Source organism: Hevea brasiliensis, chromosome 14 (genome assembly GCF_030052815.1).
Source record: "Hevea brasiliensis isolate MT/VB/25A 57/8 chromosome 14, ASM3005281v1, whole genome shotgun sequence".
Taxonomy (NCBI): domain Eukaryota; kingdom Viridiplantae; phylum Streptophyta; class Magnoliopsida; order Malpighiales; family Euphorbiaceae; genus Hevea; species Hevea brasiliensis.
In genome coordinates, this window is record NC_079506.1 from 32,028,070 (window position 1) to 32,100,158 (window position 72,089).

General features: G+C 39.5%; 1 protein-coding gene and 1 pseudogene across 1 annotated transcript; both read right to left on the reverse strand.

The window, feature by feature from the left end:
* Positions 1-13,129: 13,129 nt before the first annotated feature.
* On the reverse strand, positions 13,130-14,702 carry LOC110658936 (uncharacterized). Its single transcript, XM_021816726.2, has 2 exons — positions 13,902-14,702; positions 13,130-13,507 (listed from the first exon to the last, which is right to left on the reverse strand). The coding sequence occupies exons 1-2, from the start codon at positions 14,626-14,628 to the stop codon at positions 13,503-13,505; spliced, it is 732 nt and encodes a 243-aa protein (XP_021672418.2). The 5' UTR covers positions 14,629-14,702; the 3' UTR covers positions 13,130-13,502.
* Positions 14,703-42,444: 27,742 nt separating this feature from the next.
* Positions 42,445-55,693, reverse strand: LOC131172939 (uncharacterized; annotated as a pseudogene).
* Between the last annotated feature and the right edge of the window lie 16,396 nt (positions 55,694-72,089).

Consider the following 72,089-nt stretch of genomic DNA (forward strand, 5'->3'; position numbering starts at 1 on the left):
GTTAGACAATACAAAAGTTTTTGTAGGGGTATTAGACCCTCGTCTTCTAGGCTGATCAGTGCCTCCCTTGCCCTCTAAGATAAGGGATGGTTACATATCCTTCCTAGACAATGGGTTGCCCTCCTTATTTATAAGTAAAGCTATGGATAGTTTTGTGTGGTTTTGGTTTGTAAGATGAGTGGTTTTGGAGAGGGTTTCTTGTGGTCTTGCAGTGCGGAACTGTGGTGTAGGGAGCCATGTTTTCATGGTTCTATTTCTTCTTCATGTTGTTGGTTTCAATGTTGATTGAAAAGGCAGGAGATCAATTTGGGAGGTCTAAGGAAGGCGACATGAGGGTTAGAGCCAGCGCTTGAAATTGCTTTGTTGGTTTTCCCATGGCCAGAATGTCATGGCTTTTACTATCTTCTTCTCCTAGGTTGATAGGTTAGAGGTGACAGAGGTTTCTTGATCTTAAGTGTCGAAGGAAGCAATTTTTCTGTGTTGCCTTTGTTTGTTTCTCCCTGCATTGCTACACCAGCTTCGTCCAACAAGGCTTTGTGGTGGTTATGGTAGTTTTTGTTCTTGTGGGCAGAGTAGTTAGGATTGTATTGTTAGGTTTGTTTGAGTTATGAGTTTGGGTTTGGATTGTTGTATGGGGTTGGTTTTGGGCCTTTTTGCCCTCTTTGTAATTAAATGTTGATATTTTTGCCCAATAGGTCTTGTTTAATGCAATGAATGGCATTTAAAAAACAAATGATTAGCAAAAGAAAGGTTCTTTGATTGGCATTTTGTTGGACAATACAAAAGGCAATTGCGTATCAAATTGAGAACACTTTTAATGTGTGCATTTTCTTGGAGAATCATTATAATTAATACAGCACTTTGATTGTGATTTAATGGCATAATTCCTTCTTTAAATGTGATTATGTTTAGGCTAATGAGACAAGCCATGGAACTTGGGTAGTGCATGAAATTGTCACGACCCAACCTATGGGCCGGACCGGCACTAGGACCTGGGCTAGCCTAAAGCCCCCGAGGCCCGTAGTAAGCCTAACTGTTTATTAACCCAACTCTAAGGCCCATTTGGGCTCAATATCAAGAAAACAAACGGACAGAGTCCGGCCATAAAATGGACTTTCCAACGGGGAGTTTTGACTCACCCGACCTATAAACACAATAATACTCAATTGGGGAGCTCAGCTCACCCTCCACATACTCATAGCATCATAAAAGAAATGGGAGCTCAGCTCCCTCATCCAATCCATCAAACAGACATAGAATATTAAGTTTACAGGTCCAACATGATAATAATATTACAGACCAAATTCAAATAATTACTGCTAACACATGTGGAAATTCTAGGAGTAAATAAAATTACACAAATATTGATAAACAACCTGCGAAGGAGAAAAGTAGGTTAACCAAAATAAAATCCTCCTGTAGCCTGAAAAAAATATTGAACAGGAGTGAGCGTTCGACTCAGAGAGTAAAATATCAATTTTAACCATAATCTCTATAACTATCTAGAACTAATGCACCCTGTAGAGTGAAATGCAACATCAACAACATTTTCACATCATAACATCAAAAAGGTAATTTGGAGCACTCACGCACCCTGTAACATCAATCATAATATATGGGAGCTGATCCCCTATACAGCTCTCTTAAATCCAACCTGGTGCCAGCGAAGAACTTAGCTCGGACTTCCACTTAATAACCAAATCGAGGGTCCCAGCGAAGAACTCAAGCCGTGACTACCCCTCGAAGGATCGGGTCCCAGCGAAGAACTCAAGCCGTGACTACCCGTCCTATCCATAGTCCACACCACATCACACGCACGCCAACGCACGCACACTGCTCCAAATTACCGCAACAACATTCATGGCACTTTAACAGTTATCAATGCAACATAAATCATGCCTAGAGTTTAACTACATAAATATATGCATATAAGTGATGCATGGGCATGCTGAACATATAATAATATCGAAATTACAATTAAAATTAATATTTTACTCACTGAGTCGAACGCTCACTCCTGTTCAATATTTTTTTCAGGCTACAGGAGGATTTTATTTTGGTTAACCTGCTTTTCTCCTTCGCAGGTTGTTTATCAATATTTGTGTAATTTTATTTACTCCTAGAATTTCCGCATGTGTTAGTAGTAATTATTTGAATTTGGTCTGTAATATTATTATCATGTTGGACCTGTAAACTTAATATTCTATGTCTGTTTGATGGATTGGATGAGGGAGCTGAGCTCCCATTTCTTTTATGATGCTATGAGTATGTGGAGGGTGAGCTGAGCTCCCCAATTGAGTATTATTGTGTTTACAGGTCGGGTGAGTCAAAACTCCCCGTTGGAAAGTCCATTTTATGGCCGGACTCTGTCTGTTTGTTTTCTTGATATTGGGCCCAAATGGGCCTTAGAGTTGGGTTAATAAACAGTTAGGCTTACTACGGGCCTCGGGGGCTTTAGGTCGCCTGTGTCCTAGTGCCGGTCCGGCCCATAGGTTGGGTCGTGACAAATGTGGTATCAGAGCTTAGGCTCCAGATTCATAGGGAACAATTGTCTAAAGTGTTGGGAAGAGTCTACTAGGAGTCACATGCGGAAAAATAGGGTCTACATTCGTCTTGCATTGTCGTCTTTGCTTCTAGTTTCTGCTTCATATATTGTGTGTAAATATGAGTCTATAGAGCTGTGTAATGTGCAGTTTTGAATTTTGTGGGCTAATGCTGCTGAATTTCAGGAAAATGCGTAGAAGCAGGAGAGCTGCCACTGCACCAGAACCAGATGTGCCTGACGAGGTGTCGGCACAGGATGAGGCGCCTGCCCCGAGGAGGCGGGGTAGGAGGCCTAGAGCTGCTCAAGTAGAAGAGCGGTGCCACGTCGAGCAGTCTTTCATGGCACAGGTCCCATGGACCCCATGGCGGCTACTCTGGGTTGCAGAGAACCATTGACATGATGGCGCAAGATATGGTCCACCCTCCACAGCAGCGATCCACCGCACCAAGAGGGGAACCTTACAAGCAGATCATAAATTTCAAGAAGTTGGTGCACGGTACTTATGATGTGTCGACGATGCATATCGATTTTTGGATTCTATGACGGCGAGAGCAGTGCGATTGGCTGATAGAAGACTAATAGAGTGTATACAGCATGTCATGGGGCCTATGCCTAGACAATGGATGAATGACTACGTGTTACCCCGGATGGAGGGTTTGACATGGGCTCAGTTTGTGGAACTTTTTATCAATTGGTTAGTGCCAGAAAGCTTCAGAGATCAGAAGCAGTGGGCCTTTGAGGCCTTAAGACAGAATGGCAGGTCTGTAGACGAATATGCTACAGAATTTCTGGAATTGAGTAGATATGCCCCTGCAGCAGTAGCTACAGAAACTATGAAGGTGAAGAGATTCCTAAAGGGGCTTGACAGGAGGTATGCAAACCTGGCCATGATGTCTAATCAGTCTTTTGACGTGGTAGTTGATCGAGCCAGACAGACAGAGATTAGCTATGCTGTGGATGACAGCGGAAGAGCAAAGAAAAACAGAGCAGAGGGTTCTACCGGTGTTCCCCAAATGGGTACTCCGGATAGTGGTGGCCAGAGTAATTACAGAGGAAAGAGTAGGAACAAGAGAAGTGGTTTTAGACACAAACCACGAGGATTGAACCAGTGCGGATCCGATAGTAGTCACGATTCGTACAGTGCAGCCTGGTGCAGTTCAGATCCTCTTTGGCACCGTGTGCACAGTGTGGAAGAGGACATTCAGGACCTTGTTTGATGGGGTCAGGAGTATGCTTCAGGTGTGGCCAACCAGGTCACTTTGCTAGGGAATGCCCCATGTTCAGCGAGCCACAGATGGGGTCACAGGGTTCTGTTGCAAATGTTCCTCGCCAGTTGTATCCGGGTACTTCCAACATGGCAGGCGATCGATTCGATGTGCAGGGCCGAGGACAAGGGGGACGTGGATTTGGAGGCAGATCAGGAGGTAGAAGTCAGTATCAAGGTTCTGCCACTCAAGGTAGGGGTCAAGCTCAGGTTTTCACCCTGACCCACCAGGATGCTCAGGCTTCCAATGCAGTTGTGGCAGGTATTCTTCTGGTCTATTCTTATGAGGCTCGTGTTTTGATAGATCCGGGTGCTACGCACTCATTTGTCTCCCCTGTGTTTGCCATGAGGTTGGGTAGAAACCCTACAACTTTAGAGTGCCCTTTGTCAGTAGCTACCCCACTTAGTGACAACATAGATGTAGATATGGTTTTTCCGGGTAGCCCAGTGGTAGTGGATGGAAAGATCCTCCCAGCAGACTTGGTTCCTCTACCAGTAATGGATTTTGATGTAATCCTGGGGATGGATTGGTTGTCAACTCACTATGCCACTTTAGACTGCAGGAACAAAAAGGTGTATTTCCACATACCTGGTGTGGAAGAGTTTAGCTTTGATGGTGACAAGAGCGTGGCTCCATATAATTTGGTATCAGCAATTAGTGCTAGAAAAATGTTGAGGCATGGATGCCAAGGGTATTTGGCATTGGTGAGAGATACATCTGTAGAAGGTGTCAGCATGGAAAATGTTCCTGTAGTCAGAGAATTTATGGATGTCTTCCCAGAGGAGCTTCCAGGGTTGCCACCAGGAAGGGAAATAGAGTTTTGCATTGATGTTGTGCCGGGTACAAACCCCATATCGATGCCACCTTACAGGATGGCACCAGCAGAATTGAAAGAGCTGAAGGAGCAACTACAGGAGCTTTTGGACAAGGGTTTTATACGTCCGAGCACTTCACCCTGGGGCGCTCCTGTGCTATTTGTAAGAAAGAAAGATGGGTCATTGAGGTTGTGTATCGACTACAGACAGCTGAACAAGGTGACTGTGAAGAATAAGTATCCACTTCCTCGGATCGATGATCTGTTTAATCAGCTCCAAGGAGCTAGATTCTTTTCCAAGATAGACCTGCGATCAGGCTACCATCAGTTGAGAATCAGGAATGAGGACGTGTCCAGAACGGCATTCAGGACAAGATATGGTCATTATGAGTTCATGGTGATGTCTTTTGGACTCACTAATGCACCAGCAGCTTTCATGGACTTGATGAACAGGGTGTTCAAGCTATTTTTGGACCGTTTTGTCATCGTATTCATAGATGACATTCTGGTATACTCTCGGACCGAGGGAGAACACGTGTGGCACTTGAGGATGGTGTTGCAGACGTTGAGGGAGCACCAGCTATATGCCAAATTTTCAAAATGTGAATTTTGGCTAGAAAGCATCTCATTCTTGGGACACGTGGTTTCTAGTGACGGCATTCAAGTGGATCCCAAGAAAATTGAAGCTGTAACTGATTGGCTTAGGCCTACAACAGTCACTGAGGTGCGAAGTTTTCTGGGTTTAGCTGGCTACTATAGGCGTTTTGTGCAAGATTTCTCCAGGATAGCGGCTCCCCTAACTAAGTTAACCAGGAAGAATGTTCCATTCATTTGGACAGATGACTGTGAGAAGAGTTTCCAGAAGCTTAAGGAGTGTCTAACTACTGCCCCTGTGTTGACACTACCTGTGAGTGGTGAAGGATACACCGTGTATTGTGACGCCTCCAGAGTTGGCCTAGGGTGTGTTTTGATGCAGAATGGAAAGGTAGTGGCTTATGCTTCAAGGCAGCTGAAGAGGCATGAGCAGAACTACCCCACCCATGATTTGGAAATGGCGGCTGTAATCTTTGCACTAATCTGGAGACACTATCTGTATGGTGAAGTGTGCAAGATATACACTGACCACAAGAGCTTGAAGTACATCTTCCAACAGAGGGATTTAAACTTGAGACAGAGGAGATGGATGGAGCTTCTGAAAGACTATGATTGCACCATCCAGTACCACCCTGGAAAGGCCAATGTTGTGGCAGATGCCTTGAGCAGAAAATCTTCTGGCAGTTTGGCGCACATTTCAGTAGAGAAGAGACCATTGATTCAGGAGGTACATGAGTTGATGGATCAAGGTTTAATCCTAGATCTTTCAGAAGAGGGGGTATTGTTGGCGCACTTTTCAGTGAGGCCAGACTTGAGGGACAGAGTTAGAGTTTCCCAGCACAGAGACCAACAACTTATGAAGATTATAGAAAGAGTACAGCAAGGTGAAGGTGGTGAGTTTGGATTTGCCAATGATGGCGCCCTAGTGCATGGTTCGAGGATATGTGTGCCCGATGTAGACAATCTCAGAAATGAAATCATGCAAGAGGCACACTATACACTGTACAGTGTCCACCCAGGTTCCACCAAGATGTACCATGATGTGAAAGATAGCTACTGGTGGAATGGCATGAAGAGAGACATAGCAGACTTTGTGTCCAAGTGCTTGACTTGTCAGAAGGTGAAGTTTGAACACCAGAGACCGTCAGGGAAGCTGCAAGAGCTCCCTATCCCAGAATGGAAGTGGGAAATGATCACTATGGATTTTGTGACTGGGTTGCCTCGTACCACGCGAGGATATGATTCGATATGGGTAATTATAGACCGCTTGACCAAATCAGCTCACTTCTTACCTATAAAGACTACATATTCTGTGGCACAGTACGCCCGACTCTATATTCGAGAAATAGTCAGATTGCATGGAGTTCCGGCTTCCATAATATCTGACAGAGGGCCCCAGTTTACTTCTCGATTTTGGAGAAAGTTACAGGAGGCACTTGGCACACAGTTGAACTTTAGTACGGCTTTTCACCTCGCATGCATTTGACAAATTGAAGGACAATCCAAACACTGGAAGACATGCTTCGCATGAGTGTTTTAGATTTTGGAGGTCAATGGGATGAGCAGCTAGCTTTGGTGGAGTTTGCCTACAACAACAGTTACCACTCCAGCATAAGGATGGCACCCTATGAGGCATTATATGGAAGAAAGTGTAGGTCTCCTCTGTGTTGGACAGAAATGGAGGAAGCGAAGCTGCATGATTTAGACCTAGTGCAGTACACTTCAGAGGTAGTTCCTTTAATCAGGGAACGACTGAAAACAGCTTTCAGTAGGCAGAAGAGTTATGCAGACCCCAGACGGAGGGATGTGGAGTTTGCTGTGGGCGACTATGTATTCCTGAAGGTTTCTCCAATGAAGGGAGTCATGAGATTTGGAAAGAAGGGCAAGTTGGCACCTCGGTATATTGGACCTTTTGAGGTTACTGATAGAATTGGAGCGATTGCCTCACGGTTGGAGCTACCACCCAACCTTTCTCACGTTCATCCGTGTTTCACATCTCCATGCTCAGAAATACATTCCAGATCCTTCTCATGTACTACATTGGATGTGATAGGGCTAAAAGAGAACTTGACATTTGAGGAGCAAAGTAGCCATAGTGGACTACCAAGTGAGGAAGGTGAGATCCAAACAGTTCCCTATGGTTAAGGTTTTGTGGAGGAGTCAGTCAGTGGAAGAGTGCACCTGGGAGTCATTATGGGATATGCGTAGCAAGTATCCTTATTTGTTCAATGTATAATCGTGCTTTACTGCTTGTGTAAAATTCGAGGACGAATTTTCTCAGAGGGGGAAGAATGTAACACCCCAAAAATTTTAAATTTATGAGCATTTTTGGTATTTTAATTTTATTTAAATTTTAGGAATTTTTTGAGATTTTTCGGATTTTAAAATCGGGTTCGATTTTCCAAAATATAAACAGTGATGATTTTTAAAAATTAATTTAAAGACCACGTGGCAAAACTAAAAATATATTTGGAGTCTACGTATTTTTCTCGAGTTTTCAAATTTTTTCGAATTTTGGACCTCGCTTTTTGGTCCCGAGGCGAGTAAAATTCAAAATTTTGTATTTCGAATCGAACCGCAAAATCGAACTGTTGGATCGGATCGACCGAATCGGACCGGCTCCCTTTCCTTTTTTCTTCCCCGCGCGCGTCGTTCCCTCTCCCCTTCTCTCTCTCTTTTCTCTCTCCTCCCTCCCCTGCCGTCGGCCAGCCACCTCCCCCTGCCACCCCAGCCGACCGGCGCCGCCACCCAGCCACCCCAGCCAGTCGGCAGCCTCCCAGAACGGCCGGAAATCGCGCGCAAATCCCCTCCCTCGCGCGCGCGGCGTTTCGGCTTCTCCGGCCAAAATCCGGCCGATCCGGCCACCAATTGGACCGGGTCTTATGTCTAAAATCATCTACTCGGCGAGAGCTTTCCATAGACACCAAGAACGCCGAAATCCATCGAGCGATTTGTCCGATTTTTGCTCGGGAATATTTTAGCCCATTTCGACTTTTGGGCTAGATTTCTCGAAAACCGTGAATCCCACGAGAAAATCGAGGGTACCATCACGCTCCACTCGTCGAGAGCTTCGCGGCGACATAAATTTCAAATTTTTCTGACACCGTTTTTCGGTGGGTCCCACGGAACTTCGCAGTGTTTTTCCGAGCATTTAATGAGCTTAGAAAATTCTGAAAAATTTATGTACTAACCCCCGTGTTATGGGCTTCGTGTAAGTATCCTCGATTCGTGGAAATTCGACAGTTGACCGGTTCGCGAAATTAGGCATGCACTGATTCTGGAAAAGTCTCCGAATTGGACCGAGGTTTTGGCTAGCCCCCCATTGTCAGACGTCCCGAGCGCGTTCCCAAAGTCGGAATTGGCAAAGGTAAACCCGAACCTTGCTTTTTCGTAATTTTCTAGTGCTTAAATAGGATTAAAAATCCATAAAATATTCGTGGTAGCTTAGAAAATTATGATTCTTTTTGCAATAGCTTAGTAATATTGCTAAGGACCGCGGGGCAAAGTTTTAGAATTTTTAGAGCTTATTTGGGCAGTTTTTTAAAAATGGTCAATTATAAGGACTAAATTGAAATATTACATACTGTGATGGATGATTGATTTGATGGGCCCAGGAGGGGCTGTGTGATATGATTGAGTTGTGGATATATGGATTGTGAGTATAGAAGTGTGTTTTGAACCCTTTTGCAGGTTGGGTAGGTCCTAGGTATAGGGGAGACTCTGCCGGATTTTCGGCACGACCTAGGACGTATTGGTCTTTTTCTTTGTTTGTATTGAGTCAGATTGTATTAAATAATTGTAATATAATTGTCGTGAGCGGATGCCTTCTTCCTCCGCCCAGCCGCCACAGTGATTGTCGTCAAGTCTGTGAGTAAAATATTAATTTTAATTGTAATTTCGATATTATTATATGTTCAGCATGCCCATGCATCACTTATATGCATATATTTATGTAGTTAAACTCTAGGCACGATTTATGTTGCATTGATAACTGTTAAAGTGCCATGAATGTTGTTGCGGTAATTTGGAGCAGTGTGCGTGCGTTGGCGTGCGTGTGATGTGATGTGGACTATGGATAGGACGGGTAGTCACGGCTTGAGTTCTTCGCTGGGACCTGATCCTTTGAGGGGTAGTCACGGCTTGAGTTTTTCGCTGGGACCCTCGATTTGGTTATTAAGTGGAAGTCCAAGCTGAGTTCTTCGCTGGCACCAGGTTGGATTTAAGAGAGCTGTATAGGGGATCAGCTCCCATATAATATGATTGATGTTACAGGGTGCGTGAGTGCTCCAAATTACCTTTTTGATGTTATGATGTGAAAATGTTGTTGATGTTGCATTTCACTCTACAGGGTGCATTAGTTCTAGATAGTTATAGAGATTATGGTTAAAATTGATATTTTATTCTCTGAGTCGAACGCTCACTCCTGTTCAATATTTTTTTCAGGCTACAGGAGGATTTTATTTTGGTTAACCTGCTTTTCTCCTTCGCAAGTTGTTTATCAATATTTGTGTAATTTTATTTACTCCTAGAATTTCCGCATGTGTTAGCAGTAATTATTTAAATTTGGTCTGTAATATTATTATCATGTTGGACCTGTAAACTTAATATTCTATGTCTGTTTGATGGATTGGATGAGGGAGCTGAGCTCCCATTTCTTTTATGATGCTATGAGTATGTGGAGGGTGAGCTGAGCTCCCCAATTGAGTATTATTGTGTTTACAGGTCGGGTGAGTCAAAACTCCCCGTTGGAAAGTCCATTTTATGGCCGGACTCTGTCCGTTTGTTTTCTTGATATTGGGCCCAAATGGGCCTTAGAGTTGGGTTAATGAACAGTTAGGCTTACTACGGGCCTCGGAGGCTTTTGGCTGGCCCAGGTCCTAGTGCCGGTCCGGCCCATAGGTTGGGTCGTGACAGAAATGAACATTGATTGATGGATTTGAATTTTCTTGCAATGATAAAATATTCAATTCAGTCCTTCAATAAAATTTTTATTCAATCAAACTGCATATCTTTTATTTTTAGTTAATCAAATTATTTAACTTTTTTTTTTGTCAAAATTGAATGGTATTGACAAAAAAAACGGTGTGACAAGTTAAAAATAAAATAATATTATATTTGACATACTAAATAATTAAAATATTATTCTTAAAAAATTAAAATAAAAAATCTTCAAAAAGAAACACGAAAAATTCCAAAATTCATATTAACTCATTAAATAAAAGATTTTTTTTTTTTTGCTAATTTTTACATGAAATAATGTCATTTTGTACACGCAATTACTTAGTCATAAGTGATATAAAAAATAGAAAATGTTCTTATTTTAAATTTTTAAAAAATCCAAATGCAACAACAGTGTGCCTCCAAATTATGATGGATGGAGCAAATTTATTACCATTGCCTTTGAATGGTCAATTTAAAAAAAATAATTGCTTACTTAAAATTAAATAATATTAGTTAAAGTTTAAGAATAAACTAAATAAACAGTATATTTATGATATATAAGCAAATATACTATATTTAATTTATAAAATATTATATTTATTAAATTAATATATTAATATCAATATAAAATAAATTATTAATTATATAATATACATTAATATTAAATAATATTTAGGATAAATAGTAAATTGATCTAATCTGCAAACTTTGTTTAAAACATAAAATTTAAAAAAAAAATTAGGTTTTACTAATTGAAATTAGGTTTTTCTAATAGGTTTAGTTTTTTTTTTCCTAAGAAATACTGATCTAATAAAGATTATAGTTCTGTTTATTTTGTGAAAAAAGAAATTAATACATGAAAAATATTTTTTTATAAAAAATATTTTTTAAAATAATATTTTAACATAAATATTTTTCGATATGTATTTATATTATGTGTATATAAGTTTGTTTACATTTTAGGTTTTATTTGTTTCACAAAAAATATTTTCTAAAAAATATTTCTGTATTTTTTTAATGTTTGAAACACTTAAAAAAATAAGTCCGCAAAAAATATTTTTCTAATAAAAAAATTAAGTCATTTAAAAAAAATGATTTCCTCATTTTTAAAGAGGAAGTCAGTTTTCATTTTTAAAATTTTGATAAATTTATTTAAATATAAAAATACTTATACATATATGATATAAATATATTTTATTAGTTTAATATTATAATCAAACAAAAAAAAATATTTTTATAGAAAATATTTTCTATATACAAGTTATTTTTCATGAAACAAATAAAATCTTAATAAAATTATCAAAGTTTAGAAAATTAAAAATGACATTTTAAAGAGAAAATCATTTTTATTAAAAATAACCTAATTTCCTTTTTGAAAAATATTTTTCATTTGCTTATTTTTTTAAGAATTTCAAACATTAGAAAAATATAAAAAATATTTTCTAAAAAATATATTTTTTTTAAGCAGAACACCAATATATATATATCTGCTTATTCAAAAAGAAATTTGTCAAATTTAAGCTACTAATTATAAATAATTTAATATATATATATATATATATATATATATATATATATATATATATATATATATATATATATATATATATATATAAAGAATAAAATTGAATATATACACACACAACCATGTAGAGATCCTAAACTCACGTTATAGTGGTGATCAAATTTACAAATCATAGCTCATAGGTACGATTTACTGTTTAATTTAATTTTATGATAAAATTTATTTTATTTATAAATAAATTTCATAATAGATTTATTTATGAATAATTTTTTTAATATATTTTATTTTAAATATAAAATTTATTTTATAAAATTCATTTTAAATAAAATAAATTTTATATTTAAAGAAAATTAAAAAATAATATATAACAAAAAAATAATTTTATTACTTAAAATACACATAATTTTAACTTTAAAATTCATTTATAAATTGATATTCATTTAAATTAAACACTAAAATTTTATATTTATAAATAAATTCTACGAAATTTTATATAATTTATTTATACCAAACACTATCTGATAGTACATTGTAAATTTTGTTTTTGCAAATACAAATTCAGCTTCACTACAGCATGAAATCAAACAATTTATCCCCCTAAAAAAATAAAAAATCTCATTAGAACCTCATTAGGTCCGGCCAGTCCCCTGGCTCTGGAACCAGAATATGTATATCTCAAAACATTGGCACCAAAAGGCCAAATAAATATAATTATGTATCATAACTAGGAGTCTCAAAAATGCCAAATATAATTATTTGTGATTATCAGCATTTATGAACAAACCTGACCCCCCACCTTCCCCTAATAAAAAACCATTCACATCAACACCAATATATGCAGAGTATAAGTCCAAATAAAGCAGTAATAGATTGCATACTTGGAAAGAAAGAACCTGCAACAGTGATTTGTAGTGGTGAGGAATTGCGAGATTAGTGGTGGTTTCGAAAAGGAGGTAAGCAGTGAATGGTTGCCGTTCGTGATGATGCGGTAGAGTTAAAAGTCAAGCAATATCCAGTAGCATTTTTAAGTTTTTTTTCTTTTTTTTTTTTTCATGCATCTGGTTTCAAATTGGCATTGCAGAGCAAAATCATAACAGGCCCACCTCATCATCTTTGGAAATAACCTCAAAACTGACCTCTAAAACTCCTGATTCAAGAAAGTTGGATGAGTTTCAGTTAATAACCTCAAAACTGACCTCTAAAACTCCTGATTCAAGAAAGTTGGATGAGTTTCAGTTGAGTTGATTGGGCCTACCCAATTTTTGAACAGCCATAAAAGCAAATTGCTTAAATTCATTTGGAAGTGCTTAAAGAGAAAAAATTGAAATGGGAAGCAAATCACATGTAAAAACTACAACCGAAAGCCGTCAACAATTCGTCACTGTTCTTTCACTCCTCAGAATCCATGGGCAGCTTGCAAAAAGAACTTAAAAATTTCCCAGGTATATCACATCAGTCTAAGCTTGTCAACTTCATTCACGGGAAATAGTCAGACAAGAACTACAAATTGAGACCCAGAGTGACTTGCTATAAGCCCAGTATCTAGCAGACAAAATATGCCATGATCAAACACCCTACTAACAGTTTTGCAGGGTTATATACATCTTCAACACAAAACCACGTTAGCAGTGTTACATGCATCTAGGTTATGTAGCAGATTAGGGGTTGCGTACATCTTCAGCCAAAAAAGACACAAGACAGCAGACCCTGATTGGTGTTTCTCCATCTGATTATATAAGGTTATATATCCCTTCATCAAAATTAACAAAATAGGTTTATGCAGGTTGCTATCTTGTCATATTTCTCCACTCCTTCAAATCAACCTGAAAAATATTGTTAACAAGTTGTTATGAAATGTATTTTGATTTCATCTTGCTACTCAATAATAGCAAAGCTGGAATCATGAGGTATAACAAATTTAAAAAATCTCTCAAAAACACTTTCATTTTTTATTGAGATCATCTATTAGGCCTAAATTATATATATTCATCCCAATAAAATTAAACCAAGCAACAGGCTTCAATGAGTGCCAGCATAATCTCTATACAAAATATAAAGCAAATGAATAAAACAAGCAGGTACATCTGATAAATACTTATTTTCTAAAACAGATAATTAAGAGTTTGAACCCATCTTTTTCTCAGAAGAAGAATATGACTCTAAGAAAAAAAAATTGATAACTTCAGGCAAGAATGAAACTGAAGCACAGTTCTTTACCTTTCCTTGCAGACCCATCTGCAACACCTACTTCTGGTTCACTGCTTGCTTTCACCCCAACTTTATCAGCATCCTTTTCCTTCTCTTCCATTTGCTTCTCCTCCCTTTCCCTCTCAGTTCTGGCAAGCAATTCAAGAAATGGAGGACCCATTTCATCCAAAGCCTCCTTTAAATAATCCATAACCAGCCTTAAAGTTTCATTTCGCGTAGCCTTCTCCAACAACCTTCCACACGCATTCGAATCCAACAAAGCTGCCTCCATCTCCTCCTTAAACTCCCTCAACTCATCAGTAACCAACTCGCTCTTCTTCAAAAACTCCAACTTGTCAACTCTTTCCCTCCAAATCGTCCTCACTGCCCCGGAAAACATCTCAGGGTCGTGCTTGCGTTTGCTTTCGACAACCCACAAGTGCTTCATCGTGCAGTCCACAGCCACCGCGCAGTACGCGAGCTTCATGGAGTCTGGGATCTTGATTCTCTCCTTCTGATCCAATTGTTCAATGATTTCTAGGGAATCAAGAATGGTTTCAGAGGAAACGGAGCCATGGGCAATTTCGTCATGGATTGAGCGAAGAGCAAGTGTCTTCTTCAAGCGTGGAGTTGGTAAAATTGGGATATGGGTATTTGAGAGAATGCTGTTGAGAACAAGTGTAGAAACCGAGTCCTGCCGTGTGAGGAACTCGATGATCCATAGCACGATGGCTGGGACCATTTCTTCTGAGCCCATTGTCCAGGAAGAGCACAGTGTTTTCCGATTTAGGGTTTCCCTCGTTTGGAGAAAAAGCAAAAGGTAATGACAGGAAGCAATCTAGCAAATACTTGAGAAGAGGAAATTATCAAATACTCCAAAGCACAGAAATAATTACTTTTTAAACGGAAAATAGATTTTATGAACATATATTTTTGGATTACTAAATAATCTCTTTTCACAATTTTATGGCTAAATTTTTGTCTATTTAGCTCCGATAGAAAAAAAAATATATATATATATATATATATAGAAAATATTTTTTATAAAAATATTTTTTATTATTTAATTATAATATTAAATTAATTATATATATTTATATAATATTTTTATATTTTAATAAAATTATTAAAATTTAAAAAATACTTATATTTCCTTTAATTCATATTCTTAAATATATTAAATATTAAAAAATTAAAAAATATTTTTAAAAAATTAATTTTTTATAAAATAAACGAAACCTTAAAAATAAAAATCAGTCAAACCGTTTAAAAGTTACTTAAGATTCCACTCATTAAATCTCAACTTGACAAATTTATAGCATCAAAAGACATTGTTTGTTTCTAACTTTTCCACTTGCAAGTTTGTTGATGTTCAACACGCAGAAGGATGGCAATATATTTGATTTTTGATAATTTAAGGGGTGACTGTAGATTTCTCCTATCTATGGTATATACTAAATGAGATAAGGCGATTTCTGATAAGCAGGATGTGGTGACACATTCTCGTACGCATCCATGGCATCGGCCCCCATTGGCTTATATAGTAGTGGTGGTTCATGATTATGTGGGAGAGGTTATAATGTTTGCAGGGAAGACGGTGGATAGTGTTTATGTTGTTCTTATAGTTGAGAGCTCAGTTGTGCTCTTCTGCCTATCTTTGGCTATGGATAATGGAGGTTGAGCTAAAGTCTAATTCTCAACTTCTCATTAATGATATTTATTCTCTACTTTCAAGTTTACAGCCGATAAGATTATTGGTTGATGATATCTTATAGTTACAGTTCTAATTTTATTTCTTTTAATTATGTTCATCGTGGATAAATTCCTACTCATAATTTGACACAGTAAATTTTGCGAAATTTTTGCTTTAAATCAGATCAATCGCTGTTCAAGTATCTCCAAGTGCTCTTATGACATGGTAAACTGTGTGCACTCTGGTTAAACAAAGTCAATCCAAAAGGTGATTTTATTAGTTGCAGTAGTTTTACCAGTCAGAGCCAAAAAAAAAAAAAAGAGTTAATGGATTAAAAAAATTTATTTAATTTAATTTAAAAAAACAAAATATTATATATAATAATAAATTATTTAATAAAAAAATATCAATTCATGTAAAATTTTAGAATTGAGTAAAAATATAATTTTATAATATAATATTCTTTGTATAATTTAAAATTTACAATTTTTATGGAAGAGTTTTTTATTTTTTTAGAAAGCACTTTTTTATCAATGCTATCAAACACAATTTTTAATGTATATAATCAAATAACAATTCAACAAGGGATCTCTAATTCGATTTAAAAATTGAGTCTCCACAATTTTTATTATAGAAAATACAATTTCAACTTTTGCAATTACAATATGTAATATCAACGTCAATGCTAATTTTGCAAGTAAACAAGCTAATGAATACAATAATTTTTTTATATATTATATGTTGATTGCCAAACAATAAATACAATGATTATTAATTTAAATGCGTATAATATTTGTCAAAATAATAAGTCTAAAATTATTAGAGGTAAACTACAATTTGGTTTCTAAGGTTTAATAAAATCTTTAATTAAGTCTATATATTTTTAAAACCTAGCAATTCAGTCCCTAAAGATTTGATAAAACTTACAATTTAATCTTTACTGATAGAATTTTAATTAAATTAACGTTAATTTTAGTAAAAATAATCAAAATGCATTTAACTCTATTTTCAATATAAAAATAATTTAGTCTATGAGATTTTATTTTATTGATAATTTAGTCCTTGAGATTTGATTAAACTTATAAATTAATCCTTATTATTTAAAACTAAGCAATTTAATTCCTAAGATTTGGTTAAACTTATAAAGTTATAAAGGCTTATTTATAAATAATTATAATATTTAAGGATCAATTTGTAAAATATATCTGATTTTGTAATTAACCAAAAATTTTAATAATCTTAAAGTAATTAATTCATATTTTAATAATTTAACTACAAATTTTTTTAATTTAATAGAATTCACATTTTAAAAATATAGGACTAAATTGTTAATAAAATAAAACTTTAGAGACTAAATTATTAAGAAAATAAATCTTAAAGATAAGGGCATTTTTTTTCACTTTTACTAAAATTAACAATAATTTAATGGAATTGTAACAGCAGAGACTAAGTTATAGATTTTGTCAAATCTTAAGAACTAAGTTACTTGATTTTGAAAATATTAATACTAAATTATAGATCTTATCAAATCTTAAGAATTAAATTATAGTTTTCTAATTATTGATATAATAGTATTTTAAAAACTTTAAGAAAATAAAAAATTATTTTAATAAAATTATATAAGTAATTAATAAATCATATATGTGTGTGTTATTTTATTTTATTTTTAAATTGAGTGGATGAATTGACTCCACTCAAGACAAGGCAACTCCATCCTTGGTTTTATCAGTATAGTGAAAGATCATAATATAGTCAGGAAAATAATTCCAAATTATTTTTGACATATAATTATATTAATTTATATTTTATTATTATAATTTTTTAATTAAATAAAAAATCTAATACTTTTGTAAATTTAATTCAAATACTTTAATTTAAGTTATTTAACTAAATTTCTGAAATGATTGCAATTTTATCTGACTGATGAAATTAGTTAAAATTTATATTACACTATAATATTTTTATTCATTAAAAATAAAATTTTCATTTCTTTATCTTTTATTTTTTTCTCTTTCTTTTCTCTATTTTGTCATTTGTTACATGGTCGGTCACCTATGAAAAAAAAAGCTGAAATTGGTTTTATCCATTCATTATTACATATCGATTGTAAATCCATAGGAATCACGTTAAAATATTGCAAGTCAATAATCATCAATATATAGAAAGGTCTTTCGGGATTTCACATCAGTTGTGTAGTGTGTGTGCATGGTGTTTACATGGGATGAGGGATCTTAGTAAAATTGTCATGGTTTTACCAAGATGTCAAGTCCTGTTCCTGAGCATTATGTGCGTATGTTCTATCTAAAGACAAAAGAAAGCAAACTTCGAGAGGGGCGAGCAATTTGAAGTGACCGGTGTGTGACGCCATGGTTGAGATCCGCGTTCGTGTGAACGTGCCTAGAGGCTGATCTTTTGGGATTCCACATCGATTGTGGAGTGTGTATGCGTGGTACTTATATGGGATGAGAGGTCTTGATAAAATTGCCATGGTTTTACCAAGATACTGAGTTCAATTCCTGAGCATTGTGTGCGTGCATTCTACCTAAAGACAAAAAAAAAATCTATAGAAAAATTCATTTAAATTTGACGAGATTGTTTTTTGGTTAGAAGTTTTATGTCAAAAAAGATGAGCCACATTGTGGATTAGACGATTCAGACTTAAAATTGTTATAAAAAAAAAAAAATCATGGTCTCCCTCTCCTGAAAGTCAAGAATTCTATCTTATTCATATTATCCTCTATTAAGGCATGAGTATGCTCTATACTTGCTATTCTTAGTGGATCCTATGCATAAAAAAATGCTAGTTCATTGATCCATTGCTACGGTCCTCTGAATCTGGTTCTGTATAATAATACAAAAGGGCAAAGCCTTTAGATTTGTTTGGCCATGGTGGCTTGTGGTATCTCAGCACCGCATGAGTATTATTAAGCTTAATCCAGGTTTAGGGGCTCTCGGCCAGTAATGGTATCAGAGCGTAGACTTCTGTCTAAGAGAGGGATATGAATAAGGTTTAATTTGAGATAAGTAAGGAGAATCAATTAACCATGAGTTGCACAATAACTATACCATCTTCTAACATCATTATTGAGCCAGCTTCATCTTCTTCATCCTCTTCCTCTGATCTAGTTAATCTCACCTTTTCTCTATCCCTGTCACCTTCAAGTAGACGAACTTTAGCCTTTAAAATAGACAACCTGGTTGAAATTTCACACATCCCTAATGGTGCATAGGTTGAAGAATCTCTTCTTCCTCTGATAAGTCCATATAATATTTACAGGCACTTTGGATCTTTTACTAGAATTATTAGAACTCTTATTTCGTCGAGAAGAACGGCTACTAAGGGTATGTTCAGACTTCACGTCTGGATCAATGTGCTCTTAAATCCATAACTACAGAACAGTACGTGAATCTTGAAATCCCCTCAGCCCTTATCCCTTTATGGAGAAGACAGGGATATTCTCATCTCCATTATGGATCCATTCACCTTGTGCTCACCCTCCATGGCAGATGAGGCCTCCTAGTAACAACCAGATTGTCCTTATTGGATACCAGGTTCCTTAATTATGAACATGCTGTGATTGGCACCTACATAACTACTCTCCACACTAGAAGTGTGGTTCTTACTTTCTTTTCTAATTACAACATGTCTCTTTTAAATCCTAATCTTCCCACAGCACTGAAAGTCCAAGTCTACCTTATTGGGCCAGAACATACTGTCTCTTCTATGGTAGCTACCTTATACCACCAGATAATCTATAGGCTTCAAGATCATGCCATAGATTTATCTCAGCCAGGAGTGTCCTCTGATGCTTTATTCATCCTTGAAGACACAGAAACCACACCCACTATTATTTAGATTTGTCACGACCCAACCTATGGGCCGGACCGGCACTAGGACCTGGGCCAGCCTAAAGCCCCCGAGGCCCGTAGTAAGCCTAACTATTCCTCAACCCAACTCTAAGGCCCAACTCTAAGGCCCATTTGGGCCCAATTTTAAGAATTCAACCGGACAGAGTCCAGCTATAAAATGGACCTTTCAACGGGGAGTTTTTGACTCACCCGACCTGTAAACACAATATATAATCAATTGGGGAGCTCAGCTCACCCTCCACATACTCAAATGTCATGAAAATAAATGGGAGCTCAGCTCCCTCATCCAGTCCAACATACATGTATATAATAAGTTTACAGGTCCAACATGGTAATTATATTACAAACCCAAATCAAATAAATGTTTCTAACACATGCAAAAATTCTAGGAGTTAATAGAATTATACAAATGTTAATGAACGACATGCGAAGAAGAAAAGCAGGTTAAACACAACAAATATCCTCCTGTAGCCTGGAAAAATAATGAACAAGAGTAAGCGTTTAACTCAGAGAGTAAAATATCAATTTTAACCATAATCTCTATAACTATCTAAAACTAATACAACCTGCAGAGTGAAATGCAACATCGGCAATATTTTCACATTATAACAGCAAAAAGGTAATTTGGAGCACTCACACACCCGATAATGTCAAACAATACATATATGGGAGCTGATCCCCTATACAGCCCTCTTAATCCAAACTGTGCCAGCAAAGAACTCAAGCTCAGACTTTCGATTAATAAACCAAATCAGGGTCCCAGTGAAGAACTCAAGCTGTGTCTAACCCGAAGGACCGGGTCCCAGCGAAGATCTTAAGCCGTGTCTACCGGTCCTATCCATAGCCAACACCACACCACACGCACGCCAACTCACGCACACTGCTCCAAATTATCGCAACAATATCCATGGCACTTTAACAATTATGAATGCAACATAAAACGTGTCTAATGTTTAACTACATAGATACATATTTATAAGTGATGCATGGGCATGCTTGAACATATAATAATATCGAAATTACAATTAAAATTAATATTTTACTCACAGACTCAATCGAAGTCACTGTGGCGGCTGGGCGGAGGAGAAAGGCTGTCCCGGCTCACCTGATAATTTTATTACAATTATTTAATACAATTGACTCAATAAAAATCAAGAAAAGACCAAATACGTCCTAAGTCGTGCCGAAAATCCGGCAGAATCTCCTCTATACTTAGGACCTACCCTACCTGCAAAAAGGACTTAAAACACACTTCTATATCCGCAAATCATATATCCACAACTCAATCACATCACACAACTCCTCCTGGGCCCATCCAAACAGTCATCAATCACAGCATGTAAAATTACAGTTTAGTCCTCATAATTTAACCTTCTTGCAAAAACTACTCAAATGAGTTCTAAAAATTCTAAAACTTTGCCCCGCGGTCCTTAGCAACATTACTAAGCTAATGCAAAAAGAATCATAATTTTCTGAGCTACCATGAATATTTTATGGATTTTTAATCCCATTCAAGCACTAAAAAATCACGAAAAAGCAAGGTTCAGGTTTACCTATGCCGATTCCGACTCCGGAAACGCGCTCGAAACGTCTGCCAATGGTGGGGTAGCCAAAATCTTGATCCAATTCCAAGACTTTTGATGGCGGTCTATCGGCGAATTTCACAGAACCCAGCAGCGTAATTTCGCGAATTGAAGGTACAACACAAAGCCCACAACACGGGGGTGAGTATATAATTTTTATGGAATTTTCTAAGCTCATTTAATGCTCGAAAAAATACTACGAAGTTTCGTGGGACCCACAAAAAAATGGTGTCAGAAAATTTCAAAATTTATATTGCTGCGAAGCTCTTGATGAGTGGAGCGCTCTGGTACTCTCAGTTTTCTCGTGGGGTTCACGGTTTGCGAGAAATCTAGCCCAAAATTCGAAATGGGCTAAAACTTCCTGGACAAAAATTGGGCAAACCGCTTGATGAATTTTGGTGTTCTTGGTGTCTATGGAAAGCTCTTGAGGTGTAGATGGTGTTTGACACAAGACCCGGCCCAATCGGTGGCCGGATCGGCCAGTGGTAGGAAGCCAAAGCAGGCCGCTGTGCGCACCTCTTCGCGTCATTTCGGCCTCCTGGAAGGTGGCGGTGGGAAGGTCAGGCGGCGCGTCGGTGAGGTGGGGAGGGCTGGGTGACGGCGGCGCGGCCTGGGGAGGAGGGAGGAGAGAGGAGAGAGAAAACGTGAGAGAGAGGAAGAGAGGTCGGGACGCGTGGGGAAGGGAAGAAGAAGAAAAGAAAAGGTCGGTCCGATTCGATCGGTCTGGTTCGATTGAGCCGGTCCGATTCAGAATACAAAATTTTGAATTTTTAATCTGTCTTGGAACCAAAAACGAGGCCCAAAAATTTTGAAAAAATTCTAGAAAACTCAAAAAAAATTGTAGAATCCAAATATATTTTTAGTTTTTCCACGTGGTCTTTAAATTAATTTTTAAAAAAAAGTTTTATATTTTCGAGAAATCAAACCCGATTTCGAAAATCCGAAAAATTTCAAATAATTTCCTAAAATTTAAATAAAATAAAATATTAATATTACTCACAAAATAATAAATTTAAAAATTTGGGGTGTTACATTCTTCTCCCCTTACAGAAAATTCGTCCTCGAATTTTACACAAGGCAGAATAAAGTACAGAATTATACATTGAATAGATAAGGGTACTTGCTACGCATGTCCCGCTTTGACTCCCAGGTGCACTCTTCCACTGACTGACTCCTCCACAAAACCTTAACCATAGGGATCTGTTTTGATCTTAGCTGCCTCACTTGGTAGTCCACTATGGCTACAGGTTGCTCCTCAAACGTCAAGTTTTCTTTCAGCTCTATTACATCCGGCTGTAGCACATGAGAAGGATCAAGAATGTATTTCCTGAGCATGGAGATGTGAAATATAGGATGAACATGAGAAAGGTTGGGTGGTAACTCCAACCGGTAGGCAATTGCTCCAACTCTATCAGTAACCTCAAAAGGTCTAATATACTGAGGTGCCAACTTGCCCTTCTTTCCAAATCTCATGACTCCCTTCATCGGAGAAATCTTCAGGAATACGTAGTCGCCTACTGCAAACTCAGCATCCCTCCGTCTGGGATCTGCATAACTCTTCTGCCTGCTGAAAGCTATTTTCAATCGTTCCCTGATTAAAGGAACTATCTCTGAAGTGTACTGCACTAGGTCTACATCATGCACCTTCGCTTCTCCTATTTCCGTCCAACACAGAGGAGACCTACACTTTTTGCCATATAGTGCCTCATAGGGTGCCATCCCTATGCTGGAATGATAACTGTTGTTGTAAGCAAACTCCACCAAAGGTAGCTGATCATCCCATTGACCTCCAAAATCCAAAACACTCATGCGAAGCATGTCTTCCAATGTCTAGATTGTTCTTTCGGACTGCCCGTCTATCTGAGGGTGAAAAGAGGTACTAAAGTTCAACTGTGTGCCAAGTGCCTCCTGCAACTTTCTCCAAAATTGAGAAGTGAACTGGGGCCCTCTGTCAGATATTATGGAAGCCGGAACTCCATGCAATCTGACTATTTCTCGAATATAGAGTCGGGCGTACTATGCAATAGAATATGTGATCTTCACAGGCAAGAAATGAGCTGATTTAGTTAGACGGTCTACAATTACCAGTATCGAATCATATCCCCGTGTGGTATGAGGCAATGCAGTCACAAAATCTATAGTAATCATCTCCCACTTCCATTCTGGGATAGGGAGCTCTTGCAGCTTCCCTGATGCCTCTGGTGTTCAAACTTCACCTTCTAACAAGTCAAGCATTTGGACACAAAGTCTGCTATGTCTCTCTTCATGCCATTCTACCAATAACTATCTTTCACATCATGGTACATTTTGGTAGAGCTTGGGTGGATATTGTACAGTGTATAATGTGCCTCTTACATGATCTCATTTCTGAGATTGTCCACATCGGGCACACATATCCTGGAACCTTGCATAAGGGCGCCATCATTGGCAAATCCAAACTCACCACCTTCACCCTGCTGTGCTCTTTCTATGATCTTCATCAATTGCTAGTCTCTGTGCTGGGAAACTCTAACCCTATCTCGCAGGTCTGGTCTCAGTGAAAAATGAGCCAACAATACCCCCTCATCTGAAAGATCTAGGATTAGACCTTGATCCATCAACTCATGTACTTTCTGAATCAATGGTATCTTCTCGGCTGATATGTGTGCCAAGCTGTCAGAAGATTTTCTGCTCAAAGCATCTGCTACTACATTGGCCTTCCCAGGGTGGTACTGGAAAGTGCAATCATAGTCTTTCAGAAGCTCCATCCATCTCTTCTGTCTCAAGTTTAAATCCCTTTGTTGGAAGATGTACTTCAAACTTTTGTGGTCGGTGTATATCTCGCACACTTCACCATACAGGTAGTGTCTCCAGATCTTTAGTGCAAAGACTACAGCCGCCATTTCCAAATCATGGGTGGGGTAGTTCTGCTCATGCCTCTTCAGCTGCCTTGAAGCATAAGCCACTACTTTTCCATTCTGCATCAAAACACACCCTAAGCCAACTCTGGAGGCGTCACAGTACACGGTATATCCTTCACCACTCATCGGTAGTGTCAACACAAGGGCGGTGGTTAGACACTCCTTAAGCTTCTGGAAACTCTCCTCACAATCATCTGTCCAAATGAATGGAACATTCTTCCGAGTTAACTTAGTTAGGGGAGCTGCTATCCTGGAAAAATCCTGCACAAAACGCCTACAGTAGCTAGCTAGCCCCAGAAAACTTCGCACCTCTATGACTGTTGTAGGCCTAAGCCAATCAGTTACAGCCTCAATTTTCTTGGGATCCACTTGAATGCCTTCACTAGAAACCATGTGTCCCAAGAATGAGATGCTTCCTAGCCAAAATTCACATTTTAAAAATTTAGCATATAGCTGGTGCTCCCTCAAGGTCTGCAACACCATTCTCAAGTGCCACACGTGTTCTTCCTCAGTCCAAGAGTATACCAAAATGTCATCTATGAATACGATGACAAAACGGTCCAGGAATGGCCTAAACACCCTGTTCATCAGGTCCATGAAGGCTGCTGGTGCATTAGTGAGTCCAAAAGACATCACCAAGAACTCATAATGACCATATCTTGTCCTGAATGCTGTTTTGGACACATCCTCATTCTTGATTCTCAACTGATGGTAGCCTAATCGCAAGTCTATCTTGGAAAAGAATCTAGCTCCTTGGAGCTGATCAAACAGATCATCGATCCGAGGAAGTGGATACTTATTCTTCATAGTCACCCTATTCAGCTGTTTATAATCAATACACAACCTCAATGACCCATCTTTCTTTCTCACGAATAGAACAGGAGCGTCCCAGGGTGAAGTGCTCGAACGTATGAAACTTTTGTCCAAAAGCTCCTGTAGTTGCTCCTTCAGCTCTTTCAATTCTACTGGTGCCATCCTGTAGGGAGGCATTGATATGGGGTTTGTACCCGGCACAACATCAATACAAAACTCTATTTCCCTTCCTGGTGGCAACCATGGAAGCTCCTCAGGGAAGACATCCATGAATTCTCTGATAACAGGAACATTTTCCATATTGACACCTTCTATAGATGTATCTCTCACCAATGCCAAATACCCTTGGCATCCACGCCTCAACATTTTTCTAGCACTAATTGCTGACACCAAATTATATGGAGCCACGCTCCTGTCACCATCAAAGCTAAACTCTTCCACACCAGGTATGTGGAAATACACCTTTTTGTTCCTACAGTCTAAAGTGGCATAATGAGTTGCCAACCAATCCATTCCCAAAATTACATCGAAATCCATTACTGGTAGAGGAACCAAGTCTGCTGGGAGGATGTTTCCATCCACTATTACTGGACTACCTGGAAAAACCATATCTACATCTATGTTGTCACTAAGCAGGGTAGCTACAGACAAAGGGCATTCTAAAGTTATAGGGTTCTTACCCAATCTCATAGCAAATACTGGGGAGACAAATGAGTGCGTAGCACTCGGATCTATTAAAACACGAGCCTCATAGGAACAGACCAAAAGAATACCTGCCACAACTGCATTGGAAGCCTGAGCATCCTGGTGGGTCAGGGTGAAAACCTGAGCTTGACCCCTACCCTGGGTTGTAGAACCCTAATACTGACTCCTACCTCCTGATCTGCCTCTAAATCCATGTCCCCCTTGTCCTCGGCCCTGTGCCCGAATCGACTACCCGCCATGCCGAAGCACCATTATACAACTACGAGGAACATTTGCATGTAACCCTGTGACCAGATCTGTGGCTCGCTGAACACGGGGCATTCCCTAGCAAAGTGACCTGGTTGGCCACACCTGAAACATACTCCTGAACCCATCAGACAAGGTCCTGAATGTCCTCTTCCACACTGTGCGCAAGGTGCCAAGGAGGATCCTGAACCAGACCCAGAATTGCTATATCCCGAACTGTGACCACTGCTGGATCCGTACCCTAGTCTGAATCCTCGAGATCTGTGTCTAAAGCCACTCCTCTTATTCCTACTTCTTCCTCTGTAATTTGTTTGGCCTCCTTTATCCGTAGTACACATGTGGGGAACACCTGAAGAACCCTCTGCTCTATTTTTCTTTGCTCTTCCACTATCATCTCCAGTATAGCTAATCTTAATCTGTTGGGCTCGATCAACTACTACATCAAAAGACTGATCAGACATCATGGCCAGGTTTGTATACCTCCTATCTAGCCCCTTTAGGAACCTTTTCACCTTCATACTCTCAGTAGCCACTGCTGTAGGGGCATATCTACTCAATTCCAAAAATTCTGTAGCATATTCATCTACAGACCTGCCATTCTGTCTTAAGGCCTCAAAGGCCCACTGCTTTTGATCTTTGAAACTTTCTGGTATAAACAGTTTGATAAACAATTCCACAAACTGGGTCCATGACAAACCTTCCATCCGAGGTAATATGTAGTCATTCATCCATTGTCTAGGCATAGGCCCCATGACATGCTGCACACACTCTATGAGCCTCCTATCAGTCAACTGCAACTCCATCCCTGCCTGTTTGCAGGAATCCAAAAATCGATAGGCATCGTCTGACACATCATAAGTACCAGGCACCAATTTCTTGAAATTGATTATCTGTTTGTACGGTTCCCCTCTTGGTGCAGTGGATTGCTGCTGTTAGGGAGGGTGGACCATATACTGTGCCATCACATCGATGGTTCTCTTTAAACCAGCTAGAGTAGCTGCCATTGGGTCCATGGGACCCGGGGCCACAAAGGATTGTTCCTGTACTGGTGGTGGCTGCTCCTCTACTTGAACAGCTCTAGGCCTCCTACCCCGCCTCCTTGGGGCAGGCGCTTCATCCTGTGCAGACACCTCGTCAGGCACATCTGGTTCTGGTGCAGTGGCAGCTCTCTTGCTTCTACGCATTTTCCTGAAATTCAACAATATTAGCCCACAAAATTTCAAAACTGCATATTAGACAGCTTTATAGACTCATATTTACACACAATATATGAAGCAGAAGCTAGAAGCAAAGATGACAATGCAAGATGAATGTAGACCCTATTTTCTGCATGTGATTCCTATTAGACTCTTCCCAACACTTTAGACAATTATTCCCTATGAATTTGGAGCCTAAACTCTGATACCACATTTGTCACGACCTAACCTATGGGCCGGACCAGCACTAGGACCTAGGCCAGCCTAATGCCCCCGAGGCTCGTAGTAAGCCTAACTGTTCCTCAACCCAACTCTAAGGCCCATTTGGGCCCAATTTCAAGAATTCAATCGGACAAAGTCCGGCCATAAAATGGACCTTTCAACAGGGAGTTTTTGACTCATTCGACTTGTAAACACAATATATAATCAATTGGGGAGCTCAGCTCACCCTCCACACTCTCAAATGTCATAAAAATAAATGGGAGCTCAGCTCCCTCATCCAGTCCAACATCCAGTCCTTAGCAACATTACTAAGCTAATGCAAAAAGAATTATAATTTTTTGAGCTACCACGAATATTTTATGGATTTTTAATCCCATTCAAGCACTAGAAAATTACGAAAAAGCAAGGTTCGGGTTTACCTATGCCAATTCTAACTCTGGAAACATGCTCGGAACGTCTGACAATGGTGGGGTAGCCAAAATCTCGATCCAATTCCAAGACTTTTTCGGTAGCCGGTCTGTCTGGCCAGAATTTCACAGACCCGGGCAACCGTCGAATTTCCGCGAATTGAAGGTACCTACACAAAGCCCACAACACGGGGGTTAGTATATAATTTTTATGAAATTTTCTAAGCTCATTTAATGCTCAAAAAAACACTACGAAGTTTTGTGGGACCCACTGAAAAACGGTATAGAAAAATTTCGAAAGTTATATTGCTACGAAGCTTTTGACGAGGGGAGCGCTCTGGTACTTTCGATTTTCTCGTGGGGTTCACGGTTTGCAAAAAATCTAGCCCAAAGGTCAAAATGAGCTAAAACTGCCCGGACAAAAATTGGATAAAACGCTCGATGGATTTTGGTGTTCTTAGTGTCTATAGAAAGCTCTCAAGGTGTAGATTTTGTTTGACACAAGACCCGGCCCAATCGGTGGCCGGGTCTGCCGAATTTCGGCTGGGAAGCCGAAACAGGGCGTTGCGCGTCTGTAACACTCCTATTTGTATAGCACAGTATATTTCAGCATTAGGTGACCGGTGTGGTCCCGGACAATTAAGATTAGAACCACACTTAAGACAACTAGAGAAGCCATAAACACAAATAATTAGTAATGTCCAATTAGTTAAGTATTAACAAAAAAGCGAACATAAAGTTAAGCGGCGAGAGTCACGATGGGTGACCTTCTAGAGAGCATTGCGAAGTCGATTTAAACTCAAATTTCGAATCGCAAAATGTGGCGCGGTCGCCAGGACCATTATAAACCTGATGGAAAAGAAAATCATGAAAAAGAAGCGTTAAGCCAATCAAATAATTAGGTCGAGGAGTAGGAAGAAATATTGGATTATTTGCAAGCGGGTTGAGCAGGCGAGAGCAATTTGGTCAATTGACTCCTAGAGCTAACTCGACCTAAGCTTGTCAAATAAAATCGGAGAAAAGAAAATTTGAATCGAGAATTAAATTAAAGAACTAATAGAAAAAAAAGAAAATGAAAAGTGAAGGATGATGACATCATGCATGACATCATGCTTGATGCTATAAATCCATAATTAATAATTTGATTAAATTGATTTTTGGTCTTATCTGATAATCATGAGAACAACTGGTTTGACTTAGAACCAAGTCACTCAGTTCTTTTCTATGTCACAAGAAGGAGTTGCATCTTCATGGTATCATGGGCTAAAAGCCACTGTGAGAAGAGATTGGGATGAGCTAGTTAGGAGATTTGTGCAACAGTACTCCTATAATACAACTTTAGATGTTACCCTGAGAGACTTAGAGACCACTAGGCAAAAACCAAATGAAACCTTTTCTAAGTATCTATTGAGATGGAGGAAAAAGGCCATGAAGATGACCAATAGGCCTACTGAAAAGGATCAGGTGTTCTTGGTAATGAAAAGTCTGTAGCCTAGTTATTATGAGAAACTTTGTTATTATCCCTTAGCTACCTTTGAGCAGCTATATGATGTTAGGGTATTAGTGGAGGATGTATTGAACAATGAAAGGAAGAGTTATCAGCCCAAGAGGGGAGGATACCAGTCAGCTGGCAACATTACTGGGAAAAACAAAGTCATTGAGGTTCAGACCATGTCTCGCACCCCTAGAAAGTTCTCTCAGTTCAATCAACCCCTATCTAAAGTCTTCGAGCGACTCAAAACTTGGGGTGGGGTCTCCTCCACCCTTTGGCACTTAGACCTCCACCAAACCCACTGCCACCCAATTACAATGCTAACCTATACTGCTAATTCCATTAAACTCACGGCCATGACACTGATAGATGTTTTCAGCTAAAACACGAAGTTCAGGACCTGATCGATGCCAAGAAAATAGCTGACCTAGAAAACCGACCCAACACACACACTAACCTGATGCCTAACCATAATGTTCCACCCCCACTAGGACTTTACATGATTTCTCCCAGCCCAATTGACCCTAACCAAATTCTCCACCTTATCCAACCTATCCAAAAGCTTGATGAACCTCGATCTGTGATGAAAATTGATATCTGGGATAGTTCCAATGATGAGGAAGGTTTGTTAGATGTTTAGGTTGACTCTGATGGAAAGGAAAAGAGTAGGGTGAGCCACATGACTAGGAGTGGTAGACATTATCTTGATCCACCCATGGAGAAGGATGATGTGAGAGGGAGAGCCAAGATTTTAGCCAAAGAGGACACAGATGAAGAGGATGACCAGGTCCTTAGGCAATTGAAAAGAACTCAGGCTAGTGTGATGGTCTAGGAATTGCAATTGGCATCAGAAAAACACAGAACTATGCTGACTAAGGCCTTGAGTGTACTTAAAGTCTTCACAGAGATAACTCCAAAAGAGATTGCTAAAATTGTGCTTATAGAAGATGGGGGTGCTATTACATTTTCTGATCATAATCTCCCAGTTGAGGGGAGAAACCACAGTAGGGCTCTATTTGTGACCGCCGAGGTTAAAGGATGGAAAGTGCCTTGTGTGATGATAGATGATGGGTCAACTATTAACGTATGCCCTCTGAAGATTCTGCCAAAATTAGAAATTTCTATGTCTGAGCTAATTGGTTCTAATCTGGTTATCAGGGCCTATGATGATTCAAAGAGAAATGTGATAGGGGTGTTCAAGACTATAGTTAAGGTAAGGCTTATAGAAATCAAAGTTGAGTACACTATGCTAGACATCCCCATGATATTCTTTTTACTGTTGGGTAGAATTTGGTTCCATCCCTTAGGTGGAGTCCCCTCTACACTCCACCAAAAGATCAAGATCCCGCACTAAAATGGTATAATCACCATCAATACTGAAAGAGATGGGGAAGTAGCTATGCTGCAAGTGGATGATTCAATACTACTATTGTTTGGTTTCCAAGTTGCTGGGATCTATGAAGACTGGATGGACCCTAGGGTGGCCACTATGATGAAAGGGATGAAGTTTTTTTTCTAACATAGATATGGGAAAACAAGCTAATGGCCCAATGACTTTTCTAGAAATAAAGGAGTAGATTATTAGATATGGGCTGGGCTATTAGCCATCTGAAGATGAAGAGGGACTCAAGCCCACCAAGTTCATTAGGGAGGGGGCAATTGCATGGACTGATGACCAGGAGCTGCATCATGTTGAGGAGTTAGAATAGGAGGTCAGTGCCATCAAGTTAAAGTCTGCATGGAAGCCAAGCACTTGGACCTATGCCGCTAAGTTTGAGTCTATCTTTTGTAATGCTCACAGTAGTGATACTGATATTTTTATTTCTAATGTACTTGATGATGATTTTGAGGCAAAAATTAATAATATGACTAGTCCTTTTGCTTACTTGTTTGATGTTCATCCTAATGGCCATACGCATAGCATTCATAATCATTTAGAATCTGTTTCTGTTAATGCATTAAAATCAATCTCTATTAATTTGGGTACACCAGATGATCCTAAAGACATTAAGTTAGCTGAAGATTTAACCCAAAAAGAAAGAGATAAATTTATAGCCTTATTAATAAAGTACCAAGAAACATTTTCTTGGTCTTATAAAGATATGCCAGGAATTGATCGATACATAGTACAGCACAAGATCCCCACAGACCCTAACATGAGGCCAGTAAAATAAAAGAAGTGTCGACTTAGGCCAGAATGGGAAGAAAAGATAGCTCAAGAGGTGAAAAAGCTCATTGAGGTTGATTTCATTGAAGTAATTGAGTATCCCGAGTGGTTAGCCAACATTCTGCTAGTCTCCAAGAAGGATGGACGAGTTTGGATGTGTGTAGATTATAGGGACCTGAATAAGGCTACTCCCAAGGATGATTTCCCATTGCCTCACATCGACGTGCTTGTTGACAGTGCTGCTTGCATGGCCATGTACTCCTTCATGGATGGTTTTTCGAGATATAATCAGATCCTCATGGATTTGATAGATAAAGCAAAGATAACTTTTATCACTGAATGGGGGACTTATTGTTATAAGGTCATGCCTTTTGGGCTAAAAAATGTTGGTGCGACTTATCAGAGAATGGCTCCTATGTTGTTTCATGACATGATGAACAAAGAAGTTGAAGTATATGTGGATGACATGGTAGTAAAATCCCCAATTAGGGAGGGACATTTTGAGGCATTAGAGAAGTTCTTTCAGAGGGTCATCAAGTATAAATTGAGACTAAACCCTAGCAAGTGTGTGTTTGGGGTCACTTCAGGCAAACTGTTAGGGCATATGATCAGCAGGAAAGGGATTGAAGTTGATCCAGATAAGGTGAAGGCAATCTAGGAGATGCCAACTCGAGAATAGAAAAAGAGGTTAGAGGTTTCTTAGGAAAATTACAGTACATCAATAGGTTCATAGATAGGTTTACAACTACCTGTGAACTAATTTTTAAGCTAATAAGAAAGAATCAACCAGTGGTGTGGAATGAGCAATGTCAAGAGGCATTTAAAAAGATAAAGTAGTACCTAACTAATCCACCAGTTTTATCACCACCCATCCCTGGCATCTCTCTAATCCTCTACCTATCAGTGGAAAACATGGTCCTGGGGCAATGCTGGCACAAGAAATAGAGAATCTGGAGAGAGTCATTTATTACATCAGTAAGAAACTCCTTGCGTATGAGGAAAATTATTCACTAATAGAAAGAACCTGTCTGGCTGTAGTATGGGCAACTAAGAAGTTAAGGCACTACTTTTAGACCCATCGAGTTATTGTAGTATCCCGGATGGATCCTTTAAAGTACCTATTGAAACACTGGTGCTAGTTGGAAAATTGGCTAAATGGTTGATCCTACTGTCTGAATTTGATATTGTGTATGAGACTCAAAAAACCATCAAAGGGCGTGTAGTGGCCGAATTTCTTTTTAAAAATCCAGTTAATGAGGAGGAAGAAGTTGAAACAGCCTTCCCAAATGAGAGTCTCAAGCTAGTAGAGGTCTAGCCATGGAAAATGTACTTTGATGGGGCCATGAATAAGAGCGGAGCCGGTATAGGGGTAGTTTTGGAAACACTAAATGGAGAACAACTGTTAATGTCAAAAAGGCTATGTTTCCTAGCCACTAATAATGTTGCAGAATATGAGGCTTGCATTTGTGGCCTGGAGGTATTAATAGTTGTTGGAGCTAAAAAAGTAGAGGTGTTCGAAGATTCAATGCTAGTGGTTTCCCATGTTAAAGGTGAATGGGAATTGAAAGAAGAAAAGTTGAGGCCATACTTGGAGTATGCTAAGAAACTATTATTTACCGTTGAGGAAGTGACTATAAAGCACATGCCCAGAACTCAGAACCAGATGGCTGATTCTCTAGCCACGCTGGTATCCTTATGGGAGAAGGGCGATCAAAAGTTAACCCAGCCAGTTATCCTAATGAGGAGTAAAATCCCATGCTATGAAGGGTTAATAATAGCACATTTGGATCTAGAAGATGAGGGGAAATGATATGAGGACATAAGAAGATACTTAGAGGTAAGAGAATACCCATAGTCAGCCATTAGTAGGGATAGAGTTACAATCCATAGATTAGCCACTCAGTTCACTTTAACTGGGTGAAAACTCTACCAAAGGTTCTTTGAAGGACTATTGCTCTTGTGTGTGAAAAAAAAATAGTTTGAGCAGATAATGGAGGAAGTACATGCAGGAATGTGTGGTCCTCACATGAACGGAAGGGTGTTAGCGGGCAAAATTTTAAGATTAAGCTATTACTAGTCTACCTTGGATACTAGCTGCGTTAAATTCATGAAGAGATGCCATGAGTGCCAAATCCATGGGAATTTGAATCACTTACTGCCCAGTGAACTCTATAGTATGACTTCACTGTGGCCATTCTTAATATGGGGCATAGACATTATTGGGAAGATTTTTCCCACGACTTCTAATGGCCATAGATTTATCATTGTGGCAATTGACTATTTTACCAAGTGGGTTGAAGCTAAATCTTATAAAGTAGTAGGGGACAAGTAGATAAGTTAGTTTGTGCGAAAGAACTTGATTTGCAGGTTTGGGGTACCCCATGAGACAGTATCAGATAATGACACCCAGTTCAAATGTAATTTCTTTGAATTAATTGCCGAATTTAAGATTAAGCATCACAAGTCCTTACCATACAGGCCACAGACTACTGAAGCAGTAGAAGCAGCAAATAAGAATGTGAAAACCATTTTGAGAAAAATGGTTGAAATCTATAAGGATTGGCTTAAGAAACTCCCTTATGCTCTTTGGGGTTATCGCACTACTACAAGAATATCCACGAGGGCAACCCTATTCTCTTTAGTGTATGGGACTAAAGTAGTGCTACCCATTGAACTAGAGGTCAAATCTTTGAGAGTGATACTAGAAGCTAAGATCCTGAAAAATGAGTGGGCCCAAAAAAGATATGGAGAACCAGCTTTGATTGATGAGAAGAGGATGCAAGCCTTGTATCATATGCAGGCTTATCAGAGAAAGATAGTCAGGGCTGTCGCAAGGTATTTTGCGGTCGCCTGAACGAACCCTCACCGAAGTGGGAAAGAGTGAGGAGTCGCCACTTTAGTTTTGAGGGAAACTAAAGAAAACCATTTGTGAAGATAAATTGAGATGAAACCACTTCAAGACAGAGATTCTAGGTTCGGGATCCGTAAACGGGTGGGGAAGGTGTTAGGCACCCCACCTCGTCCCTTAATAAGGGTAAGTAGATTTAACTTTGCATTCTTTATAAATTAGTTAGGAGGGCTTGAAAGGAAATGTTAATCCTTTTAACAAAAGGAATATTTGATTTTTCACTAAATTCGGATTATCCAGATACATAAGTAAATGAGACAACCTTAGTGAGTTATTGTTGTATGTTATTTTTGTTTGAAGGGGCTATTTAGTTAAAATTCAATTTGAGAATCGCATAAGAACTCTCCTCCGATCTCTTTTAGATTAAAATTAGAATTTTGGATCGAATAAGAACTCTTCTCCGATCACTTTTTAAAATTTGGATTGAGAATCGGATAAGAACTCTCCTCCGATCTCTTTTAAAATATTTGTTAAAATTTGAATTGAGAATCGGATAAGAACTCTCCTCCGATCTCTTTTAAAATATTTGTTAAAATTTGGATTGAGAATCGGATAAGAACTCTCCTCCGACCTTTTTTAAATTATTTTGTTAAAATTCTAAGTGAGAATCGGATAAGAACTCTCCTCCGACCTCTTTTAAATTATTTTGTTAAAATTCTAGGTGAGAATCGGATAAGAACTCTCCTCTGATCTCTTTAATATTTGTTAAAGTTTTAGATTTGAGGATCGGATAAGAACTCCCTTCCGATCTCTTTTAAATGTTTTTTTTTTTTAATTTTAGATTGAGAACCGGATAAGAACTCTCCTCCGGTCTCTTTTGAATATTTGTTAAAGTTTTAGATTGAGAGCCGGATAAGAACTCTCCTCCGATCTCTTTTATTTTAATGGGAGTCGGATAAGGATTTTTCCGATCTCTCTAAATTTTACCTATCGAGAGGACCTAAGGCTAAAGATTTTGACGTTCAAAGGGTGTCAGGGGGTCTGAGCAAGACTTCTTTAACTTATTGGTACCTTAGGACTGGGCAGGGGATACCAAACCGAATCCTCCGACCTTCCTATATGGTCATCTCACCAGCATTTTCGATAGCCGATCTATTTCATTTAGTTATCCAGGGTTTGGTTTTACTCTGTCTTAGGACGTCTTGCCCAATAATCTATTGAGTTGTTCTAGTGACTCGGCTTCACCATTTTCCTGGCTTATTATTTAGACCTTTCATTATTTCAAAGGGACTCTTAAGTTGCCGTTACCTACATTTCATCCAACCACTTATACATTACTCGGGACTAGATGACTTGCGTTCAGAAATAATGAAGATTAACAAAAGTATAGATTGGCCGACACGGAAACAAACTAGAGCACAACCTTTCTTTGTATTTTTCTAGCGTGATATGAACTTAAAGAAAATAACATGCATAAAAAGGAAAAAGGAAATACGTAAAACAAGAACTAAACTTAATAAAATGGCAATATGAACACTGACCTGTAAGGAGTCGAATCTAGTGAACCAACTACAGAATCACAAAACGTAATAAGATTGCAAGTTGATAGCCGGGAGACTAAGGTTCGCCTTGGAACAAAGGGTGCTTCACTAAATGCAATCGAGTCAGAATTGTACCCGAGTTTAAATGAGATTGAGCATGGACGATGGAAGTGAAAATAAAGATAACAAGGAACTGAAAAATGTGAACGCTATGGGATAATGAACGAGCTAAAAATGGAGAATTTCAGTGTTCATAATCTTTTAAGAAAACACTTCGGAAAACTGGTTTCAAAAGTTCTTCTTATGAAAGCAGAGTAATGATCTGAATTAAATTTCAGAGTTCTTCCGCTATAGTAACTACCTCCTTTCTTTTTGTCCGTCCTCTGAACAGTTTTTCATGCAGGTATTTATAGGGACCGGGTGCTTTCCCTGAAGGGTCAGGATCTATCTTGAGGGAGATGGAGGGTCAAGATTTCAAAGGACATAATCCGAGGCTCAAGAATTAAAGAGAATCAGAACAGACGGCCGAGATCACCTTCAGAATATTTGTCCTTTTCCACCTCTAATCTGACGGTCACCAATTCTCTTGTCCGGGGCGATCCAAAGGCTAGGAGTGAAAGGCGCTGGTCTTGTCGTCTTCTTCTTTGATCCAAGGGCCCCGGGCTCGTCCTTACAAGTCGGATCAACGGTGGAGATTGGAAGGAACAGCGCTGTCATGACATGTTCTGGCACCTGTCAGTAATGCGGGCGATTCTGGAGCGTGCGGTTGAGATTTTACCTGCAACGCTTTAACTACCTCGGCTCTAATTATGACGACAGCGGTAGGCGCCTTATTCTTTTTGTTTTCTGCTCTCTCTTCCTTTTCGATCTTCTTAACATAATCCTTCTCCGATCTTTTATACCGGCCTCCCTTCTTCCGATCTCTATCATTCCGATCTTTCCCTTAATCAGGCCCGGTCCAGTCAAAGCATTAATTCCCCTCGATTCCCGAAGCGTCCGCTTCGTTTTCTGCTTAGCAATAAATGCCCGATTTCGCCCTATATATACTCCTGATAGAAGAGACTTTCCTCATTCGATTTTCCTCTCTTCCTTCTTGCTTTTATGTTCTAGCTGCTCCGGCAGTAGTTCCGGCCATGATTGTGGCTTTTGATCTTTTTCCGATGGACCTTTTTATTCTCTGACTGAAAATTTACGATCCCGGTGATCGAAGAATCGTAATGACCTTATCTGATGATGGTGAGAGAACTGGACTAACTTACTGATCTGGATCAAGGACCTCGATCTTATTGACCTCGAATCGTTCGACCGATACAAACGGCGAACTGATTTCGGGCGAGAAGACTACTAATATTCCCCTTAACACCAGCGACTGCCCCTTGGCGTTCATCTGGCTCCTCCCCGCACTGGGTGTTCCGACAGCGGCTTGGTTTCGAGCGGTAACATCGATGACGATGTCTCTCATCTTCATGGGAGTCATAGTCACCCCATCTGAGCTGTACATCTATCCGATGTCAACAGCCGGTCTCCTGGTCAAACACATCTTTTGACTCAGCCACGAGACTAGGCTTTGACATAGGCCTTTAGATGGGATGTTCCACCGGTCTCTAGAGATCGCCCAAATGATGTATTTTATTTTCAATGTAATCCGATCTTTAGAGATCACCGAAATGATGTAGTCCAATTTTAATGTAATCCGATCCCTAGATATCGCCCAAATGATGTAATCCGATCTTTTGGAAATAAAGATTTTATTTTGTCAATTATCATCTTATTATTATTGCATTAATTATTTTCCGATCTCTGGTGTGTTTATCCGATCTGGTTCCTAACTGAACAAACTTGAACCGATCCGTACTTTCAAACATTCGCCTTGATTAGCCGATCCCTAACTGGCCGGTCTCTCCTTATGGAATTCTGGAATATTCGTGAGACGTGTCAGAACAGCTAGCGAGTCCCGCTAACCGATGCATTGCCTGGAACATCGTGAGCATTAAATTCTCGGACGAGTATAAATAGGGGTGGGGTTAGCCAGTTGCTCCCTTATGCCATTTTTTGTCTCTCCCGAACAACTTTAAAATTCTCTCATTTTCTCAAGTTCTTCCGACTCCGATCAAGCTCCAGTAAGGGTTTTGATCCTTCTTTTAGTTTAAATTCTTTATTTCCTTTGAAAATGAGCGGTGCCGAAGGTCAGAGAGCGGCGAGCCCTCCTTCCATCCAGTTCTCATGGTCATCTGATGAAGTAGAGGTGGTCGGGCCAAGCGCGCGACCTGAACCTCCTAGGGTCTCCGTTCCAGCTCGGGGACAAGCGACATCATCAAGGCATGCGCCTTCTTCAGGGAGAGAGAATCTTCCCATGGACGAGCTGCCATCGGTCCTTCAAGAGACCGATCTGCAGTCGTTCAACCAGGCGTACAACATTGAGCCTGATTCATATGAACTTATCCGGTGTCACGGCGATCACCGGGCCGATCATTTCTTCGAAGAGAACGACATGATTATGGTATACGAAGAACAGTTGAAAGCCGGGCTGCAGTTCCCTCTTGACGATTTCTTTAAGGAAGTCTTAAAATTTTTCCAAGTGTGCATAGCCCAAGTTTACCCAAACTCGTGGCGGATCTTAGTAGCCTTCCGAGGCCTCTGCCGAGCTAAGGGATTCTGTCCTACGCCTAAGCTATTCGCCGAACTGCATAGGTTAACTCGTCGAAAGGACGACGAGTACTGGTTTTTTCAGGCGAAGCCACATTGCGGGCTCTTCACCGATCTGCCCTCCTCCCTGAAAAATTGGAAGAACCGCTTTTTCATTCTAAGGAGCAAAAATCCGAATGGCTTTGAGGGTTTCCCTCGTAGCTGGCTACACCAAGGCCCCTTAATTCCGAAGCGTCTCGTGTTGAATAGGGAAAAGGGCGCAATGGTGATGGAGTTGAAGGAGCAGGCGTCCAGAGAAAAGTTCTCTTGTTTGGATGCGATGTTGCGAACTTCATCACTGGACAATGGAGTTGATCACCGGCAAAGATCGCGGGCTTCAGCTCTCTGACCTCGGCATCGGTATTTTCTACATCTCATATCTCAGGACCTTAGCGATCTCACTGACCTCTTCTTTGTGCAGGTATGGCAAGCGGCGAAGCCTCCAAGGAGAGCCGGAAGCGAAAGAGGGAGATCTCCCGGAAGGTACGAGAGATGAAGCGGGCCGAGGAGATGCAGACACCTCGTCGTGAGCCCGGGGAAATACGAGAAGGCTCGTCTCAACCTTCGGGACCGCCGATCCCCGAGGTGAAAGTGATCCGATCTCCTCCTCGCCGGGAAGAGCCGCCTCCACCTCCTGTAGTTGTTCCGGGCGCGGAAGGGGGTCCTTCCCAACAACAGGTGAGGCCCCTTTCTCGCGATGCCCAAGTCTTGGTCCATTCACTGGAGAAAAATCGCACGGTTCGAGAGAACCCTGGTTTCGCCAAGGTCTTGGCATCCTCTATCTGTCTTCGAGAAGATCGGTATAGGCTGTCTCTGGATAGCCTTGATGATATCTTGACCAGATCTATGAGCCTGAACGTGGAGTGTTTGGTGAACCAGCACATGGTCCGGGAGAAGGCGCATCGCCTGGGTAAAGAGGTCGAGAGGATAGGTCATGAAGCAGCTTCCCTCCGATCCCAACTATCATCCGCTCGGGACTACATATCTCAACTTGAGGGGTGAATGAAGTACTATGAGGACAAGGTGGCCGAGCAAGCTCATGTTCTGGCTGAACGGGATCATGCTCTTGGAGAAGTTCAGGCACTCCGGGCCGACGAAGCTGCTCAACTCGCTCACCTTGCTGAGGAGCTCAAGGCGAAAGAAGAAGAGATGGTGACTGGAGTGGCCGGCGCTTATGTGAATGCCCACAGAGATCTCCTGGCTGAGCTCAAGAAGCGTTACCCTGAGGAGGACTTCTCCTGGATGGCCAACCTGGCTCCCGAGGATGAAGGTGAGGAGAGTGAGGAGGAGGCTGAGGGTGAGAGGGGAGACGGACAAAATGTAGATCAGGCTGGGGGTGATCCTCCAGTTGAATGACTTGTACAAATTCTTGAAATGAAATGAAATGAAATGCCTCTTTTGTTCGATGAATGGTTGTGATCGGAAAATTTCTAAAATATTTGAACACTTGATTGTCTGAGTATGTTGAAATAACTGAAAGTGATTATTAACCTAAGTGTGAGAGATCGGAAAACACAATGAGCATGAGATCGGTAAGGAACCAACGCTAAACAGGACTTAATTAAAATTGGAAATTTGGTTTGAACATTTAAGATCGGGATCATCATTAAACCGGAACGGAACCTTTGATTATTCCTAAACTTTTGAAAGGGAGATCGGCAATAAAACTGGTAACAAAGATCTAGTGTCAGTTCAATTTCATTTGTCAAAAGAGATTAGGAATATACTTGACTGGTCAGGAGATTCGACAATGGGTTTGAGAGATCGGTGAGTGATTTAATAAATCGGTAAGGCTTTGACTGATATGAGGCCTTAGCATTGATTCAATTCCTTGTGAGGAGAGATCGGAAATGTGGTTATCTAGCAAAGAGAGATCGGGAATGTAATTGGCTGTCAAAGGGAGACTTAGTACTGGGGATCGGTTTCAAAGTTTATTGATTCTGGGGATCGGCCAAAATATGGTGTCGACAGCTGCCCCTCTTTACATAATTTCTATTAAAGGGAAAAATTTTCCCGTGTAGGAATTATGTAAAGATTCAGACCCATATTTTGGACGATTAGGTGTTCGAAGTTAGGGAACTAAAGCATACCTAAGTTAGTGACCTAGAGATCGGCAACAGAAGTTAAAATACTAGAAAATTAAAATCAACTTGGATCAAGGAACCAGGGATTGATAACAGGAAATTTAAATTGCAGGAGATCAAAATCAACTTAGATCAAGGAACCAGAGGTTGGTAACAGGAAATTTAAATTGCTAGAAATTAAAATCAACTTAGATCAAGGAACCAGAGGTTGATAACAGGAAATGTAAATTGCAGGTAATTAAAATCAACTTAGATCAAGGAACCAGAGGTTGATAACAGGAAATGTAAATTGCAGGTAATTAAAATCAACTTAGATCAAGGAACCAGAGGTTGATAACAGGAAATGTAAATTGCTGGAAATTAAAATCAACTTAGATCAAGGAACCAGAGGTTGATAACAAGAAATGTAAATTGCAGGTAATTAAAATCAACTTAGATCAAGGAACCAGAGGTTGATAACAGGAAATGTAAATTGTAGGTAATTAAAATCAACTTAGATCAAGGAACCAGAGGTTGATAACAGGAAATTTAAATTGCTGGAAATTAAAATCAACTTAGATCAAGGAACCAGAGGTTGATAACAGGAAATGTAAATTGTAGGTAATTAAAATCAACTTAGATCAAGGAACCAGAGGTTGATAACAGGAAATGTAAATTGCAGGTAATTAAAATCAACTTAGATCAAGGAACCAGAGGTTGATAACAGGAAATGTAAATTGCAGGAAATTAAAATCAACTTAGATCAAGGAACCAGAGGTTGATAACAGGAAATTTAAATTGCTGGAAATTAAAATCAACTTAGATCAAGGAACCAGAGGTTGATAACAAGAAATTTAAATTGCTGGAAATTAAAATCAACTTAGATCAAGGAACCAGAGGTTGATAACAGGAAATGTAAATTGCAGGAAATTAAAATCAACTTAGATCAAGGAACCAGAGGTTGATAACAGGAAATGTAAATTGCAGGTAATTAAAATCAACTTAGATCAAGGAACCAGAGGTTGATAACAGGAAATTTAAATTGCTGGAAATTAAAATCAACTTAGATCAAGGAACCAGAGGTTGATAACAGGAAATTTAAATTGCTGGAAATTAAAATCAACTTAGATCAAGGAACCAGAGGTTGATAACAGGAAATTTAAATTGCTGGAAATTAAAATTAACTTAGATCAAGGAACCAGAGGTTGATAACAGGAAATTTAAATTGCACTTACAAAGCAAGCCTAATCCGGACACAAGAAGTTCTTCCCCAATGAAGTGTACTTAACAGAATCTCAAAAGCCAATGATGAATGGAGGACGAGTTGCAAGACTTGACCTATGACCCCATTTCTTCAAATGCCCCTTTTCCTTTTTTTTTTTTTTTACTTTCTCCCGAAAAGCGCCCTTGCGGGTTTTCACTTCCCCTTCGTCTATATGACTAGAAGCGCCCTTCCGGGTTTTCACCTCTATTTTTTTTTTTTGGATGCCCTTTCGGGTTTTCACCCCTATTTTCTTTTCCTTTTGTGTACCCTTTTCCTGGTCATTCCCTGCAAATCTCATAGTAAAGTACGTGAGGTTATCAATTGTTAAATCCTAATCTTATGGCAAAATTTTAACTGATTAATAGCGCATTAAATAACGAGAAGGATAGTATTAAAGAGTGAGTAGACAGGAAAAATAAAAGCAGAGAGAATAAAGTATAACTTTATTACGGTTTTAGGAAAAACAAGGACAGGGTTTCAAAGAAAAAGGGTACAAGGATAGATCTCACATATTCCTTATGGTTGGTTTTGAAGTCTTTTAACTGCCATTATTTCAAGTTCTCTGAAGCCTCATGCCGTGACAGTTTCCTCTTCATCCCCGCTTTCATGCCCCATTCCTTATTTCTCCCTTTTTGTTCTTGGGATGCCCTTTCGGGTTTTCACTTTCCCTTCGTCTATATGACTAGAAGCGCCCTTCCGGGTTTTCACCTCTAGTTCTTTTTTTGGATTCGCTCTTTCAGGACGCCCTTTCGGGTTTTCATCCTTCACTCATTTTACAGAAAAGCGCCCGTTCGGGGTTTTCGCCTTCTTTCACACATTTTGCTAGGAGCGTCCTTTCGGGTTTTCACTCCTACCTCCTTTTTTTTTTTTTTTTTTTTTTAGGCATAGTATCTCTTGACGATGTCAGCATTCACAGGTCTTGGAAATTCTTCACCGTCCATGTGGGTCAAGATCAAGGCTCCTCCAGAAAATGCCTTTTTAACCACATAGGGTCCCTCGTAGGTTGGTGACCATTTGCCCCGGGGATCGTTTTGATTTGGTAGCACTTTCTTCAGAACTAGGTCCCCGGGTTGGAATTTGCGTGGGCGAATGCTTTTGTCAAATGCCCTAGCCATTCTCCTCTGGTATAATTGCCCATGACATGCTGCTGTTAACCTTTTCTCATCCAGCAATTTTAACTGATCCAACCTTGACTGGATCCATTCTGACTCATCAATCCCTGATTCTTTCAGAATCCTTAGGGAAGGAATTTCAACTTCAATAGGTAATACTGCTTCCATCCCGTAAACCAGTGAGTATGGAGTTGCCCCGGTTGAGGTTTTTACAGAAGTCTGGTATGCGTGAAGAGCGTAGGGAAGCATATCATGCCAGTCCCTATATGTGACCGTCATTTTCCGGATTATCCTCTTGAGATTTTTGTTTGCGGCTTCCACCGCTCCATTCATCTGGGGACGGTATGGGGAGGAATTGAGATGTCGGATTTTGTATTGATCACACAATCTCTGAATCTTTGGACCATTCAGATTCTTGGCGTTGTCAGTGACGATTTCATTGGGGAGACCATGCTGGCAGATGATATTGTTTCTGAGGAATTTGAGAAATGTGTTCTGTGTAATATGGGCATATGACGTGGCTTCGACCCATTTAGAAAAATAATCGATTGCTACCAGGATAAACCTGTGCCCATTGGATGCCTTAGGGTTGATGGGACCAATCACATCGATGCCCCACATTGCGAAAGGCCACGGTGAGACGAGGTTGAACAACTTGTGAGGTGGCACATTTATCGGATCGGCATAAATCTGACACTTATGGCACTTTCGGAAATACTCGATGCAATCCTTTTCCATTGTAGTCCAAAAATACCCACGTCGCATGATTTGCTTAGCCATCATGTGCCCATTGGCATGGGTTGCACAATTTCCCTCATGAGTCTCAAAAAGGATTTTCTTCGCCTCTTTTGCACCCACACATCTCAACAATTCGCCGTTGGAGCTCCTCTTGTATAGGGTTTCTCCACTGGGGAAGTATCCCAATGCTAATCTCCGAATCATCCTCTTTTCGTTTTTGCTCGCCCCCGAAGGGAATCCTCTGGTTTTGCAGTAAAACAAGATGTCATGGTACCAAGGTTTACCATCAGGTTCTTCTTCAATCATGAAGCAATAAGCTGGCTCATTCCTTGCCTTAATCTTTAATATCTGAGTCATCTGCCCTTCTTCGATTTGAGCCATAACAGCTAGAGTAGCTAAGGCATCAGCAAATTGATTCTTGTCTCTACTAAGATGAGTGAAAGAGATTTCTTCGAATTTCTTAATCAGCTCCAGTAAGTACTTCTGATATGGGATCAGCTTCGGATCCTTAGTTTGCCATTCTCCCTTGACCTGATAAATAATTAGGGCTGAGTCTCCGTATACCTCCAACTTCCTGATTTCCATTTCGATGGCAGCCTGTAGACCCATCACATAAGCTTCGTATTCCGCGACGTTGTTGGTGCAGTCAAATCTCAACTTGATAGCTATCGGAAAATGTTTCCCATCCGGGGATATCAATACAGCTCCAATTCCATTACCAGACAAATTGACAGCTCCGTCGAAATACATTTCCCATACATCGGCTGGCCCCTCTTCTTCGCAGTCTACTTCATTAATATGGTCATCAGGGAACTCAAAATCCAGAGCTTCATAATCTTGGATAGGATTTTCTGCTAGGAGGTCAGCGATCACGCTACCTTTCACCGCCTTTCGGGTCATATAGACAATGTCATATTGGGAGAGTATGACCTGCCACTTGGCTATCCTACCTGGCACGAATGGGCTTTCGAATACATATTTGATAGGATCCATCCTGGAGATGAGCCATGTCTTGTGATTCAACATGTAGTGTTTGAGGCGATTTGCCGTCCAGGCTAACGCGCAGCAAGTTTTCTCTAGGAAAGAGTACCTCGACTCGCAATCATTGAACTTTTTGCTCAGATAATAAATAGCTCTCTCTTTTCAGCCAGTATCATCATGTTGTCCCAAAACACATCCCATCGAGTTCTATTGGATTGCCATATACAGGATCAGAGGCCTCCCCGCCACGGGTGGAACCAATAATGGTGGGCTTGACAGATACTGCTTGATTTTCTCGAAAGCCTCTTGGCAAACTGAATCCCATTGAGTGGTGTTGTTCTTTCGGAGCAGTCTAAAAATAGGCTCGGCCTTAGCGGTGAGATTGGAAATAAACCTTGATATGTAATTCAATTTTCCCAGGAAACTGCGCACCTCCCTTTCTGTTCTTGGGGATGGCATCTCTTGAATAGCTCGAACCTTGTCTGGATCTACCTCTATTCCCTTCTCGCTCACTATGAATCCCAATAATTTCCCTGACCTAGCTCCGAATATGCATTTGGCAGGGTTTAGCTTCAACTGATATTTCCTGAGTCTCTCAAATACTTTCCTCATCACCTGCACGTGGCTCTCTTCTCCCCTAGATTTGATGATCATATCATCCACGTACACCTCTACTTCTTTATGCATCATATCGTGGAATAATGTGACCATAGAGCTTTGATAGGTGGCACCGGCATTCTTCAACCCGAGAGGCATGACCCGATAACAAAATACTCCCCATTGAGTGATGAAAGCGGTTTTCTCTTTGTCTTCCTCATCCATTGGGATTTGATTGTACCCAGATGCCCCATCAATGCATGAACACCTGCCCAATCCCGCAGCATTGTCTACTAACACATCAATGTGGGGGAGAGGGAAATCATCCTTTAAGCTTGCTCTATTAAGATCCCTGTAATCAACGCACACCCTAACTCTCCCATCCTTCTTCATTACCGGGACAACGTTAGCTATCCATTGGGGATATTTGACTACTTCCAGGAACCCAGCATCATACTGTTTCTTGACTTCATCCCGAACTTTGAGCAGTGTGTCAGGATTCATTCTTCTTAGTTTCTGCTTCACAGGGATTGTCCCCGAAATAAGGGGAATTTTGTGCGCCACTATCTGGGGGTCCAAACCAACCATATCATCATAGCTCCAGGAAAATACGTCCAGGAATTCTCTAAGCAAACTGATCATATCTCCCAATTCTTCACTCTCCACTACCTTAAGTTCCCTTTTTACTTTTTCAGTGCCTAAGTTTATGGTGCGTGTTTTGTCTCCACAAGGCACTAGGGAAGGTTCATCCTTTTCACCTTTTTCTTCTGTAAGATCTTCCTCAGAATCACTTGAAGTAATGGCAGTTATGGGGATTTCAAAATTAACCAAAGGAATTTCTGAGTCTATTGAATTATTAGGCGTTAATTGATGAATGGTCCTGAATGAATGAAAATAGAACATATTATAAGGATGGAATTCAAAAGGAAAGAAAGAGAGAATTGGATTTAAAATGTGCTATTAATTCATTAATATTTATGCCATAAGAAAAAGGTCCATTTACAGAGTTACACTTGCCACCATGGACAAAATGATCAAGTGTAGATAACCAAAGGTACTTTACTCGAAATTGAGTACAGGGATGTCCTCTGCTGTCCAGTTGTCCAGCTCTTGCCCCTCAGCTATTGGCGAGACCAGAGCCTCATACAAGGAATCTAGGTGGATGACATCAATGGATGGTTCATCAGGTGATTCTTCCACATCTGCCGGATTTTCAATGACTGGTTTAGTGAAGATCTCCGCAATTCTCGGGACTACCTTCCTTTTTCCCATTTTCTGGTCAAATCTTTGATCCCGAAGCATTTTCCTCATCCAGAATCTCCCATCCATAAGGGCATCTTCCTCATAACCCAAACCACAACGGCCTACCTTCTGGATAGCCGATATAGGTTCAACGATTCCTTGCAATGCGGTTCCCAAGCCTTTGCCCTCTTGATACCCATTCCTTGACATTACTTTGGCCATCATAGCCATAGCCCCCTCATTTCCGGTGTCTTGTAATTCGAGGGCCTGGAAAGAACTTTCCAACGACTCCTCAGCAGCTTCCACGTAAGGAAGTGATTGTGGCTTTATGACTAATATGGCTTCTTCCCCTCTCACCGTGATGATTTTGCCGTCCATGATGTACTTTATTTTCTGATGCAAAGTTGAAGGAATAGCATTTGCGGAATGGATCCACGGCCACCCCAGCAACATAGAGTAGGCCGGTTCAATATTCATCACTTGGAATGTGACGTTGAAGGTACATGCACCAATTTGAAGTGGCAAATCAATATCTCCCAACACTTCTCTTCTGGTACCGTCAAAGGCTCTTACCACCACAGCACTTTGACGTATATTTGATTGATCGACTGGCAACCTAGCCAAGGTAGCACTGGGCAGTACATTGAGAGCTAATCCGTTATCAATAAGGACCTTGGCTACTATACAACCCTTACATTTCACTGTCACATGCAGAGCTTTAGTGTGCCTTAAACCCGCAGGGTCTATCTCGTCTTCCGAGAAAGTAAAAAAACTGGATGCCTGGATTTGTCCCACTATCTTCTCAAACTGCCCCGGTGTGATGTCGGGGTTTACAAAGGCCTGATCCAGGATTCTCTGCAAGGCTTGTCGGTGCACTTCTGAGCTCAGGATCAGCGATAACAGTGAAATTCGGGCAGGTGTCTTTCTCAACTGCTCCACCACATCATACTCACTCTGTTTCATTATTTGGAGCAGCAGCTCTTCCTCTTCTTTAGGTCCGGCAGGTTTTACTTCCTCCGTCTTCTCAACCACCTCTTCTGTATTCTTTAGTGACTCTCCCATTTTTACTTTCCCTTTCCTCTTTTCTTTCTCTTCGTTCCCGTAACACCTCCCACTTCGAGTTATGAACTCGACTTCTTGCTCAAGCGAGGAGGATTTTGTGGCAGCGACGGGCTGAAGATTAACTTGGGGAGTAGTACTGGTGGTAGGTCCGGCATAAATCATTTTAAAATGCTCATGAGGAGTGAAACATGGTTTTGGTGGTGCCGGAGGTGAGGCAAGATTAGTAGCTGATGTACTGCTCGACGCTCCTTGAGTGAAGACTTGGAAATTATAGTTCCAAGGCACAGCGTGAGTATTGGTGACAGGGAGCTGAGGCGGAGTTCAGATAACCGTTACTGGCGGTGAGGCTACTGGGGGTGAGAAGGTGATTCTGGGTTTAGAGGTAGAAGCATTCTGGCTGTATCTAGTTGTGTTCACTCCCCCTTCCGTCTTCGACCTTGTCTGGCATCTCAGAACTTTGAGGGATAACAAGTTCTGAACCTTTTGCTTGAATCCCTCACAGTCCCGCAGCTCATGATCAGCTGCCTCTCCATGGTAAGGACATCCTGTATCCTTTACTGACCCTGATAACTGAGGGCAAAGGTAGCCTTCCCTCATTGCCACGGCAAAAATTTCCTCAAAGTGAGGAATCAGCTCGTCTACCTCCGGTGTCGACCTTTCTCCGTCAGACTCTATCATATTTACACCATTGCCCGCATTATGGTTGGGCAATGGGTTTGAGGTAACATTGGGAAGGGAACCATTTCCCTCAATTTTCAGCCACCCGTTCCGGATTAAAGCGTGCACTCTCCCCCTGAGTGCTCCGCAGTTGTCAGTTGAATGCCCTTGTGCCCCTCCATGATACTCACAACGGGCAGTGGCATCATACCACCTGGGATATGGAGGCTGAATTGGGTCTAGGGGAATTAGTACTATCTGGTTTATACCGACAAGGTATCGGTATATTTCACTGAGCGGGAGGGGAAGAGGTGGATCAGGGTTTCTTGGGGGTCTTGGGTTGTTTTGTGGTGGTCTCAGTTGAGCAGGAGGAGGAGATGGTCTAGGTTGGTAATTCGTAGCTGGGGGATACTGTGGGCGCGGGTGTGCATAATTCGGGAAAGGAGGCGGAATGTTTGCGATGGTTTAGCCATGAGGGGAAGGATATGGCCGGTAGTTATTTTGGGGAAGTGGGGAGTAATTATTCTGCCGGGTGATGGAATGCACATCACCCTCCTTTTTTTTGCCAAAATTGGCAGTCTTCTTTGCAGGGTTCTCAGCCAACTCCTGCAGTCGTCCCATTCTTAAATTAGCTTCAATTCTCTCACCAGCCTGGATGATGTCTGAGAAGCTGTTGGAAGTGTTTCCAATCATCAAGTTGAAGTAAGGAGCTTTCAAAGTCTCGATGAACAGAGAGCATAGCTCGTTGTTGGTCACCGGGGGGTGTACTTCTGCCGCCTTTTCTCTCCATCTCTGGGCATATTCCTTGAAGCTTTCCCTGTCTTTCTGCACCAGGTTCTGGAGGTCCCTCCTTGTGGGGGCCACATCGCAATTAAATTTGTACTATTTTAAGAAGGCATTAGCTAAATCCTTCCAGGAGCGCAGTTTGCTCCTGTCCAACTGAATGCACCACCTCAGGGCTGCCCCGGAGAGGCTCTCATGAAAGAAGTGGACTAGCAGTCTGTCATCATCTGTCAGAGCGGACATCTTGGCGATATAGGTGGCCAAGTGAATGCGAGGGTCTGAATTCCCAGTGTACTTGTCGAAATCAGGGACCTTGAACTTGGGCGGCACCACCACATCAGGAACCAATCTGAGCGATGCCACATCGACTGAACCATACATATTCAGTCCTTCGATCGCTCTCAATCTCTCTTCTAGAGCAAATAGTTTCTCGTTTTCTCTCGTCTTATTTTCTCCTCCTACTGCATGAAATGCTCCCCCAGTTGGGAGATGAGGGGTGGAGTGAACTGGAGGGATTAGAATTGAAGGGTATGGGTTAGTGTTTGAAACGGTTGGGTAATGAGAGTAAAGTAGGTCATTATTCATGGTAGCCGGATTGACAGTGATTGTCGGGTCCGGAATAGGTGACTGAAAGGTAAAAGAAGTTGAAGCTTGGTGAGGATCCATTGTTGTAGGAGGCGGAGGAGGTAGTGGTAAGTTAGGTTACAAGCGAGTTTATTCAGGACATTTCCCTCATTAGTCTCATAAGTTCTGAGACCTGATCCTTCAATTCGGAAACCTGCCCTTGTAGGTTCTGTACTTGTTCCTGATCTTCCATTATCTTATTTGTTCGAGATCTTGTTAAGTACACTCGCTTGGGTTGAATCGTGTGCTTGGTCAGACTTGCCTTGCTTGAAGCAATGTTGATTTTCTGTAGGGAGTAAAAAAAGATTTTTAATGAATTTCGAATTTCGTAAAAAAAACTAAAGGTCCTGGTCCCGACGAAGGATACAGTGGCATTTGGGAGCCAGAATGAAATCTGCGAAAGGATGATTGCATCAACTTTATCATGGCATCATTCGATAGTCTGACTGTGAATGACCGGATTGAATGCGCATTTATGATACCTGTTCATATAGCGCATTCAATTTTTCACATAACCCTAGCGAGGGAGTTCCTACGGGAGTCATATTATTCATTCACAAATTTGCTAAACAATGGTCCAAAAATCATTTCATTAACTGAATAATTTATACATCGTATTCTTTACATCGGCCTAGGCTCTGGGAGGTTTTTTATAATGAGATGACATTTTCTGAGATACTCATATAACCTTTCTTCTTGTTTGGCAGGGTCGAATGCTTTCAGAGCATACTCGGAATCAGGTAATAGTTCTTGTTTTCCCTGTGCTATCGTTCTCTCCAACTGGTCAACATTCTCTTTCAGCTCTTGATAGAGAGCAGCTTATCTTTCTTTCTCTTTCCTTTCCTTAGCACACTCTTTCAAGATATCGTTGATGAGTAGTGCCTGTTCTTTCAATTCGAGCTTCTTCTTTTTGTTTTCTTATTTATACTCTTCAACGAGTATCTCTTAGTATTTCATCTTTTCCTGAAGCTTACTATTCAGTACTTCTATTTCTTTTACCTCAGCTTGGAGAGAGTCTTTTTCCTTTTCCCACCGCACCTCTTGCTCTTCGAACCCCATCTTTCAGGCCCTTGCCTCTTCCCTGAGTCTTCTCGCCTTTCTTTTAAGGTTCTGCTGTTGGTCCTCCAACTGTTTTATTTGTTCTTGCAGTTGTGAGTTCTCAGTATTTGCCTTTTGTAGTGAGTCGGCCAGACGATTATTAGCTTCTTCTAATAGGACGTTTCGGCGAGGGTCGCTGTCTTCGAATTCTGCAGTTGAGTGTTCTCGATCCCTGTCAGCCCTCCATTCAAGATAATCGTGTGTGGCACTTGGACCTTTAGGCGACCTCTCCATCAGAGAGATGCTTTCCCAAGATCTGCGAGCTATCTTCAATCCTTCCTCTTCCTTGAGCTCATGGTAGAAATGACTCTGGTGATATTCTTCAATGTTGATTCTGGACTGTGTTGAGCCAAACTGTCTCATTACCAATGCCGGAGTGTAACTTGTGTATCCAGTTACTCCGATTAGGGATACCGATTGATTACCTCCCGTGCTGATCAAAATGGATTGACTTGACATCCACAGTTTCCTCCAACAGTAATCATGGCTATTGAAACTCAAAATCCGTTCCCGCCACTGCTATTCATTCTTCGGACTAATTACTAACCGCGTCATCTTCTCAATGAGAGGCTGGTCAAGGTACCAAGTCAATCCCTTTGTCTCCATAGGACACATGTGACTGATAATCCAGAGGTACAATAATTGAGAACAACACTTAATGGACCCTTTGCCCTGTTGTCTGCAGTAGGTAAAGGTTAATAAGGTCTCCGCAAGAATTGCCGGTATCGGATTGACCTCTTGCTTTTCTACTGCCCAGAATACTTCCACCGTGCTGCAGGTTATGATTCCTGATGGTCCCGGGAACAAAATCAGGCCATAGATTCCCAAGGCGAGTGCCACTGAAGCTCGATCCCACTGTTTCTCTTGGATGTATTGATCTAACCACTTCTTGAGATGTGTCCAATACCAACCATGCGTGTTTCCTTTGACAGTTTCTTTTGACTTTACTTCTTCTGGGGAAGTACCCAACATATGTGCCAATCGTTTTTAGGTCTGCCTATGCTCGAGGTGTAGGTAGATCCGATTCTGCGTTGAGTAAGGAATCTCTAGTAATGCCTGATATTCTTCCATAGTGGGAACTGTATCAATATCATTGAAAGAGAATACCCCGTACTTAGGATTCCAAACTGGCAACATAGCCTTTAGTGCCGGGACTTGAACTTTGACTTGTATCAAGGTTGCAATCTTCCCATATTTCTTCTCAAATTGTGCTTTGACCTGATCGGGAAATAACTTCCAACCATTGGCCAGACCTTCGAAACTGTTCATTCTGACTTCAATCTTGCTTAGGTCTAATAGAGGAAATGAGCTGGTATCATTTCGTAGGGGCACTGAACTATTTTTGGGCCATGGTTTAGCATTCTGTCCTGATTTAAGAACTTCTTCTGCCGACTGACTCGAGGATGCCATGTTAAAATGATGCTTATCCTTTTACAGACCTTATTTGGGTGATGCCTACAGGAAAAACTTGTTAGCGGGATAAACTCAGGTAATCTTGAATTATACTGTTGACTGAGGGATATCTACACATTTATCAAAGTAGGAAAGTGTGTAGGTTATCTTAACAGTATAATTCAAGATTATCCTTAAAAACAAAATAAACGAGCAGAATAAGGGTAAGGGTAAGTATGCCCCTTTTGTCCTAAAATAAAGGAGAGTCCTAGTACCGGCAGGGTGCTACCTAATTGAATAGTTCTATCTTATAGGGTAGCTTGCTACGGCTTCCAGCTATCGTGATAGTTTAGCTCAAGGTCTAATTCTCTAAAAGCCACAGGTTCCCAAATTGCCCTTACTGTAAACAGTAGAGCCCCATTCTATCCCCCATGATATTGTCGGGAAAATTCCACGAGTATCACAGTGAATAGAACGAGTTTCAATTTGAGCAGAAGCCTTCACGGATACTAATGGGGTAAAAACCCACGGGTACCGCTACATGACCCCCTCCTACTTTCCTAAAATGGTAAGAAAGCCCGGGTATAGGGCTGAAGTGTGTGAGGACATCGTGTGAGTGTTCAGTGTGTGAAGGGACACCTTTACCTCTTCCCAATTCAGGGGGATTTTATTTTTCCATTTTTCTTCTTTTTTTTCAAACGAAGAGCACTGTAGGGAGTGAAACAAGCAAAACAAGCGAAATAGTTAGTAGGAATAATCAATAATTAACGCATAAAATATTGCCGGGTGAGCCCACCTAACTATAATTTGATCGAAAAATTAAATCTACTCTTGGACCTCTAGACCGGGGTTGAGTGGGATTATTCCCCAGTGGAGTCGCCAAGCTGTCGCAAGGTATTTTGCGGTCGCCTGAACGAACCCTCACCGAAGTGGGAAAGAGTGAGGAGTCGCCACTTTAGTTTTGAGGGAAACTAAAGAAAACTATTTGTGAAGATAAATTGAGATGAAACCACTTCAAGACAGAGATTCTAGGTTCGGGGTCCGTAAACGGGTAGGGAAGGTGTTAGGCACCCCACCTCGTCCCTTAATAAGGGTAAGTAGATTTAACTTTACATTCTTTATAAATTAGTTAGGAGGGCTTGAATGGAAATGTTAATCCTTTTAACAAAAGGAATATTTGATTTTTCACTAAATTCGAATTACCCAGATACAGAAGTAAATGAGACAACCTTAGTGAGTTATTATTGTATGTTATTTTTGTTTGAAGGCACTATTTAGTTAAAATTCAATTTGAGAATCGGATAAGAACTCTCCTCCGATCTCTTTTAGATTAAAATTAGAATTTTGGATCGAATAAGAACTCTTCTCCGATCACTTTTTAAAATTTGGATTGAGAATCGGATAAGAACTCTCCTCCGATCTCTTTTAAAATATTTGTTAAAATTTGGATTGAAAATCGGATAAGAACTCTCCTCCGACCTCTTTTAAATTATTTTGTTAAAATTCTAAGTGAGAATCGGATAAGAACTCTCCTCTGACCTCTTTTAAATTATTTTGTTAAAATTCTAGGTGAGAATCGAATAAGAACTCTCCTCCGATCTCTTTAATATTTATTAAAGTTTTAGATTTGAGGATCGGATAAGAACTCTCTTTCGATCTCTTTTAAATGTTTTTTTTTTAATTTTAGATTGAGAACCGGATAAGAACTCTCCTCCGGTCTCTTTTGAATATTTGTTAAAGTCTTAGATTGAGAGCCGGATAAGAACTCTCCTCCGATCTCTTTTATTTTAATGGGAGTCGGATAAGGATTTTTCCGATCTCTCTAAATTTTACCTATCGAGAGGACCTAAGGCTAAGGATTTTGACGTTCAAAGGGTGTCAAGGGGTCTGAGCAAGACTTCTTTAACTTATTGGTACCTTAGGACTGGGCAGGGGATACCAAACCGAATCCTCCGACCTTCCTATATGGTCATCTCACCAGCATTTTCGATAGCCGATCTATTTCATTTAGTTATCCAGGGTTTGGTTTTACTCTGTCTTAGGACGTCTTGCCCAATAATCTATTGAGTTGTTCTAGTGACTCGGCTTCACCATTTTCCTGGCTTATTATTTAGACCTTTCATTATTTCAAAGGGACTCTTAAGTTGCCGTTACCTACATTTCATCCAACCACTTATACATTACTCGGGACTAGATGACTTGCGTTCAGAAATAATAAAGATTAACAAAAGTATAGATTGGCCGACACGGAAACAAACTAGAGCACAACCTTTCTTTGTATTTTTCTAGCGTGATATGAACTTAAAGAAAATAACATGCATAAAAAGGAAAAAGGAAATACGTAAAACAAGAACTAAACTTAATAAAATGGCAATATGAACACCGACACATGAAGTCGAATCTAGTGAACTAACTACAGAATTACAAAACGTAATAAGATTGCAAGTTGATAGCCGGGAGACTAAGGTTCGCCTTGGAACAAAGGGTGCTTCACTAAATACAATCGAGTCAGAATTGTACCCGAGTTTAAATGAGATTGAGCATGGACGATGGAAGTGAAAATAATGATAACAAGGAACTGAAAAATGTGAACGCTACGGGATAATGAACGAGCTGAAAATGGAGAATTTCAGTGTTCATAATCTTTTAAGAAAACACTTCGGAAAACTGGTTTCAAAAGTTCTTCTTATGAAAGCAGAGTAACGATCTGAATTAAATTTCAGAGTTCTTCCGCTATAGTAACTACCTCATTTCTTTTTGTCCGTCCTCTGAACAGTTTTTCATGTAGGTATTTATAGGGACCGGGTGCTTTCCCTGAAGGGTCAGGATCTATCTTGAGGGAGATGGAGGGTCAAGATTTCAAAGGACATAATCCGAGGCTCAAAAATTAAAGAGAATCAGAACAGACGGCCGAGATCCCCTTCAGAATATTTGTCCTTTTCCTCCTCTAATCTGACGGTCCCAAATTCTCTTGTCCGGGGCGATCCAAAGGCTAGGAGTGAAAGGCACCGGTCTTGTCGTCTTCTTCTTTGATCCAAGGGCCCCGGGCTCGTCCTTACAAGTCGGATCAACGGTGGAGATTGGAAGGTACAGCGCTGTCATGACATGTTCTGGCACTTGTCAGTAATGTGGGCAATTCTGGAGCATGCGGTTGAGATTTTACCTGCAACGCTTTAACTACCTCGGCTCTGATTATGACGACAGCGGTAGGCGCCTTATTCTTTTTGTTTTCTGCTCTCTCTTCCTTTCCGATCTTCTTAACATGATCCTTCTCCGATCTTTTATACCGGCCTCCCTTCTTCCGATCTCTATCATTCCGATCTTTCCCTTAATCAGGCCCGGTCTGGTCAAAGCATTAATTCCCCTCGATTCCAGAAGCGTCCGCTTCATTTTCTGCTTAGCAATAAATGCCCGATTTTGCCCTATATATACCCCTGACAGAAGAGACTTTCCTCATTCGATTTTCCTCTCTTCCTTCTTACTTTTCTGTTCTAGCTGCTCCGGCAGTAGTTCCGGCCACGATTGTGGCTTTTGATCTTTTTCCGATGGACCTTTTTATTCTCCGACTGAAAATTTACGATCCCGGTGATCGAAGAATCGTAATGACCTTATCTGATGATTGCGAGAGAACTGGACTAACTTACCGATCTGGATCAAGGACCTCGATATTATTGACCTCGAATCGTTCGACCGATACAAACGGCGATTTCGGCGAAGAAGGCGCTAATATTCCCTTAACACGGCGCGCCTTGGCGTTCATCTGGCTCCTCCCCGCACTGGGTGTTCCAACAGCGGCTCGGTTTCGAGCAGTAACATCGATGACGATGTCTCTCATCTTCATGGGAGTCATAGTCACCCCATCTGAGCTGTACATCTATCCGATGTCAACAGCCGGTCTCCTAGTCAAACACATCTTTTGACTCAGCCAAGAGACTAGGCTTTGACATAGGCCTTTAGATGGGATGTTCCACCGGTCTCTAGAGATCGCCCAAATGATGTATTTTATTTTCAATGTAATCCTATCTCTAGAGATCACCGAAATGATGTAGTCCAATTTTAATGTAATCCGATCCCTAGAAATCGCCCAAATGATGTAATCCGATCTTTTGGAAATAAAGATTTTATTTTGTCAATTATCATCTTATTATTATTGCATTAATTATTTTCTGATCTCTGGTGTGTTTATCCGATCTGGTTACTAACTGAACAAACTTGAACCGATCCGTACTTTCAAACATTCGCCTTGATTAGCCGATCCCTAACTGGCCGATCTCTCCTTATGGAATTCTGGAATATTCGTGAGACGTGTCAGAACAGCTAGCGAGTCCCGCTAACCGATGCATTGCCTGGAACATCGTGAGCATTAAATGCTCGGACGAGTATAAATAGGGGTGGGGTTAGCCAGTTGCTCCCTTATGCCATTTTCTGTCTCTCGCGAACAACTTCAAAATTCTCTCGTTTTCTCAAGTTCTTCCGACTCCGATCAAGCTCCGGTAAGGGTTTTAATCCTTCTTTTAGTTTAAATTCTTTATTTCCTTTGAAAATGAGCGGTGCCGAAGGTCAGAGAGCGGCGAGCCCTCCTTCCATCCAGTTCTCGTGGTCATCTGATGAAGTAGAGGTGGTCGGGCCAAGCGCGCGACCTGAACCTCTTAGGGTCTCCGTTCCAGCTCGGGGACAAGCGACATCATCAAGACATGTGCCTTCTTCAGGGAGAGAGAATCTTCCCATGGACGAGCTGCCATCGGTCCTTCAAGAGACCGATCTGCAGTTGTTCAGCCAGGCGTACAATATTGAGCCTGATTCATATGAACTTATCCGGTGTCACGGCGATCACCGTGCCGATCATTTCTTCGAAGAGAACGACATGATTATGGTATACGAAGAACAGTTGAAAGCCGGGCTGCGGTTCCCTCTTGACGACTTCTTTAAGGAAGTCTTAAAATTTTTCCAAGTGTGCATAGCCCAAGTTCACCCGAACTCGTGGCGGATCTTAGTAGCCTTCCGAGGCCTCTGCCGAGCTAAGGGATTCCGTCCTATGCCTACGGTATTCGCCGAACTGCATAGGTTAACTCGTCGAAAGGACGACGAGTACTGGTTTTTTCAGGCGAAGCCACATTGCGGGCTCTTCACCGATCTGCCCTCCGCCCCAAAAAATTGGAAGAACCGCTTTTTCATTCTAAGGAGCAAAATTCCGAACGGCTTTGAGGGTTTCCCTCGTAGCTGGCTACACTAAGGCCCCTTAATTCCGAAGCGTCTCGTGTTGAATAGGGAAGAGGGTGCAATGGTGATGGAGTTGAAGGAGCAGGCGTCCAGAGAAAAGTTCTCTTGTTTGGATGCAGTGACTGCCGAACTTCATCACTGGACAATGGAGTTGATCACCGGCAAAGATCGCGGGCTTCAGCTCTCTGACCTCGGCATCGGTATTTTCTACATCTCAGATCTCAGGACCTTAGCGATCTCACTGACCTCTTCTTTGTGCAGGTATGGCAAGCGGCGAAGCCTCCAAGGAGAGCCGGAAGCGAAAGAGGGAGATCTCCCGGAAGGTACGAGAGATGAAGTGGGCCGAGGAGATGCAGACACCTCGTCGTGAGCCCGGGGAAATACGAGAAGGCTCGTCTCAACCTTCGGGACTGCCGATCCCCGAGGTGGAAGTGATCCGATCTCCTCCTCGCCGGGAAGAGCTGCCTCCACCTCCTGCAGTTGTTCCGGGCGTGGAAGGGGGTCCTTCCCAACAACAGGTGAGGCCCCTTTCTCGCGGTGCCCAAGTCTTGGTCCATTCACTGGAGAAAAATCGCACGGTTCGAGAGAACCCTGGTTTCGCCAAGGTCCTGGCATCCTCTATCTGTCTTCGAGAAGATCGGGATAGGCTGTCTCCGGATAGCCTTGATGATATCTTGATCAGATCTATGAGCCTGAACGTGGAGTGTTTGGTGAACCAGCACATGGTCCGGGAGAAGGCGCATCACCTGGGTAAAGAGGTCGAGAGGATAGGTCATGAAGCAGCTTCCCTCCGATCCCAACTATCATCCGCTCGGGACTACATATCTCAACTTGAGGGGCGAATGAAGTACTATGAGGACAAGCTGGCCAAGCAAGCTCATGTTCTGGCTGAACGGGATCATGCTCTTGGAGAAGTTCAGGCGCTTTGGGCCGACGAAGCTGCTCAACTCGCTCACCTTGCTGAGGAGCTCAAGGCGAAAGAAGAAGAGATGGTGACTGGAGTGGCCGGCGCTTATGTGAATGCCCACAAAGATCTCCTAGCTGAGCTCAAGAAGCGTTACCCTGAGGAGGACTTCTCCTGGATGGCCAACCTGGCTCCCGAGGATGAAGGTGAGGAGAGTGAGGAGGAGGCTGAGGGTGAGAGGGGAGACGGACAAAATGTAGATCAGGCTGGGGGTGATCCTCCAGCTGAATGACTTGTACAAATTCTTGAAATGAAATGAAATGAAATGCCTCTTTTGTTCGATGAATGGTTGTGATCGGAAAATTTCTAAAATATTTGAACACTTGATTGTCTGAGTATGTTGAAATAACTGAAAGTGATTATTAACCTAAGTGTGAGAGATAGGAAAACACAATGAGCTTGAGATCGGTAAGGAACCAACGCTAAACGGGACTTAATTAAAATTGGAAATTTGGCTTGAACATTTAAGATCGGGATCATCATTAAACCAGAATGGAACCTTTGATTATTCCTAAACTTTTGAAAGGGAGATCGGCAATAAAACTGGTAACAAAGATCTAGTGTCAGTTCAATTTCATTTGTCAAAAGAGATCAGGAATATACTTGACTGGTCAGGAGATTCGACAATGGGTTTGAGAGATCGGTGAGTGATTTAATAAACCGGTAAGGCTTTGACTGATATGAGGCCTTAGCATTGATTCAATTCCTTTTGAGGAGAGATCGGAAATGTGGTTATCTAGCAAAGAGAGATCGGGAATGTAATTGGCTGTCAAAGGGAGACTTAGTACTGGGGATCGATTTCAAAGTTTATTGATTCTGGGGATCGGCCAAAATATGGTGTCGACAAGGGCCTTTAATAAGAAGGTGAAGCCAAGAAAGATCAAAGAGGTAGACATGGTTTTGAAACAAGCTCGACCCATCCCTTTTGATCCAAGAGGAAAGTTTAAGCCAAATTGGGATGTTCCATACATAATCAGAAAGATCTTGCCAGGAGGTGCTGTAAGAATATTAGACCTGGATGGAAATGAATTTTAAGAACCAGTCAACTTAGACAGGCTCAAATGGTACTTTGTGTGAGATAAGCCCGCTAGCTAAAAACCTATAAAAGATAGTCTAGGCAAAAGTAAGTGTAAAAAAAAAAAAAAGAAAAAAATGCTTGATTGAAAACCTACAAAAGACGATCTAGGCAAAATAAGAGTTGAGAGAAGATCTAAATGGAAAACCTAAAAAGGCCATTCAGTAGGTTATAAAGTTTATTTCTAACTTTGGAAGGTTAAAAATTTGGCAAGACTAAATGTAAGAGGGAGTAATGGTATACCTGAATAAATAAAGAAGTTTTTAATTGCATTAACCAGGAATAGATTTTATTTAATTATGATTGTGAATTTTTGTATCTTAAGGGATACATCAATTGATTAAGTAATTGAACTGCATTGTTTTGATTTAATCTATGTCTTGTGAGCATGACAGAATAGGTGCTTGATATGAATGCCATAGTAATTGTCTAATTTAAAAAAAAAAAGCTCGCCAGGTGGAAAACCCAAAAGGGCATTTCAGGCAAAAGTTAAGGCACAAAGAATGGAGTTCATGGAAGAGAAATGAGTCAAGGCAAAACAAGATTTTGAAATAGCTTTAGAATAATGAACCATGGGGAGAGAAAAAAAAAATCAGAGAGAAAATGTATTGTGACCTTAAGGAAGTCATTTTAGTAAATAGTTTTTCTCAAAAATTTTGAAGTTACCAGAAAGTTTTTGCAAAAAGAGGTCCCTCAGAGGACTAAGTTTTTTTTAGAATCTCCAGTAAAATTAGCATGCCCATGATAGGAAGCAGCATATATGAAGCACTGAAATCATAGAGAGAGTTTTTAGAGATCCAATCATCCTATTTTTTTTTCAAATCATGAATTAGATATATTTTGGTAAGTCTTTAAACGTTGTTTAGGGCGCACGACATAGTTGTGTAAGGCATAGAAGAAGATGCATCAACATGTCACCTGTAGGTGTGTAAGGCGTAGAAGAACATGCATCACCATAGTTTCAAGTATCGAATTATGAGGGGGGTTTGATTCTTCCTCAGGATAGTGAGGGGGATACGTAGGTAGTTTAGGACCGCCGTCCTAAATACAAACCCACAACATTTCATGACAAATGTTTTTTGGTAAGTCCTTAGACGTTGTTTAGGGCGTATGGCAGAGTTGTGAAAAGCGTAGAAGAACACGCATTAATATGTCACCTGTAGGTGTGTAAGGTGTAGAAGAACATGCATCACCACAGTTTCAAGTGTCGAACTATGGCGGGTCTGATTCTTCCTCAGGATAGCAAAGGGGATACAAAGGTAGTTTAGGACCGCAGTCCTAAATATGAATCCACAATATTTCAAATCACATAGTTATCATTGTCATAGGACCGTAGCTAGTCTTATGACACAGAGTGTATCGACCGAGCAAGATGCACTCGATTTTCACATGATACAGTTATCACAGTTATGAGACTGTAGCTAGTCTCATAACATAGAGTATGTCGACCGAGCAAACTCGATCCTTATAGCCAATGTTTCATAGTTATTAGAAGATTGAGTTTCACTTTGACGAAACTTGAGCAATGCTTTCGCATTGATTTCAACTTTCGCCAAAGTAAGGGGCAAACTGTAAACCCTTATTTTTTGATGAGTATGTGCATTAAGACTATGGGAAATCCGATGATGAAAAATTATATGACTATAAGAGGTAATTGGAGGCATGGAGCTGAATTATTAATTCCGTAGCATGATCTTGAAAAAAGAAAATAATAAATGGTTTTTTTGAAAAATTAATTTAATTAAATTTAAATAAAATTTTGGTTTATCTAAATTTAATATGAGTAGTTCTTAAATGGATCTAATTAAGTTTAATTGAGCTCTATGGGCATAAGAAAGCCTAGTTAAGAATTTTAAATAGGACCCACTTAATTTATTTTCTGAAAATTAAAATAAGAAAATATCTTTTTCTCTACCCCTCTCCCATACAAACTCTCTCTCTCCCTTGGCTCCACTCTCTTCCTCACTCTCTATTGGTGCTACCCCTTTATTCTCTCTTTTTATTGGTTGAAACACCTCACTTATATCATAGTCTCACTCAAATTCCCTAATCCCAGTTATTTAAGTTATCTAAACCTTATCACCCTAGGACTCCAAACCCTACCACGCATCTTTCCCTCTCCCATATAAACTCACTCTCCCACTCAGCCTCACTCTATTCCTTGCTCCTTATTGGTGCCACCCCCTCTCCCTCTCTTCCTATTGGTTTAAACACCATACTCATATCCTAATCTCACCCAAATTCTGCAACCCTAGTTGTTCAAGTTATATGAACCTTATCACCTGAGGACTTAAAATCCTATCTCACCTCCCTCTCAAAACCCTATAAATATCCTACTGGGGAAGGGGGGGGGGGGGAGATATTCAGAAAATTCATAACTGTTTAGGTATATTTTAGAGCTCTAGGAGATTTAAAGAGATATTCAAAACTCTTATAGTTCTTTTCTTTTCTTCAAGAAGATTTTTTTTTGCATGATTTTTCTTGAAGGTTAGTTTTTGTCATTTTCTTTTCAAGATCTATGCCCTGTAATATTTAATTCTGTGCTCCTTATTTTCTAATTTATTTTGCATGTTCGTATAGATTATGCAATCATGTTTAATTTGAGAGGATACACAACTCTGCACATACTCAATTTTTTATTTCTCATATTTTTATTATTTTGTGTTATCTTCTAAATCTGTAAAAATTTTAGAGAAATTATATTCATATTCTGCATGAAATTTTATTAATTTTAGGATCAAGAATCACTGAAAAAGCTTTTGTATTTTGTAAGTTATGGCTGTTTGAATTTAGGGTTCTTGCAAACCATAATTTGCAGAATATCCGATTTATGAAGCCCATATCAACATTATTTCTTAATATTTTTGTGTGAATCTAGTGTCTAAAATTAAGTTCAAAATCATGTGAATCTTTTCCAATTAGCTTTGCATTCATATCTATTGTGGTTGATGAGTTATTAATTTTACAAAAAAGTAGTGTGATTCTATCACTAAGAAAATTAACGATTTATGTAGACCATTCGGCTAAGGTTTTGCTTTATCTATAAATTTTATGGTCTTGTATGATGTTTATCTGTCTTCTATAATTTTTTTATGATTTTTAGGCATGTCTAACTATTTTTTAAAAATTAAATTTCTTACTATTATCAATCTGTCAAAATCTGAGAGTTGCACGTTTATGCATGTTCTTGTGTGTTCTTAGGTTCTAATTGATATTTGATCTATTTTTTTGTGTTCTTTTAATTTAAGAGCTGTTATGAAGTATTTGGATCATGTTAGAAGACTTAGAACATTAGGTAGTTATAACTGATTAAGAATTATAACCCCTTTAGGATACTAGAATAAGAATACAATGTGAATTGTTATTAGTATTTTTTTATTTTCTTTGTTTCCTTTGTTTTCTTTAGTTTCTTTATTTTTTTTTTTTACAAACAAAATTTGTAAGTAGCCCTAAGATAAGTACCAAAGAGGATATTTGCGTAGAGCTTACATGGAGCTAAATGGGAGTAAGCTAAGGTTATTATTGCCATACTAGAACAGAAGGCCCTTTTTAAGGGTAGCTTACCCAATGGTAACTGCAATTACTAATAAGTAAATAACCCTAAATTCTTAAAATAATTGTTGACATGAAAATATAGAATAATAGGATTTTTATTTGGTAAATTAAAATTAACTTTGTTTTTAATTTAACTGACTTTTGCATGTAATTAATTTAAGTAAATACTTGATAAATTAACATTAATCTTGTTTGTAAATTAAACTAACATTGGCATGCAAAATGAATATAATTTAATACTTGGTAATTGTAAAATAAATTTACACATTAGAAATCTTCATTAGGTTGTGATTGTTTGGGCCTTATGTGGTATTAGAATAAATTACACATGTACATAATTAATTTAGTTTAATTATTCTTAGGGCAACTTAGTAAAAAATTAGTTAATTATGTTAAATAGAAACTTAGGGGTATTTAAAATTGAATTTGTTTGTAAATTAAATTCTCAATAATAAATTAATTTTAGTCATCTAGTAAATATCATTTAAATAATTAGCAACCCCATAGATAGGAATTACTTGTGCATGAAAATTATTTGTAAACAACAACTCTTTTGTAAATTACTTGTATGTGTAGGATTAGAATTGCATTTTTAGGGTAATGTTTAATAGAGGAATAATAAACAAGACTTCTAGAAACATTAGTAGAGGACTGCCATTCAAATTAACGAGGTTAGACCAGGCGTAAGGGGTGCCTAATACCTTCCCCATACGTACCCACTATCCCGAACCTAGACATTGGGCTATGGTAATGACGGTTGTGGAAACTCTGCAAGGAGTAAGTTGCCATCCATGACTCTCAGAAGAAATACTGAATATGTTTCGATTATTACTCAGGTGGCGACTCTTGTTTATCTATTCCTTCATGGCATAAATCCTTAGTACCGTAGTAATGTTATGGGAAGACTATACTTACCACTGATTTGATTCTATTAGGATTGTATGAAGTGCATGTCTAGAAAATACTATCTAAAGAGGTTGTACTTAAGTGAGGCCATTATGACTACTCCATCTTTCTTGGGCATTACCTGGTGTATTTTATATAATTCTAGTGGATGATATTTCACCTCACACCTTACTACAACCCCCACCCTACACATCCAGTATAACCCCTGATCTCAGTTCTGTTGGTGCACATTCATGTCCTACCTTCCAAATATGAAAGACCAATTCCTATCATTGGTTTTTCTGATACTGGTGCCCATAAAAGCATGATGAATCCTACAGTATTGCCTGATGAAGCATAGATGCCTTATTCAGAATTTTTCGAAGTCGCAGATGAGAAAGTATTTCGCACCAATCTCATTACTAAAAAGCCCATTAGAATGCATTTCTTTCCAGACCGCACCATATAGACAAAAGTCATTAGATCAACTTTGCTTGATAAAGATTTATTGATAGGATTTGATGTGTATCAACAAGCTCAACATCTTCAAATCCTTCCTACCAGCTTAAACCACAAAAGGTCTTTTAAAACCTTCACCACTGTTCCAAAAATGTTCACCTTGTCTGAAGTTCCAGAATAATTTATCAAATACAAAAAGCTACCCATGCCATCCTGTGTAAAATCCCACGCTAACTTTTCTCATCCAGCACCTTTGTGGAAAAACAGAGATTTCTTTATTAAGCTTTCTTTGAAGCTTAATGAAGATGTCAACCCCACAAAGGCAACTCATCCAAGAATGACTCTAATAGAGCTCCTGCTGGCTCAATAGGAATGCCAACAACTGCTTTAATAAGGCCTTATTGAGCCCACCAGTTCAGGATGGGTTGGTCAAGCCTTTTATGTTGAAAAAAGATCAGAAAAAATTCGAGAGAAAAAAAGGCTGATCATTGACTATAAGCCCTTAAATCATTTCTTAATGGATGACAATTTTCCACTTCCCAGGATCAGTTCTATATTCACTCATTTACAAGAAGCACATATCTTCTCAAAGTTTCATCTTAAAGCAGAAATTTGGCTATAAGACAGCATTCTGCATTCCTAATGCTCAATATCAGTGGACCATAATGCCTTTTGGGCTCAAATTTGCTCCCTCACTATTCCAAAAGGCCATGGTTTGAATCTTTGAGCCTATTCTTCATAGTGCTCTGATCTACATTGATGATATTCTATTATTTTCAAAAGATAGTTTGGCCCATAAACAACTCTTGGCCCAATTTTACTCTTTGGTCCAACAATATAGGATTATGCTAACTGAAAAAAATAGCTACCTAGCCCAAACTGATATTGAATTTCTTGGAATGAAATTTGAAAATGGGATGTACCAGCTTGGACCTCACATTGCCCAAGACTTACTCAAATTCCCATATACAAATCTCACTGTAAAATAAATTCAGCAATTTCTTGGAATTATCAACTATCTTAGAGACTTTATCCCTCATGTGTCCGAATATACTAGTCAGCTTTCTAATATGCTAAAAAAGAAGGCCCCCACTTAGGATAATAAACAAACCACGGCTGTAAAGGTTTTGAAGAAAATAGCTCAAAACCCCCCTCCTCTAAAAATTCCAAGCATAGGAAAAAGAATTCTCTAGAATGACGCAAGTGATGAATATTGGGGGTGCTATTTTACTTGAAGAAAATGATGGAAAGCGACAAATTTGTGGTAATGCAAGTTAACAATTCAAAGAGTTTGAAAAACACTATCACATGATCTATAAGGAGATCTTGGCCATTAAGAATGGAATCAATAAATTTGAGTTTCATTTTATCGGCCATCATTTTCTGATAATGATAGACAAATCATCTTTTCCAAAGGTCCTTCATTTCAAAAATAAGACTCTTCCACAACCACGATTATTGAGGCTCAAAAGCTGATTTGATAAATACGATTACACTGTCCAACATATAAAAGGGCATCTCAACCTCATCCCAGATCTCCTCACCAGACCACCGAATATTTCTTTACTCAATTCTCTTCAGACAATTCCTCTCATCTTTGTGGCAGACTCCTCCATCTCCTCTAAAGCTCTGATACCACAGTTTCTCATTCCAGCAATAGAAACATTTCCACTCGGATGTGCACCAACAATGACCCTGTCCCAAATTATTGAATTCGCAAAAAACAATTTGTACCATTTTCCAAACCTATCCAATATCCTCAAATAACATAAAGACAACTAGACTCAGTTCTGTCCAGACGTTCCATTCCTCACAGTTTTCTGTTTCAGTCCCTCAGAGAACTTGCTCCTTGAAGAAAAATGATTCTTATGGTGCATGATTTCTCTTTATGCCGTTGGTTTTGAAGTTCCCACCATACCCATGTATTATTTCCTAAATGACAGGAGCAATAAAAAAAAATCATCTAGAATTTTCTTGAATGGTTCTAGCCAATTCCTCAATGGTGTAATGATCTAAAAAAAATCATCAATCACTATGGTTTATGGCATAGATCATCAGACGATGGTGAGGAATTCTGCTCACTGTTCATCATGCATTGACCTTTCTTTAGAAACCCTGAAGGGATACTCTGGACTCAAAATTCAGCCAATGAATACCTAACTTATTACAAATTTATCACTACAAGAGACACCTCCACCATCCTCAGAAAAAAAAAAAAAAATTATCGCCTATCTACATGAACTCAACCACTTCAGGCCTAAAGCTCAAATTTTGGAATTAACCTCTATAGGTTTGAAAGCAAAACTTGAAGCAGTTTCAGACTATAGTTCAGAGATTTGGTAAGATTCACAGGATCCAACAGATATGGACATCGACACCAAACCCTTTGATGAACCCAAAAGCTCATGGAAAAGAGATTTTTATGGCAAAGACATCGATTATGATGACTCATATTATTATAATAATAATTTGAGTCACAGTCAAAATTCCTTCTAAAAAAGAACTCTTCCAAACAGAACCAAAGGACACCCGAAAAATCTAAAATGAAGCCTGTAAACTATTCTGGCATAAGCTTCACGGTATTTAACCCGTGACAGATGCCCTCACCAGACTGTCTCTCTGAAGCTAAAAAAATATGCATCTGTATAATTAATTTTAGTTAGATAAGTCCTATGTATAATTAATCTTAGTCAAATGAGTCATTTGTCTTTATTTATGACCTAGTTAGGTATAAGTCATGTGCCTATCTAACTGATTCTTATCTTATCAAATGTCTCCTCCTAACTATTAGGCAGACATGTGTTTGTATAAAAAGTAGTTGTAATAGTTCTAGCTCTCCTCCTATAAAAAGGGAGCTTGGGTTTCATTTAGAGTAAGAGTTACTAAGCAATAACATTCTCGTTTCCTTATCCTATCTTATGATGTTCTAAATTTCTCTCCCTCTCCTAAAAGTCAAGAATTCTATCTTATTCATATCATCCTCTACTAAGGCATGAGTATGCTCTACACTTACCACTCTTAGTGGATCCTATGTATCAAAAAATGCTAGTTCATTGATCCATTGCGATGGTCCTCTGAATCTAGTTCTGTATAATAATATAAAAGGACAAAGCCTTTAGATTTGTTTGGCCATGGTGGCTTGTGGTATCTCAGCACCGCATGAGTATTATTAAGCTTAATCCAGGTTTAGGGGGGGCTCCCAGCCAATGATGGTATCACAGCGTAGACTTCTATCTAAGAGAGGGATATGAATAAGATTTAATTTGAGATGAGTAAGGAGAATCAATTAACCATGAGTTGCACAATACCAATACCATCTTCTAACATCATTATTTGTGGAATTGTGCACAAATGAGTGTTCCCATTGCTCCACCATAGATAGAGAGGTCTATCCCAGTAACTTAGAGGGGTAGAAGACCTGCTAGGACAGAAGCGGCTAGTACTTCATAGAAAGTTGCTTTTGAGACAGTTGAGAGGCCCGAAGCCAGAGTAGCACCACTTGTATATGCCTTGAAAGCTCGGGAGGAGCCGGATCCAAACATTGAAGAGGCGACACGGGCAAATGAAGAAACGAGGAGGTAGCAATTTCCTCAGCTATTTACATCAGATAAATTTCAAGGATGAAATTTCTATTTAGAGGGGAAGAATTGTAACATCCTTACTGTAGGCAGTTCTGTGCATTTTACTATTTCGGTGACTAAGGTCTGTTCAGACAGCTAGAATATATAGAACCACACTTAAATCAGAGTGAGGAATCATAATTAAATCAAATAAAGATCAATTCAGGGTGTTGAAAAATAAAAGAAGTGAAGTAGGAATCGATTAAATGAGCACAAGTCCCGGTGATGGGTGACCTCACTGGGAAATGACAATGAGTTTGGTGTAACTCTAAATTCAAGCAAAACCTTATAAGACCCTTAATGAAGACTTAATTAAGGGAATTTCTATGAGTTAATAAGCCAAGAAAATGAAAAAAAATATATGCACAAAGCAAAGAAAGATAAGGAGTTATTGGGTGTTACGAAAAAAATAGACATAAACACGGTAAGGGTAAAATTTAATCAATTAAATTTAAAGGTCCAATATTGAAAAAAAAATAGGAGTCATTAAATTAATGAAGCTAGATTAGTTTAATTAATTGAGATTATGAAAATTAAAAATAATTATTAAAAGTCAAATTATAATGATTATAAACTTCAAAATATTTATAATTTTGCCATTCTCTATATTTACAATATTGCCATTAAATATTAAATTAATATATAAATGAATTATTGAGCTGAAATTTTCAGACTTCCTTTAACCTCATTCCCATCCATTGTTCTCTTTCTCTTCTCTCTCAAATTCCACCATTGATATATCATCATCCAAGCTCCTAAACACTTACCTACCTTTATTAATTTTGTTGGAAACTTAGAGAAACCTTCATATCTATCCTTAAAGTGAAAAAAACACACTAGAATCTCAAGCAAGAATTCTACCAAGAAGTGGTTCTATAATTTTGATTGAATTGAAGGTTGATTTAGGCTAAGGAGAGCTTGAAGACAAGGTTAGTGCTAAAAGTCCCTATCAATTTTGAAGTTTTATGAAATTTTGTTAGGGTTTGCTATAATTAGGGAGTTCTCATTTATGCTCTAATTGATGCAATTAGATTTTAATTATAACTCTTGGATGTGTTAATTATTTGAGTATGTTGAGATGATATCAAATTGGTTGATGGAAAGTGAAGTTATGTAGTGAGCTTGATTCTGGACAGCTTGAGTCTAGTATGGTTAATTGGCCATAAGTTGAGCTACATAGCTCTAATTGGTGTGAAACCAATTGGAGATAAAACCTAAGACATAATGCTACAATTTTAATGGAGAGAGCCTACCCAGAAAATGACCATAAGTTACCCTAATTAAGCCTTGAATCCGGAATTACAATTCTGGACTTGGGCAGAATTGATCATATAAATAGTACTTAGTAAAATTAGCAAAACTCACTCTAGGAAACTCCAATTAGGGTGATTCTTGAACTTATAGAATTCTGAGATATAGGAGAACATTTCATATGAAGAACTTAGAGCCAAATTATGACCTTAACTCATCCAAATTATTGGACAAAATTGATCCAGAAATCTGCCCTGATTTCTGGACTATACCTGAAATCCTGACCATTTAGGTACCCGACCAGTTTTGGCAAAATTGTCATAACTCAAGTTACAAAACTATAAATGCAGTGATTCCAAAGCCAAAATGTTCATAACATATAGAACTACAATTTTTATATTTTTCTCAGAACCAGATCCTATAGCAACTTAGTGAAATTGTTAGGGGAAGTCAGGAAGTCCCAACCTGGAATTCCTGCACTAGAACCATTTTGCTATTTGACCCTAGGACAGTAATTAGACCATAACTTCCACTAGAAAATTCCAATTGGGATGAATTAGAATGATTTAAAAATCTAGGAATTAGAGCTACAACTTTGGTTTAGAAACCTACTCAAATTTTGGATGTAAGACCCCCATATATTAATTGTAAAATAGACCTAAAACCTGAAATCCTAGAGTTGTAGGATTCATGAGTTCAGGTTGGTTAATTAGCTATAACTTACCCTACACAACTTCAAATTTTGTGATTCTTGAACTTGTGTAACCATGAGACACAGGAGAATAACTCATATGAAGAATACCAAGCCAAATTATGACTGTAACTTGTCCAAATAGCTTGACAAATTTGAGTTCTAGAATCTGCCCTATTCTGGAACGGTATTGGTCACTAGACCAATACTTGGTAAATTGACTATAATTAGAGCTACAAAACTTTAAATTGAATGATTCAAAAAGGGAATTAAAGTTAAGACATAAAGAAACAACTTCCATGAAGGAAGTATGGCCAAAAGGATTTTGCATCTTAGCCAAATTGCTAGGGAAATTTAAAATAATAATTCTAGAAATTCATGAAACCTTCACAAATGACTTAAAATGCAATATATACTTAGCATAAATGATTTGTTAAACACATGCACCACATGATTATGTGATTGGGACTTATGTTCCCACTATGAATAGTGTACTAATGCTATAAAGCATGAATAACACATGTGACAAAATATTGAGATTTATGAACACATAATGATACAAATTTGCCCTTGTATGCCTAGACATTAGTGTATGGGTTGGATCGATTGGCATGCTAATTAGGGACCATAGATGCAGTATTGCCCATGGCTTTCGAGCCTACTTCATGGATGATCATTGATAGACAATGTATGTCTGATATGATTATTCTTCTGGCTTTTATGTCTACCCGCTGGCTTTATGCCTGATAGATATATACCTGATAGGCACATGGGGTGTCCAACTAGTATACTTCCGTGCATCTAGTCTTAACAGTCTGTTATAAGTTACTTAGGCATTGAAAAGTATTAAAAAGATTGAATTTTACGCAAATGAATGGGAAAGTTCCTTATGAACTAAATAGTTCCTAAAGATCACCAAAACTATGAAATGACTCATAATTAATGAAAATGGATTTCTTTGATGACACTACACACAGGAAATATTTATTTTTATTATTTAGTTTATTTTCACTTTATTATTGCACTACTAAGCAATATGCTTAGCGCAATGGATTTTTCCCTCGCGTAGGTACTAGAGATAAAGCCCATTAGATAGAGGACTGAGAATTAGACTACAGATCTGCACTACAATCGGTGTCACCTCAGCAGAGTATTTTTGGTAGGGCCCATGAGCTACAAAAAAATTTTGTCATTGTATATTGTACTTAATTATTAAGTTTATAATGTAAATTTTAAATTTGTATAATAGTTATGTACATTATGTAGATTAATAAATTTTGTAAATTTCATGTATGAAATGAGTTGTAAATTTGATATGGAATATTTTGGAAATGTTATGGATGAAGATGATACATGATTTGAAATTGTTAAAAAAAATTATTATTGGAAATTGAGGTAGATATGGATTTGTTTAAACAGGAAATTGATTTTAACATGTTAAATGTTAATAAAACAAGGGAAACTCTGTTAGTTTCTCCATAAAAATATGATAATTTAGAATATAATGACATCAAAACTAATAATGAATAAGACAAGAAAGATAAGGTGCTCTGGCACAGAATGTAACATTCCTTACTTCGTTGCACTGTAGAACGGGTGAGGGGTATTACACTCCTAGTAACAGCCAGATTGTCCTTATTGGATACCAGGTTCCTCAAATATGAACATGCTGTGATTGGCACTTATATAACCACTCTCCACGCTGGAAGTGTGGTTTTTACTTTCTTTCCTAACTACAACATGTCTCTTTTAGACCTTAATCTTCCCATGACACTGAAAGTCCATGTCCAGCTTATTGGGGTAGAATAAACTATCTCCTCTATGACAGCTACCTTACACCACCAGATAATCTATAGGCTTCAAGATCATGCCATAAATTTATCTCAGCCAGGAGTGTCCTCTGATGCTTTATTCATCCTTCTAGGCACATAAACCACACCAACTATTATTCAGATTCCTCGACAACTGTCTAAAGAAGATTTGGTAAAGATCATCCCAAGGGAATGGTTTACCAACTATGAAAAGCTGCATGATAATTCCCGACCTATCCAAGTGATGTGACACCCCTCACCAGTCTACAGTGTAGCCGAGCAAGGCATGTCACACTTGCTGCTAGAGTATCCTATCTTATCTTACTTTATTCCTTTAATAATTTGATCTCGTTATATTTTAATATTAATTATTTTTCTATTGAGAAACCAGCGGAGTCTCCCCTATTTTATTAAATATTGACATGATTTACTATTTACCTGATTGAAATTTCAACAATAACATTTTCATTATAAAGATCTCATCCATACTCATTATTTCTAATAGTGTCCATATATTTCGATTCTTATTCATTACCATGCATATTCATTCATGCTCATTTCATATGTCAAAATTCTCAAATTTCCATTAATTACATAATTTACAATGTACATAATATACAAATTAATTACAATTCCATAATTTACATTTTAACATAATAACTAATTATAAATACATGAAATAACTTTTGTGAGCCCTATCTACATG

Bases quoted from the DNA above. Each gene is read 5' to 3' on its own strand.
- LOC110658936 (XM_021816726.2), bottom strand. From the start codon at position 14,628: ATGGGCTCAGAAGAAATGGTCCCAGCCATCGTGCTATGGATCATCGAG.